Here is a 72,089-nt window from a genome sequence, read left to right as displayed (position 1 = left end):
ATTAAAATTTAGAAGGTGCAGAGAGCAGTATAAGAAGTTATTACTAAGTACTATTATACTGAACCGGACTCCATTGATTGCAATTTTCAGAGAAAAAAAGAGAAAGCATTAACAGAAATGTAAACAAAGAAAGAAAGCAGAAGCATGAGAGGAATATCAGAAGTGTTGTATCAACTGTACACTAAGGCAATAGTACTATTAGCATACATGCTCATAGAACTTGTCCTTCTTATTCAATACCTCATAGAACTTGTATCAACTTGTCCTTACTACTTTTTTTTTGTTGTTTCTAGAAAAGCTACAAGGAAGGCATGGTGGCAAGGAAGGTGAAACTACAAGGAAGGAGAGCAGAGAAGACGACACTGACGATGCAGAGGAGATCGGCGAGGAGGGCGACCCTAGTGACGAGGAGGAGACGAGGCAGAGGGGAGGCTAATGACGCAGCGAGGACGGTGCTGGTGACGGCAGGGATCTGAGCTCTTCCAAGGTTGAGAGATGGGAGTTGAGAGTGACAACGTAAGATCGAATTGAGAGTGAGAGAGTAGTCCCGAAGCTTTCTTAGGGCTTATTAGGGTTTTATTTTTCAAAAACCTTTTGGCCACGCTTCAAAAGTGTGCAAAAAGAGTGCCAGGATATGGCCACGCTTCATAACCGCATCCGTAATGAAACCCTGTTGCCACGCTTTTGAAACGTCCCTTTTTTCTCTATGGCCACGCTTTTGAAGCGTGGCAAAAAAAACGTGGTCGTATCTCTAATCAATTGCCACCCTTCCAAAAGCGTGGCCGTTGACCCTTTTCGCCACGCTTTTGAAGCGTGGCGAGAAAAAACGTGGCCGAATCTCTATTCAATCGCCACCCTCACCACAAAAAGCGTGGCCATTGACCACTTTTGGCCACGCTTTTAAAGCGTGGCAAAAAAAGCGTGGCCATAGGCCTTTTTTCTTGTAGCGACCATATCTTCTGCTGTTCTGATGCTTGTGTTCATGATTGCCTGCGCTACTTTGTATGTGAATGTTGAGGTGATTAGCCTTTAATTCTAATTTTGATCTGGTAGGAGTAGTTCAGAAACCCAAATCGGGTAATTGTGTGAATGGCTGAGATTTTGTATTTCATCTGGTTGAATTTGCTTTATCCAGTTGTCCTCGAAGATTTTAATTGAATGTCCTCTTCCAATTTTCTAAAAAATGCCTTTTTAAAAACTTTTCTGCCCTCCAGAATACTCTTCCAACCTCAAGATGGATTATTACCTATTTCTGCACATAGGAAGGTTAAAATTTTAAAATATCTGCTTTGATAGACCTTGTAAAATAGAGAGTAAGGCCGAGAGAACAACCTCCATCCCTGTTTTCCTAGCATATCCAAGTTAAAAGCCCTGAGATCCTTAAAATTCAGACCACCTTGATTCTTTGGCCTACAAGCAATCCGCCAATCAACCCACTGCATCTTCCTTTCTGCATTTCTTTGGTCCCAGAAAAATTGCATTATTGACTTTTGAATGTCCTCTAATAGTGTCTCGAGGAGTTTAAAGCAACTCAATATGTAGAGAGGCACTACAGTTGCCATTGCTTTTATTAAAACCTCCCTGCCACTAACTGAAAACAAAGCTCGCTTCCAGTGCTGTAATTTTTGTAAAACTTTGTTTTTGACAAAATTAAATGTCTCTTTTTTGATTTATTGACCACTGCTAAAAGACCTAAATACTTGTTCTAACAGTCAACATGTGGTACAGACAGTAGGATAGCTAAATGATCACAGATTAATAGAGTAGTATTTTTACTGAAAAAGATAGAAGACTTATCTAAATTTTGTGTTTTAAAATTAAAATTTTATTTTAAATAAATGCAATATTTAGTATAATTCCAATTTTTAAAAAATAAACACTATTTCATAAATTCTAGAAGCTAATAATAATACATGACAATTTTATGCTTCATATTACGTATATTTCATTCTGATTTCTATAATTTCATCTAAATTTCTTTCGCTAAAAACAAATAATATTGGACTTCTACCCTCTGGCATTTTGGATGATTTTGTTGCTTTAAAATGTGCATTCTTACCATTCATTTTGGTTTTTGAGTCATCCATTAAGTTTGTGGACTTGTTCGTAACAATAACTTAAAACTAAAATCCATAATAATAAGTTAAAAACTAAAATAGAACTTCCGCAGCCAGGAGTCGAACCTGGAAGTTTGACATCATACTTTCAAGAGTGCTACTGCGGATGTTGTACTATAGTGTGAGTAGATTATTAAATAGTAAATTTTTAAACTAGTGATTTGCAATTTACGAATTATATCATTTAGATTAATTTGAGTGACAGTGGTATCTAGAATTTTCATTTGAAACATAGTAGTACCTAACTAAAAGAACTGATTGCTTTTTGATGATTTAGAATATTAGATTATGTAAATTAGTTCCTAATCTCTTATCATTTTTCCTCTATAAAAAAAATGGTATATTTTATCTTCGAGAATTTATATTTAGGCATGCATGTTGTCATACAGTGCACAAGTGGAAGGCTTGTTCAAAATCATAATTAAAAAAAAAATCCATTCTTACCATTCGATTTGGTTTACTAGTGATCCATTCAAAGTTTGTGTTTCATATCATGGAGTTTTTTCGGTGAAAAAAAATATAATACTGTTCATACCCTAATCCAACGCTAAGACCTATGTCTAAAAGAAAGGCCCAATTCAAGGAATTGGCCCTCATTTTATACCGATTTTCCCCTTAGAAGTCGGTTCCTACCACAACTTGCTCTAAGGAAGTCGGGAACGAGGATTAGCTGACAGATAATACTAAAATAACTGCCTCTAAAATCTCTCAACCTACTTTCAGGAGCCATATCTCAACCCCCCTAAGATAAAGGGACGATTATTCACCTTAGAAGGTGGAACTACTCCAACGGTGGTTATTGGCTCCTACTATAAATACACTGACACCCCTCAGGTATCTCTAAGTCCCAATACTCTCTAGACCTGCTCACACCCTTGCTGACTTAGGCATCGGAGTGTCTTTGCAGGTACCACCCCCACACACTCACACTCACAAGTCGGACGGAGGCCCAAAGACGCGAACCTATTCGAAGGCTTCTTTCCTCAGACGATTGGGTCAATCCAGTGAGTCCAACTCATTAATCTCCGGTTACCCATCGTAACATTGGTGCCGTTGCCGGGGACCCGAGAGATCAGCCAGTGATGGCGGATAATTCACCAGAAGATGGTCATACGGCGTCCGATTCAGAACAAGAGAATCTGGATACCGGAAATAATGACGCAGATATGACCCTCCACCAAGGAGCGAACGACCAGCATAGAGAAGGCACCTCAGGGTTGAAAAATCCGAAGGTGAACTCCTCGGAGGGACACGAGTCAGGAAAGGAAAAACCACCCCATGCAGTCGAACTAATGGGGTTGGTCCACGGCCACCAAGGTCGTTTGGAACAGCTGGAGCAGGAATTAGAGCGACAACGAGAGGCGGAGAGAAACCTAAGGGACGAGATAGAGCGACGAAAAGAGTTAGAGGAAAAACTCTTAAAACTAGAATCCTCCCTTAGAAGTCAAAACTCCCGCGGCGACCGAGAAGAGTCACCCCTAGGAGGAGAGGATCCATTCAGCGAGGACATAATGAGGGCAAAAGTTCCAAGAAACTTCAAAATCCTTGATATGAACCTCTATGACAGAACCACAGACCCGAAGCATCATTTAAGCAACTTCAAAAGTCGGATGTATCTGGCTGATGCTTCTGATGCTACTCGTTTCAAAGCCTTCCCGACCACCTTGTCGAAGGCAGCAATGAAGTGGTTTGACAGCTTCCCTCTAAGGTCGGTCACCAATTTTGAGGATCTCTCGCGAAAGTTTTTAATGAGGTTCTCCATCCAGAAGGATAAAGTAAAGCACGCACCAAGCCTCCTGGGAGTAAAGTAGGAGGTCGGAGAACCTTTACGAGACTACATGGAAAGGTTCAACAAAGCGTGCTTGGAGATTCAAGACTTGCCCACAGAGGCAGTCATCATGGGGCTAGTAAATGGACTTAGAGAAGGTCCCTTCTCCCAGTCTATATCAAAAAGGCACCCCACCTCGTTGAGCGATGTACAAGAGAGAGCAGAAAAGTACATTAACATGGAGGAGAATGCCAGATTACGAGAGTCGAGTTAGCGACCTGGGCACCCTCACTCGACAAAGGAGAAAGAAAGGGAGCCCAAGAAAAAAGAAGAGGTCGGTCTTGACAGACCAAGGAGATATCACTCTTATACTCCTTTAAAAGTTTCCATAGTAGATGTATATAGAGAAATCTGCAATACTGAAAGACTGCCGCCTCCTAGGCCCATCAAAAACAAAAAGGGAGGAAGCCGCAACGATTATTGTGAGTACCATAAGATGTATGGTCACTCAACAAATGATTGCTACGACCTCAAAAATGTGATAGAAAAGTTGGCCAGGGAGGGCCGACTTGACAGATATCTCATGGAAAGGTCGGACAATCATGGGAAAATAAAGCGAGATGACAGGGACAGAAGAGACCCACCACCACAAACCCCCGAGAGACACATACATATGATCTCGGGGGATTTGCGGGAGGGGACTCACCAAGTCAACTCGCAAGAGACACCTCAAGCGAGTTTACTAGGTCAGGAGCGAAGCACCCGACCTCCCAACTATCTCATTTACAAAGGAGGATGGGCAAGGAGTAATCCCTGGACACGATGATCCAGTGGTGATAACCATGATCCTGGCAAATACCCATCTCCATAGAACTCTAGTAGACCAAGAAAGTTCAACCGACATCCTTTTCAAGCCCGCATTCGACAAACTAGGGCTGGAAAAAAAGGAATTAAGGGCTTATCCTGATACCCTGTACGGGTTAGGCGACATGCCAATAAAACCACTAGGATTCCTGCCCCTCCATACGACTTTTAGAAAAGGGGAAAAATCCAAAACTCTGAGCATAAACTTTATAGTCATCGACGTTGGGTCAGCATATAATGCCTTGATTGGCAGAACTACCCTAAATCGACTTAGAGCAGTGGTGTCTACCCCTCACCTTTGCATGAAATTTCCAACATATGCGGGGATAGCAATGATACGGGGAGACCAGAAATTGGCAAGAAAATGCTACAATGAAAGCCTACACCTGAGAGGAAAGGGCAAGGAAGTCTACACCATAGAGCTCGGCGGCGCGAGAGCCAAAGAAGAGCTGTGGCCACAACCAGGGGAAAAAACTGAAGAAGTACAGGTCGGCGAAGAGGAAGAAAAAAATACCAATTCTGACCTCTTTGCCTGGAAAGCTTCCGACATGCCAGGGATAGACCCCGAGCTCATGTTCCACAGGCTCTCAGTATATCCGGGGTCATGAGCTGTGCAGCAGCGAAGGCGTAAACTCGGTCCAGAAAGGGCTCAAGCGGTGGAAGAACAAGTACAAGCACTCCTAGAGGCCAGCTTCATCAGGGAGGTCAAGTATCCGGCGTGGCTAGCAAACATAGTACTAGTCAAGAAGCAAAGCGGCAAGTGGAGGATGTGCGTCGACTATACCGACCTGAATAAGGCATGTCCCAAAGACCCATATCCACTTCCAAGCATTGATACTCTAGTAGACTCCAGCTCGGGGTATCAATACTTATCGTTTATGGATGCCTACTCGGGGTACAACCAAATCCCGATGTACAAGTCGGATCAAGAAAAAACATCATTCATCACGCCTAGAGCAAACTACTGCTATGTGGTCATGCCTTTTGGGCTAAAAAATGCTGGGGCCATATACCAAAGGCTGATGAATAAGGTGTTCGCTCCCCGCCTTGGGAACCTAATGGAAGTCTACGTAGACGACACGCTGGTGAAAACCAAGGAAGAAACCAACCTCTTGACAGACCTCTCGCAAGTCTTCAACACCATAAGGTTACATGGGATGAGGCTAAATCTCGCAAAGTGTACCTTCGCGGTGGAGGCTGGAAAATTTCTGGGGTTTATGCTGACGCAAAGGGGAATTGAAGCAAATCCCGACAAGTGCAAAGCCATCCTAGAAATGAAAAGCCCAACTTGCTTAAGAGAGGTTCAACAATTGAATGGTCGACTTGCAGCCCTCTCCAGGTTCTTGGCAGGATCAGCATTAAGATCCCTTCCACTATTCTCTCTACTAAGAAAGAGATGCCAGTTCAAATGGACTCCAAAATGCGAAGAAGCATTCCAAGAGTTCAAAAAGTTCTTGAGCCAACCTCCAATCCTGACCCGACCTCTAGTTGGGGAAGAGCTCGTCTTATATTTGTCTGTAGCAGACAAAGCTGTAGCATCAGCCCTGATACGAGAAGATGAGGTCGGGCAGCATCCCGTGTACTTCACCAGCAAAGTTCTACAAGGCCCTGAACTAAGGTACCACAAACTAGAGAATTTTGCTTATTCCTTAGTAATAGCCTCACGAAGGTTACGACCTTACTTCCAAACTCACACAATAAGAGTCCGAACAAACCAGCCCATGAAGCAAATCCTCCAAAAGACGGATGTTGCAGGGAGAATGGTTCAGTGGGCAATAGAGCTCTCCGAGTACGACTTAAAGTACGAAACCCGGACGGCAATTAAAGCCCAATGCCTCGCCGACTTCATAGCAGAATATGTGGAAGATCAAGAGAAAAAGCCAACTACATGGGAACTATACGTAGATGGATCCTCGAACAAGACAGGAAGCAGTGCAGGCATAATCCTGGTTAATGAAGGGGGAACACAAATAGAGGTTTCCCTCAAATTTGAATTCTCAGCTTCCAATAATCAGGCAGAATATGAAGCTCTGATCGCAGGTTTAAAGTTGGCAGAAGAAGTTGGTGCAACAAAAGTGATGATATTCAGTAACTCTCAAGTAGTGACCTCCCAAATAAATGGAGAGTATCAGGCCAAAGACCCAAATATGAAGAGATACTTGGAAAAAACTTTGGAGCACCTCGGGCGCTTTGCAGAAACCGAGATCAGACATATAACTCGGAATCTTAATAGCAGAGCAGACGCCCTCTCCAAGTTAGCAAGTACCAAACCAGGGGGAATAATAGAAGCTTGATCCAAGAAACTCTCTAAGAACCCTCTGTAGTCAAAACAGAGGCCAAACAAGATGTCCTTGAAATCACCGGGTTGAACCTCGGGTGGATGAATCCCCTAGTTGAATACTTAAAATTCGACATCCTCCCCAAAGAGGAAAAAGAGGCCAAGAAAATCTGGAGGAAAGCACAATACTACACTTTGGTGAAAAATATCCTCTATAAAAGAGGAATATCAACACCATTACTGAAGTGCGTTCCGACCTCAAGGACCACTGAAGTGCTAGAGGAGGTTCATAATGGGATCTGCGAAAACCATCTCGGAGCTAGGTCGCTAGCCAGGAAGGTAATCCGAGCTAGGTTCTACTGGCCGACCTTGCAGAAGGATGCCACAGACTTTGTGAAGAAGTGCCAGCCATGCTAAATGCATGCAAATTTCCACGTGGCTCCCCCCGAGGAGCTCATCAGTATAACTTCTCCATGGCCTTTTGCAAAATGGGGGATGGACCTATTAGGACATTTTTCCCAAGTCCCAGGACAAGTAAAATACTTAATAGTGGGAATAGACTACTTCACAAAGTGGATAGAAGCAGAACCTTTAGCCACCATCACCGCACAAAGAAGTTGGAGGTTCCTCTACAAAAATATCATCACCAGGTATGGAGTACCTCACTCCATCACCACAGATAATGGAACTCAGTTCACAGACTCAACGTTCAAAAGCCGGGTAGCCAGTATGAAGATTAAACACCAATTCACCTCAGTAGAACATCCACAAGCAAATGGACAAGCTGAGGTAGCGAATAAAGTTATACTGGCAGGATTGAAGAAAAGATTACAAGATGTAAAGGGAGCCTGGGCTGAAGAGCTCCCCCAAGTATTATGGGCCTATCGGACAACACCCCAGTCCGCCACAGGGGAAACACCCTTCCGACTTGCCTATGGCGTGGAAGCCATGATACCAGTAGAAATCAACGAGAAAAGTCCAAGGGTGATCCTCTACGATGAGGTCGCGAGCACACGAGGGCACAGAGAAGAACTTGAACTACTCCCTGAAATCCGAGAACAAGCCCAGATAAGAGAAGCAGCATTAAAGCAAAGGATGACTACCAGATACAACAAAAAAGTTATTCGAAGAAGCTTCGCCCCAAATGACTTAATCTTAATCAGGAACGACATTGGAGTCAATAAATCTGGGAAGGAAAGCTCGCTGCTAATTGGAGGGGACCATACAAAATTAGTGAAGTCCTAGGAAAGGGTTATTATAAAGTAGCCGACTTGAACGGCACCGAGCTACCTAGGTCGTGGCACGCTTGTAATATGAAAAGGTACTACAGTTAAAAGCGAACTCTACTCCCTGATGTACTCTTTTCCCAACTTCATGGTTTTTTCCCAAAAGAAAAGGGTTTTTCCTGAAGGGGAGTTTTTAACGAGGCATCACAGTAGAGGCTAAGGGGCCATAAATAGTCAAAAACCCTTGGCAACAGTAAAGTACCTTTGCAAATAAATAAATATCTTTTTACAATATCTCTTATAAATTCTTTCTCGCTTTTCTTTCTACGATACGCACCGACTTAAACTCGACAAAGCGTAAAAATCCCATGAACCGACCTGGATGGTCGTCAGGATAAAACGACGAGGTACAAGTCGGTGTAAAGAGGTTATAAAAGTAGATCGTGACAAACTCGGAAATCATCTGACTTACAAGTCGGAAAACCAAGAAACAAAATGCATCGCAAAAATAACCTAAGCCATAAGAACTCAATAAATCAAAAATTGAGTATAAGGAATACCAAAAAGAGATAAGAAAACCTATTGAAAACACCAAGGCAAAGGCTGTCCCAAATCCTCGAGAAAAGGACAGTCAGCCAAGAAAAAGGGTTTTTTCAAAGAAAAGATAAAAAAGGCTTTTTTAAAATCTTAAGGCATGCGCACAACCGACAAAGAAAGATAACCTAAATCCTTATCCAAAAAAGGGTATTTTTAAATATTTTGTTTACGGCCATAAAAGGCCAGCAAAATATCAACAAAATGTCATCACAAACATAAAAAGAAAAAATTGTTTAAAAACAGGGGGCCCACAGGCCGGACCCCCATATAGCCATAATAAACTTTTAGTTAGGAAGGACGTCACCACCAGAGCCGGGAAGAATAGTCGGAGCACCACCAGAGTCAGGGAGAGTAGTCGGAGCGCCATCGGAACCAGGAAGAGAGCTCGGAGCCATATCCATGGGGGACGGAGTGGGAGTTCCGGGAGCCTTTGAAGAACTTGGGACATCTTTTTGCCGGGAAGGGGACTCCATTAACCTCTGCCCCCGAGTCTTCAGCTCGGGCGGAAACAGGTCGGGGAGGAGAAATGATAGCCCCGTCGACCACAATCTTATCCGGGTCCAAAGAAGAGAGATCCAGGTCGGGAGCAAGAACCCCGACCTGTTCTTTGAAGATCCTCCACGCTTCTTCAGCCCCATCAGTAATGGAGTCCTCCAACTCCGCATAGGCATCCCGAGATCTCATCAAATCCTTCCTCACCTCCACGAGGTCCTCGAACAAACTCGTATAACTTTTCTGCGCCTTCTCCCTCAGGCCCTCTGCCATGGAACACTGGGCCTGCAACTTCCTCTCCCTCTCCCGGAGGCCATCCCTCTCCTCCTTCAATTTGGCGACCTCCTCCCTCAGCATCTTCTCCCCCTCTTGATAAAAGAGAATCCTCCCCTCCAGCTCTTCAACCCTCAGGGATGAACCCAAAGAGCTAAAGGGAGTCTTCTCAAAAATATCCAGAAACTTCGTGCACACCCCTGCCGCCCTAATACTCTCCTGAGCCAGAATATTAAGGTGAGTTCGAACAGAAGCATCATCCATACTTATACGAGTATGAGGATAGATATGCTTCCAAACAAACTGAGGCACATCCACGCTGGCCTCACCTTCAAAAGAAGAGCTAGACTCTAAAGTCTTGCGCTTCTTCTTTTCTGGCTCAGGGGAAGATCGGAGAGGAGGGGACGACAGAGAAGAGGCTGAGGAAGAGATGACAATAGGTTGGGTGGGGGTCCCCAAGTTGTGAGAAGGGGGGAGGGGAAGGAAGAGAAGGACCAGCTGCCCTGGCGCCACCGACTCTAGCGCGAGACCTCGCCTTGGCCTCCTGAACTCTCTGGTAAGATTCCCTGAAATTTTTCTTCGCCATCTCTGTAAAAGCAATTAGGAAGCCAAAGTCAGTAAAACAAGTCCGAGAAAACAACCCTGATGACCATCAGGTCGGAAAATATGACAAACAAATAAAAAACTACCTAGTTAAGCCTGGACAAAGGTCGGAGACCCCTGGAGGAACCTTTTTGTATCCAGGTAAGGGGCTCTCCCCCATAATTCTCGGAGGAACCCCACAATGGCCGCCTTCACCTCATCCAAATCATCCAAACTATATTTTTCACAAGGAGAGGCCTCTAGTCAGTACAGGGGAAAGCGAGGAGAAAAATCTTGGTCCAGGAAAAAGGGGTGGTGACCCTCTACAGATTGCACTTTAAAAAAGAAGTTTTTAAAATCATGGAAGGATTCGTCAAAAAGGGTAAAAATTCTCCGGCCTTGTATAGCCCGAAAAGACACCCACTGCTGTTTGTTATTTTGCCCACTGAAGGGCTTAGTCATATGGAAGAGGAAAAAGAAAATCTTCAAGGAAGTCGGAAAGTCTAATGCATGGCTGATAAATTGATAAATTTTCAGAAAATCCCAAGAATTAGGGTGAAGTTGGGTAGGAGCAACACGGCAATGACATAAAACGGCTATCTCAAAGTCGAAAAAAGGAAGAAAAATGCCCAAACGGGTAATCAGGCTCTCATACATATAGAAAAAATGAGGGGCTGCCTCAGAAGCCCTCCCAAAACAAACCCGGTCTTCTGGACCCGGGGAAACCAGTTCATATTTTGGCTCATCCTCATCAGAAGTACAAAGCCTATGACATATGCGGAGATCGGTGATATAGTCAGTATCCACCCAAGGTTCTTCCCCAAGACCCGTACCGTCAACCCATGATGAAAGAGACTCTAAGGTAGACATCTTTTTTAAGGAAAGGGGCAACGAATCCTACAAAGAAAAAAAGGAAAGAAATCAAAATAAAGTCTCTGAGGGTCTGAGGCAGAGGTTTCCAAAACCAGCAGAATTGCTAAAACTACGGTCAATACTCCTCCGAAACAAAAACATGCAAATGAAAGCATTTGTAAAAGAGGAGAAAAGAAGAACTGACCTTCACTTCTGAGGCAACGGGAACAGCAACAGTCGACCAAAGACAAGAAAGAAGCTTTCTCTAGAACAAGAGTGTGCGAATATGAAGTTTTCAGAAACGAAACAACGAAAGAGAGGGAAAGTATTTATAAACACGCTAGGGGTATAATGGTAAAAACGGAGGCAGTCATTAATGGGTGCACCGTTACCAATGCAATTGATCCCCGCGTGTGAATACACGAACTCCTAACAGACGCGACGCTTGATTAGACGCAACTGTGGAGATATTCAAAAATCATGTCGGTTCCTCTGCAGATCGGTTACCATCCCGAGTTAGAATACTCGAACCCAACTCTTGAAAGAGATTGGGCTCGAGTAGGGGCACTGTTCATACCCTGGCCCAACGCTAAGGCTCAGGTCTAAAAGAAAGGCCCAATCCAAGGAATTGGCCCTCATTTTATACCGACTTTCCCGCTATAAGTCGGTTCCTACCACGACTTGCTCTAAGGAAGTCAGGAATGAGGATTAGCTGGCAGATAATACTAAAATAACTGCCCCTAAAATCTCTCAACCCACTTTCAGGAGCCATATCTCAACCCCCTAAGATAAAGGGACGGTTATTCACCTTAGAAGGTGGAACTACTCCAACGGTGGTTATTGGCTCCCACTATAAATACACTGACACCCCTCAGGTATCTCTAAGTCCCAATACTCTCTAGACCTGCTCACACCCTTGCTGACTTAGGCATCAGAGTGTCTTTGCAGGTACCACCCCCACACACTCACACTCACAAGTCGGACGGAGGCCTAAAGACGTGAACCCACTCGAAGACTTCTTTCCTCAGACGATTGGGTCAATCCAGTGAGTCCAACCCATTAATCTCCGGTTACCCATCGTAACAAATACAAACCTTGAAGGATTAGGCAATAAATAAAGATACTCAAATATAGGGGAATTTTTTTATTTATAAAATAAAAAAATTATTATTTTTTCCAACGTAATTTTTGGACTTTAATTCCCAAAATACGATTTTTTTTTTTGGCATTTAAGCAAGTTTGTTGGAACCCGCCGAACTCTATAAAAATTGGCAAGTTCGCCTAACCCCGGCGAACTCCCTTTTATATTTTTTCAAACCCGCGTTTTTAATCTATTATCATCATCTCCAAATAGTATATAAGAATTGTTATCCTGTGTACTTTTTGTGTACTCTTATGTATGGTTTACCATTGTTAACTTTTCAATCTGATATATTTGAAGTGGATTATTTTTGAAAAATAATTATTTTTTTAATTTATAATTAAATTTTTTTTTGTTAAATATGGCTTATTCCGGTGTATCTATGTATTTTTACCGACGATAACAATGGTTGCCATCGTTAAATGTGACTTTTTTTTAAATTTATAATTAAAAAAATCCTTGAAGAAGGCGTGCTTGTTGTCCGTATATTTTTGTGTATTCTTATATACTGTTTGTAGATCTATATACTATTTGGAGATGATAATAATAGATTAAAAACATAGATTTGAAAAAACGTAAAAAGGAGTTCGCCGGGAGGTTAGGCGAACTTGCTTAAACACTAAAAAAAAAATTGTATTTTAGGAATTAAAATCCAAAAATCATGTTGGAGGAAATAATAATTTTTTTTATTTTATAAATAAAAAATTCCAAATATAGGAGTCAGATTTGTAAATATTAAATTATAGTAATTGGGACAAATAAATTTAAATATAAGTTAATCTTATAGTCATAGTTAATATTATCCTTGCAATAACCTTTGCTTTTGTACTGTTTGTTTTTTTTTTTCTTTTTTTTTTCTCTATTAGTATTATACTGTTCTTTCTTATTATTGTTATAATTATTATTTTACTTAATATTATTGCTGTTATTGTTTTCATTAGTGTCATTATTATCGTCACTGTTATTATTATAATATCTCTATTATCATTATTATTGTTATAATTAGTATTAGTGTTATTTTGATTATTAAAATTATTATTACTATTACAATTATTAATGTTATTATCATTGTTTTAGTTGCCAATATTACACTAATAATTGTTTCGAGATTTACTTGAAACGTTGATTTGGGTTTGGATGTGAGATTCAAATTTTTTCTGAGGCAGCGTCCGACCTGTTCGAGTGCTGAGGTGCCACCGTCCGAGTTCTTCGTGAGGAAGTGGAGGGTGGTACCTGCAAAAGACCCCGATGCTTAAGTTAGCAAGGATTTTAGGCAGGTTTTTAGTAAATTAGAACGTGTATATACCTGAATGGTGTCAGTGTATTTATAGTAGAGCTGATAACCACCTTTATTGAAGTAGTTCCATATTTATTGATGGATAACCGTTCTCTTTATCTTGAGAGTTTGTTGGGATCTATCTTTCGGGGAAGATAGAGATAGTTGGAGAGATTCGCAGAGGCAGTTACTTGTTTGGACAAGTAGAGCTAAGCTCACTTGGTTGTGTCCGACCTCTTCAAAGAGGCCGGGTATATGGTGGAGGCCACCTCTTTGGATTGGGCCTCTTACCCTTGCTAGGCCTGACTTTTATGGATTTAGGCCAAGGTATGAACAGTGCCCCTGCTTGAGTCCGAGCTTTACAAGAGGTCAGACTCAAGAATTTTGTGGCTTCTGTTTCGACGTCGGGTACGCCGTCGTCAAAAGGTCGGATACTCGACGTGTTTTAAAATTTGAACATTGCTCTTTAAATGAGGGGTGCAGGTTTCGCAGCAGTTCCCTAGGGATTCGCGCACGTATTTAAAGAGGGGGATGAAAGGACTATTTTGCCCCTATTCTCTTATAAAAACGCTTCATGCTCTTTTTCTTCTTCTTTCCCCATTCCTGAAAAAGCTTTCGTTGCTCCCTTCTTCGCAAAAATTCCCCCCTTTGTTTGTTTCACTATCGTTTGGGGTTTTTCAAGTTTTTTTTTTATCTTGATCCATTCGAAAGAGTGTTTGGTGAAGAGGATCATCCGTGCCTTTGCTGCTTGACGTGCCCCTTTCCTTATTCGAATTCTTCATCAAGGTTGGTACTGTTGACTCTTGGCTCCTTTTTGCGTAACTGTTTGTTGGTCTTTTTTGAATCTATTTGCATTGAGGAGACCTTTTGGGTAATAGTAGAGGTTCTTCATATCGTTGATTTTGTTTTTATCTTTGAAACTTTTTCTTTGGAAAATTGTTGGCTGCTGTCGCTTTGTCTTCTAATAAAGAACTCCTTGGTAAAACTGCTTTTTTTCATTCCTTTGGTATGTTTGAACTATATTTCTGGAGTTTTAAAAAATTGTAGTCTTTTGTGACTTGATGAATGTGTTTGTGTTGCCCCCAATGGTGTCGCTACTGTTAGTGCAGGAGAGATACTATTTCTGTACTTTCTGGTTTTGAAAAAGATGTTAGGGGTGAGTACGGGTCGGTTTGGTTCGGGGTTCATAGTAAAATTAGAACCAAATTGATCAAAATATAATTAGTTCGGTTTGGTTCGGATTTGTGTTTTTTTTTACATGTACCCGAACCAAACCAAACCGATTAAGAACGGATTGGTTCGGTTTGAGTAATTGGATACCCGATGACTTTGAAATTCATAAAAAAAACTAAATTTTTATCTTAAAAATTTAACAAGTACAATAAACATGTAATATCAATAGAAATAATCCAAACATGTTAAATACCAAATACATTAAAAACTAAACTCATTAAAATCCAAACATATTAATAGTAAATAATCTTTGTCTAATGGAAAAGTCATATATATTTTTTTATTTTTTAATATATGATCGGGTTCGCGGGTTGGTTCGGATTCCGCACCCCCAGAACTGATACCCGAACCAATCACTAACAAATACCATCGGTTTGGTTCGGGTTGGACCTGATTACCCGTTGGTTCCAGAACCAATTTAATTGGTTCGGTTCGGGTTCGGACGGGTAATCGGGTACCCGCTACCCGTGCTCACCCCAAAAGATGTTTTCAATTTGTATTTTGTATTTTGGTTTCTTTTACCCGATTTACTTTACTGGTGTCCAAGTTCTTTTATGATGACTTGCTTATTTTGTATTTGTAGGTGTAGCTTTTATGTCTCAGTCTGTAATTGTCAACATGTCATCAATGGTCCCACCTTCTTTGTTATCTTGGGTAGATAGTATTGTCTTTTTTCCTGTTTTCGTAGTTGACAACGAGTATATTAATGTATTTCATAGACACCATAGGATATGTAAAAATCGAAAAGATGAGCAAAATTATGAGTTAGTAGTGTCTGACCTTGAGCAGAGAGTGTGCTTCACTCCTTAGACAACTCGGAACACCCCATTTTCTATGCATATGATTACTTTTTTACAAAATTAGGTATTAAACTCCCTTTTTCTGACTTTGAAACGAACATCCTCTGGACTTGTAACGTCGCTCCTACGCAGCTTCACTCGAATTCTTGAGCTTTCCTCAAAGTGTACCAACGTTTGTGCCAAGAACTTGATGTCCGACCTTCTCTTAAGGTTTTTTTCACCTTTTTGTCTTGATCAAACCCGGGTCTTCAAAAGGGAAGTTGTCTTGGTTTTCCTTTCGCGATATTCAGGGTAGAAAGGTTTTTTCCATTTCTGATGAATCTTTCCTTGACTTCAAAAATTATTTCTTCAAAGTCCGGGCTGTAGAGGGTGTTCGACCTTTCTATAAGGATGGGAATGATGAACCTTCCTTTCCATTATATTGGCAAGAAAAACCCGTAATAGCCAAGTATAGTGTAGATACCCTAGACAAGCTTGAGAAGTGTTTTGTAGACGTGTTGGAAGAGTGTTAGAGCTGGGCTCCTAACTTGGATACTAAAAAGTTCCTAGGGGACCCCAGTCAGCTTCGGTCCGAGCTAGGTAGCTTACCAACCTTTTAGCTTTATGCTTTTTAATTGTGATTTGTTTAACTAAGGTGCCTTTTATTTTTGTTTTGCAGAGAACATGGCTCCGAAGTCTGCAGCAATGAAGCAACTGCGCTAAACTAGAAAAACCGTTGTGGGCCGAAGTATCCAAGAGAAAAAACCCGGGGGTAAATCCGCTCGATCTTCCCCGAAGAAATCAGACTCGGGGACTTTGGCCCAAAAGAAAATCATCCCTACTCCCACAAGTCGGTTGATCCCTCCTGACACCCCTACAGAAAGCTCGGATGTTCCTCCTTTTCCCTCATCGTCAGAACCTCCTCCCAAAAGGAAAAAAATTGTTGAAAAAAGGAGTATCTACAATAAAGGGTTTGGCAGAATTTCCAGAAGCGAAAGAAACATTCTCCCTCAAAGCCATATAGCATGGATGATGCGGCTATTCAGAATCATCTCTAGCTTATGGCCCAAAATGAAATTCGGATAGCTAGAGTATGCACATCCTTAGCTAAGGAGTTGCAGAAGACTCCCCTAAACACTACTCACAGCTATTTCGTGGCCGCTCGAGCTGAGGTGGAGAGACTGAAAGAGATAAAGAAGGAGATGGAGGAAGAGAAAGTTGGACTAGTGTCCAATCTGGAGAAAGCTCGGTCCCAGATAAAAAAGGTCGAGGTGGTTGCGACCATGGCAGAAGGGGTAAAGAAGAGGGCGAAGGAGAGTTACACCTGAGTTTATGGGGAGACGATTGACCTCCAGGAAGAGATGGAGAAGGCCAAAGAGAGATACGCCACACTTGAAGAGTCCGTGGTCGAGGGGATGTACGAAATGTTCAACAACTTGAAGGCTCAACAATAGCTAGTAGTAGTCTTAACAACTTTTTTGAAGTTGTATTCAGATAACTTTTGAAATTTAAAGATCCTTTCTGGTCCTTAAATAATGAAGCTAGGTCTTTTGGAAGTTGGAATTAGCTTTTATACAGCTGCTTAGTTTGGTGTTATACCTTAGCTGTAACACCGTACCACACCGAGCTTTACGCCTAGGACGTAAATTAAAGGTGGTGAGGCTCTATGACCTCTAAAAGAAAACTATGTATATAGATATATTGAAAAAAAGGGAATTATCTAGGAGCCTTGAAGAAAAAGTTAAACGAAACACCAACAGAAAAGCGCATCACTCTCGATCGGGTCAACACAGAAAGGTAGATAAGATCAAGCGAAAAATATAATGTATATATAAGATCAGAGTTCCAAAGATACAAATAAAAAGCTCTAGGCTCGGCCTGCGAAGCAAAAGCCGACCAGAGTATACATATATATGTAATCCCAAGAGTAACCCAAAATATATGACAAAATACCTGTTTCTCCAAGTCAATCTCTAAGAGGGATAAAACATAATATATACAAGGTGGAGAATCTATATAAATATATAAACATAAACAAAATACAAATACCGAATCCCAAGATAGTTCTTCGCTTCCAAGAGTCTCCAAAATTCTCAGTAGTGCCTCGCGTTCTGCACTGAAAACAACAATATATGTATGGAATGAGAACCATAGATTCTCAGTATGGTAAAGGTGCCAACGTATATAATGTATAAGGTCCTGGAAAAGCCAGATACAATCCTAGAACTCCGACACTCAGATTAAAACTTAATGAAATATACTAAACTATAAGTTAGGGTGGTTGTCTAAGGTATTTAGGTCCTATATCCATCTTTAACCCAACACCCCACCTTCTATTTCCTCCTAACCCTCTGAATCACCGGTGGAACAATCCTCGTCATGCCTCTACCACACGAAGGATCTCTCAGTTGCAAAGACAAACAAAACAGACAAGAAAAGCACAGATATAGATAGTAGTTTTAGCAAATAGATCAGATAGCAGTTAGTCACAGATAAGCACTTAGGTAAACTAAAACAATTACACACTCAAATAAATCATACAAATGCACATGATGCATGCCTGTCCTATTGGCCGTAAGCTCACGCGTCGATTACTTTGCCAGAACCTGACACACCCGATAGCTAACCTAGATATCGTCTCTCTGACATGTATCCACACTCTTGGGATATAGTGTCTGCCACACTCATGGGATATACTGCCCATTACATTTCCCAGGATAAAGTGTTCCCACACTCTTGGAATATAGTGCCCGCCACACTCTTGGGATATAGTGCCCAACACACTCATGAGATATAGTACTCGACATACTTCCCAGGGTAAAGTTCTCCCACACTCTTGGGATATAGTTCCTGCCATACTCTTGGGTTAATTAGTGCCCGTCACACTCATGGGATATAGTACCCGACACACTTTACAAACAGAGAGAAAGTGATGCAACAAAAATGGAACAAAACATATAGTCTCATTTCATTATCACAATCATGGTCCTCAGAATCACTTTCAATCATCAAATAATCATTCACATTCTTCTCATAATAACACCACCCCTCAACATTCATTGCTCAAACACATAGTTCTCATCATCACCGTCATCATATCTCGTCATCTCATCCATCAACATTGCATTGTTCTCTAAAATGCCTTGTTCATCACTTTTATTATCTCATCAAACAAATTATCCCCTCTTTAAACTCCTCCAGTACCAATTTTATCTTCTTCCACTCACTAACCCTTACTTTATAATCCAAAACCTAACTAATGAACCTTAAATAGAGTTTTCAGAGGTTTAGAAAACTTAGAAAATAGTGAATAGTTCTAAATTAGTGAATTTTCATAAAACAGTGGTTTCGGAGGTTTACATGCTTGCCGAGAAAGTCAAACAATGAAAAAAATGAGTTTTAATGTAAAACAAGGTGTTGTACATATGCATCATTGCTGTGTGTACACATGCACCAGACATCTTTTCCAGCCTGTGCGTACACATCATAGTGTGCGTACGCACAACTTGCAAATTCTCAAGGTATGCATACTGGTGCACGAAATTGTGATCTCAGGCAACGGCGCCAGAAACTCTGTACGCACGTCTTAATAAATCGTTTTTCATTCACAACTTCGATACAACTAACCAGCAAGTACACTGGGTCATCCAAGTAATAAACCTTACGTGAGTAAGGGTCGATCCCACGGAGATTGTTGGTATGAAGCAAGCTATGGTCACCTTGTAAATCTCAGTCAGGCGGATATAAAATAGTTATGGAGTTTTCGAACATAAATAATAAATAGATAGAAAATAAGGATAGAAACACTTATGTATATCATTGGTGAGAATTTCAGATAAGTGTATAGAGATGCTTTCGTTCCTCTGAACTTCTGCTTTCCTGCTGTCTTCATCCAATCAGTCTTACTCCTTTCCATGGCTGGCTTTATGTAAGGACATCACCGTTGTCAATGGCTACTTTTAATCCTCTCTGGAAAATGGTCCGATGCACTGTCACTGCATGGCTAATCGTCTGGAGGCATCACCCTTGTCAATGGCTGCATCCTATCCTCTTGTGAAAATGGTCCAAATGCTCTGTCACAGTACGGCTAATCATCTGAGGTTCTCGATCATACTAGAATAGGATTCACCCTCCTTTTGCGTCTGTCACAATGCCCAACACTCGCGAGTTTGAAGTTCGTCACAGTCATTCAATCCCAGAGTCCTACTCGGAATACCACAGACAAGGTTTAGACTTTCCGGACTCTCATGAATGCTGCCATCAATCCAGCTTATACCACGAAGATTCTGATTAAGAGATCCAAGAGATAATCATTCAATCTAAGGTAGAACGGAAGTGGTTGTCAGGCACGCGTTTATAGGGAATGATGATGATTGTCACGTTCATCACATTCAGGTTGAAGTGCGAATGAATATCTTAGAAGCGGAATAAGTTGAATTGAATAGAAAAACAGTAGTACTTTGCATTAATCTTTGAGGAACAGCAGAGCTCCACACCTTAATCTATGGAGTGCAGAAACTCTACCGTATGAAAATACATAAGTGATAATGGTTCAGGCATGGCCGAATGGCCAGCCCCCATGAAAGTCTAAGATAGCATAAAACTGATCAAAGATGTCTAATACAATAGTAAAAAGTCCTATTTATACTAAACTAGTTACTAGGGTTTACAGAAGTAAGTAATTGATGCATAAATCCACTTTCGGGGCCCACTTGGTGTGTGCTTGGGCTGAGCTTGAATGTTACACGTGTAGAGGTCAATCTTGGAGTTGAACGCCAGTTTGTAACGTATTTCTGGCGTTCAACTCTGGCTTGTGACGTGTTTCTGGCGTTTAACTCCAGACAGCAGCGTAGAACTGACGTTCAACGCCCTTTTACGTCGTCTAAACTCGGCCAAAGTATGGACTATTATATATTGCTGGAAAGCCTGGATGTCTACTTTCCAACGCAATTAGAAGCGCGCCATTTTAAGTTCTGTAGCTCTAGAAAATCCACTTTGAGTGCAGGGAGGTCAGAATCCAACAGCATCAGCAGTCCTTCTTCAACCTCTGAATCTGATTTTTGCTCAAGTCCCTCAATTTCAGCCAGAAGATACCTGAAATCACAGAAAAACACATAAACTCATAGTAAAGTCCAGAAATGTGAATTTAACATAAAAACTAATAAAAACATCCCTAAAAGTAACTAGATTCCACTAAAAACATACTAAAAACAATGCCAAAAAGCGTATAAATTATCCGCTCATCACAACACCAAACTTAAATTGTTGCTTTTCCCCAAGCAACTGAAAATCAAATAGGATAAAAAGAAGAGAATATACTATAAATTCCAAACTATCAATGAAACATAGCTCCAATTAAATGAGCGGGACTTGTAGCCTTTTGCCTCTTGAATAGTTTTGGCATCTCACTTTATCCATTGAAGTTCAGAATGATTAGCATCTATAGGAACTCAGAGTTCAGATAGTGTTATTGATTCTCCTAGTTCAGTATGATGATTCTTGAACACAGCTATTTTATGAGTCTTGGCCGTGGCCCTAAGCATTTTGTTTTCCGGTATTACCACCGGATACATAAATGCCACAGACACATAACTGGGTGAACCTATTCAGATTGTGACTCAGCTTTGCTAAAGTCCCCAATTAGAGGTGTCCAGGGTTCTTAAGCACACTCTTCTTTTACTTTGGACCTTGACTTTAACCGCTCAGTCTCAAGTTTTCACTTGACACCTTCACGCCACAAGCACATGGTTAGGGACAGCTTGGTTTAGCCGCTTAGGCCAGGATTTTATTCCTTTAGGCCCTCCTATCCACTGATGCTCAAAGCCTTGGGATCCTTTTTATTTACCCTTGCATTTTGGTTTTAAGGGTTATTGGCTTTTTGCTCTTGCCTCTTGGTTTTAAGAGCTTTTGGCTTTTTCTGCTTGCTTTTTCTTTCTATTTTTTTTTCGCCTATTTTTTTTCTGCAAGCTTTGTTCTTTGCTGCTTTTTCTTGCTTCAAGAATCATTTTTATGATTTTTTAGATTTTCAAATAACATGTCTCCTTATCATCATTCTTTCAAGAGCCAACATATTTAACATTCTTAAACAACAACTTCAAAAGACATATGCACTGTTCAAGCATTCATTCAGAAAACAAGAAGCATTGTCACCACATCAATATAATTAAACTAAGTTCAAGGATAAATTCGAAACTCATGTACTTCTTGTTCTTTTGAATTAAAACATTTTTCATTTAAGAGAGGTGATGGATTCATAGGACATTCATAACTTTAAGACAAAGTTACTAAATACTAATGATCATGTAATGAAGACACAAATATGGATAAGCACTTAACATAGAGAAAACGAAAAACAGAGAATGTAAGAACAAGGAATGAGTCCACCTTAGTGATGGTGGCGTTTCCTTCTTGAGGAACCAATGATGTCCTTGAGCTCTTCTATGTCTCTTCCTTGTCTTTGTTGCTCCTCCCTCATTGCTTTTTGATCTTCTCTTATTTCATGAAGGATGATGGAGTGCTCTTGATGTTCCACCCTTAATTGTCCCATGTTGGAACTTAATTCTCCTAGAGAGGTGTTGATTTGCTCCCAATAGTTTTGTGGAGGAAAATGCATTTGAGGCATCTCCGGGATCTCATGGTGATGAGCTTCATGCGTCTCTTGAGATCCATGAATGGGCTCTCTTGCTTGCTCCATCCTTTTCTTAGTGATGGGCTTCTCTTCCTCAATGGGAATGTCTCCTTCTATGAAAGCTCCAGCTGAGTAACATAGATGGCAAATAAGATGAGGAAAAGCTAGCCTTGCCCCAGGAGAGGGCTTTTCAGCTATTTTGTAGAATTCAAGGGAGATGACTTCATGAACTTCTACTTCCTCTCCAATCATGATGCTATGAATCATGATGGCCCGATCCACAGTAACTTCAGATCGGTTGCTAGTGGGGATGATGGAGCGTTGGATGAACTCCAACCATCCTCTAGCCACAGGCTTGAGGTCCAGTCTTCTTAATTGAACCGGCTTGCCTTTGGAGTCAATCTTCCATTGAGCTCCTTCCACACATATGTCCATGAGGACTTGGTCCAACCTTTGATTAAAGTTGACCCTTCTAGTGTAGGGGCGTGCATCTCCTTGCATCATAGGCAAGTTGAACGCCAATGGTGCACGAAATTGTGATCTCCAGGCTCGAACAAATCCTGGTAATGGCTCCAAAGCTTGGTGCTCTGATCTTAATTCATAATTGTCACAACTTCGATACAACTAACCAGCAAGTGCACTGGGTCGTCCAAGTAATACCTTACGTGAGTAAGGGTCGAATCCCACGGAGATTGTTGGTATGAAGCAAGCTATGGTCACCTTGTAAATCTCAGTCAGGCAGATATAAAGTGATAATGGTGTTTTCAAATATTATATAATAAAATAGGGATAGAGATACTTATGTAATTCATTGGTAGGAATTTTAGATAAGCGAATGGAGATGCTTTTTGTTCCTCTGAACCTCCGCTTTCTTGCTATCTTCATCCAATCTGTCTTACTCCTTTCCATGGCTGGCTGTATGCAAGGGCATCACCGTTGTCAGTGGCTACATCCCCTCCTCTCAGTGAATAATATGCTCACGCACCCTGTCACGGCACGGCTATTCATCTGTCGGTTCTCGATCATGCTGGAATAGGATTCACCCTCCTTTTGCGTCTGTCACTAACGCCCTGCAATCGCGAGTTAGGAGCTCGTCACAGTCATTCAATCATTGAATCCTAATCGGAATACCACAGACAAGGTTTAGACTTTCCGGATTCTCTTGAATGCCGCCATCATTCTAGCTTACGCCACGAAGATTCTGGTTAGGAGATCTAAGAGATATTCATTCTAGCTTAATTCATGTAGAACAGAAGTGTTTGTCAGACACGCGTTCATAAGGGAGAAGGATGATGAGCGTCACACATAATCAACACCTTCATCACGTTCTTGGGTGCGAATGGATATCTTTAGAAGAGAAATAAGAAGAATTGAATAGAAAACAGTAGTACTTTGCATTAATCTTTGAGGAACAGCAGAGCTCCACACCTTAATCTATGGAGTGTAGAAACTCTACCGTTGAAAATACATAAGTGAAGGTCCAGGCATGGCCGAGATGGCCAGCCCCCTAAACGAGATCACAGGATCAAAATACGATCCAGGATGGTCAAAAAGACGTCTAATACAATAGTAAGAGGTCCTATTTATAATAAACTAGTCACTAGGGTTTACATGAGTAAGTAATTGATGCATAAATCTACTTCTGGGGCCCACTTGGTGTGTGTTTGGGCTGAGCTTAAGTGTAGCACGTGCAGAGGCCATTTGTGGAGTTGAACGCCAGTTTCTGTGCCAGTTTGGGCGTTCAACTCTGGTTCTGGATCCTTTTCTGGCGCTGGGCGCCAGATTTGGGCAGAAGGCTGGCGTTGAACGCCAGTTTACGTCGTCAATTCTTGGCCAAAGTATGGACTATTATATATTGCTGGAAATCCCTGGATGTCTAATTTCCAACGCAATTGGAAGCGCGCCATTTCGAGTTCTGTAGCTCTAGAAAATCCACTTTGAGTGCAGGGAGGTCAGAATCCAACAACATCAGCAGTCCTTTTTCAACCTCTGAATCTGATTTCTGCTCAAGTCCCTCAATTTCAGCCAGAAAATACCTGAAATCACAGAAAAACACACAAACTCATAGTAAAGTCCAGAAATGTGAATTTAACATAAAAACTAATGAAAACATCCCTAAAAGTAACTAGATCCTACTAAAAACATACTAAAAACAATGCCAAAAAGCGTATAAATTATCCGCTCATCAGCCAACCTCACATTTTTCGGACTAAAATCTAAGTATTTCCCCCGAACCATTGTAATATAATTCTTTGGATTCGGGTTCTTACTTTGATCATGGTTCCTAGTGATCCATGCATTGGCATAGAACTCTTGAACCATTAGGATGCCGACTTGTTAGATGGGGTTTGTTAGAACTCCCCAACCTCTTCTTTGGATTTCATGTCGGATCTCCGGATACTCATTTCTCTTGAGCTTGAAAGGGACCTCGGGGATCACCTTCTTCTTGGCAACAACATCATAGAAGTGGTCTTGATGGGCTTTGGAGATGAACCTTTCCATCTCCCATGACTCGGAGGTGGAAGCTTTTGTCTTCCCTTTCCCTTTTCTAGAGGATTCTCCGGTCTTAGGTGCCATCAATGGTAATGGAAAAACAAAAATCTTATGCTTTTACCACACCAAACTTAGAATTTTGCTCACCCTCGAGCAAGAGAAGAAAGAATAGATGAAGAAGAAGAAGAAAATATGGAGGAGAGGAGGGAGTGGTGTATTCGGCCAAGAAGAGAAGAGAGGGTTGTGTTGTGTGAAAATGAGGAAGAATGGAGGGCTATATATAGGGAAGGGAGGGGGGTAAGGTTCGGCCATAAGGGTGGGTTTTGGGTGGGAAATTGATTTCGAATTTTGAAGGTAGGTGGAGTTTATGAGGTAGGTTTATGGGGAAGAGTGGATGGATGTGAGTGGTGGTAGGGAAGAGTGATTGAGGTAGAGTTTTAGCGAAAAGTGTTTATTGGGAAGAGAGGATGAACATTGAGAAGAGGGAAGAGAGTGAGTGGTGGTAGGTGGGGATCCTGTGGGGTCCACAGATGCTGAGATGATCCTGTGGGGTCCACAGATCCTGAGGTGTCAAGGAATTGCATCCCTGCACCAATTAGGCATGTAAAATGCCTTTGCATGCAATTCTGGCGTTTAAACGCCGAATTGATGCTTGTTCTGGGCGTTCAACGCCCAGATGAAGCATATTTCTAGCGTTGAACGCCAACCAGATGCTTGTTTCTGGCGTTCAGCGCCAGCTCTTCTTCACTGTGCATTTCTGGCGTCTGAACGCCAGGATGCTGCTTGTTTCTGGCAACGCCAGAAACAAGCTCTGTTCTGGCGTTGAACGCCAGACAGATGCTCCTTACTGGCGTTTAAACGCCAGTGAGATCCTCCTCCAGGGTGTGATTTTTCTTCTGCTGTTTTTGATTCCGTTTTCAATTTTTATATTTATTTTGTGATTCCACATGATCATGAACCTAATAAAACATGAAATAACAATAAAAATAAATTAAAATTAGATAAATAAAAATTAGGTTGCCTCCCAATAAGCGCTTCTTTAATGTCAATAGCTTGACAATGGGCTCTCATGGAGCCTCACAGACGTTCAGAGCATTGTTGAGACTCCCCAACACCAAACTTAGAGTTTGGATATGGGAGTTCAACACCAAACTTAGAGTTTGGTTGTGGCCTCCCAACACCAAACTTAGAGTTTGACTGTGGGGGCTCTGGTTGACTCTGCAGAGGGAGAAGCTTACTGTGCCTCTTTTCTATGTTTACAGAAGGATAAACTTGAGTTGTAAACAAAAGGGAGTCCCCATTCAATTGAAGGACTAATTCACCTCTGTCAACATCAATCACAGCTCTTGCTGTGGCTAGGAAGGGTCTTCCAAGGATGATGAATTCATCCTCATCCTTTTCAGTATCTAGGACTATAAAATCAGCAGGGATGTAAAGGCCTTCAACCTTTACTAACACGTCCTCTACTTGTCCATAAGCCTGTTTTCTTAAATTGTCTGCCATCTCTAATGAGATTTTAGTAGCTTGCACCCCAAAGATTTCCAGTTTCTCTATTACAGAGAGGGGCATGAGGTTTATCCCTGAACCAAGGTCACACAGAGCCTTTTCAAAGATTATGGTGCCTATGGTACAAGGTATTAAGAACTTTCCAAGATCCTGTTTCTTCTGAGGCAATGTCAGTTGATCCAGATCACTTAGTTCATTGGTGAACAAGGGAGGTTCATCTTCCTAAGTCTCAATACCAAATAATTTGGCATTCAGCTTCATGATTGGACCAAGGTACTTGGTAACTTGCTCCTTAGTAACATCCTCATTCTCTTCAGAAGAGGAATACTCATCAGAGCTCATGAAGGGCATAAGGAGGTTCAATGGAATCTCTATGGTCTCTAGATGAGTCTCAGATTCCTTTGGTTCCTCAAAGGGAAACTCCTTATTAATCACTGGACATCCCAGGAGGTCTTCCTCACTGGGATTTATGTCCTCCCCTTCCTCTCCAGGTTCGGCCGTGTTGACTATGTCAATGGCCTTGCACTCTCCTTTTGGATTTTCTTCTGTATTGCTTGGGAGAGTACTAGAAGGGATTTCAGTGATCCTTTTACTCAGCTGGCCCACTTGTGCCTCCAAATTTCTAATGGAGGACCTTGTTTCATTCATGAAACTTACAGTGGTCTTAGATAGATCAGAGACTAAGTTTGCTAAATTAGAGGTATTTTGTTCAGAATTCTCTGTCTGTTGCTGAGTGGATGATGGAAAAGGTTTACTATTGTTAAACCTATTTCTTCCACCATTATTAAAGCCTTGTTGAGGCTTTTGTTGATCCTTCCATGAGAGATTTGGGTGATTTCTCCATGAGGGATTATAGGTGTTTCCATAAGGTTCACCCATGTAATTTACCTATACTATTGCAGGGTTTTCAGGATCATAAGCTTCTTCTTCAGAAGATGCCTCTTGAGTACTGTTGGATGCAGCTTGCATTCCATTCAGACTCTGAGAAATCATATTGACTTGCTGAGTCAATATTTTATTCTGAGCCAATATGGCATTCAGAGTATCAATTTCAAGAACTCCCTTCTTCATAGGCATCCCATTACTCACAGGATTCCTCTCAGAAGTGTACATGAACTGGTTATTAGCAACCATGTCAATGAGTTCTTGAGCTTCTGCAGGCATTTTCTTTAAGTGAATGGATCCACCTGCAGATGTATCCAATGATATTTTAGCTAATTCAGACAGACCATCATAGAATATGTCCAGGATGGTCCATTCTGAAAGCATGTCAAAAGGATACTTTTTGGTCAATTCTTTGTATCTCTCCCAAGCTTCATAGAGGGATTCACCTTTTTTCTGTCTGAAGGTATGAACATCCACTCTAAGCTTACTCAGCTTTTGAGGAGGAAAGAACTTGGCTAAGAAAGCCTTGACCAGCTTATCCCAAGAGTTCAGGCTATCCTTAGGGTGAGAGTCCAACCATATTCTAGCTCTGTCTCTTACAGCAAAAGGGAAAAGCATGAGCCTGTAGACTTCAGGATCTACTCCATTAGTCTTAACAGTATCACATATCTGCAAGAATTCAGTTAAGAACTGAAAAGGATCTTCAGATGGAAGTCCATGAAACTTGCAGTTCTGCTGCATCAAAGAAACTAATTGAGATTTTAGCTCAAAATTGTTTGCTCCAATGGCAGGAATGGAGATGCTTCTTCCATGTAAATTGGAATTAGGTGCAGTAAAGTTACCAAGTATCCTCCTTGCATTATTATTATTTTTGGCTGCCATCTCCTCTTCTTGTTCGAAAATTTCTGAAAGGTGCTTGCTGGATTGTTGTAATTTAGCTTCTCTTAGTTTCCTCTTCAGAGTCCTTTCAGGTTCTGGATCTGCTTCAACAAGAATATTCTTGTCCTTGCTCCTGCTCATATGAAAAAGAGAGACAGAAAAATAATAATAATAGGGGTCCTTTTTACCACAGTATAGAGGTCCCTGTGTGAGTAGGAGAAAAGAAGAAGAAAAAAATTCGAACACAGATGGAAGAGGGGGTTCGAATTTGGGTGAGATGAAGTGTTAGTAGATGAATAAATAAACAGAAGGAGATAAGAGAGAGAGAGAATTTTCGAAAATAATTTTTGAAAAAGAGTTAGTGATTTTTCGAAAATTAAAATAAAAAATTAAAATAATTAGTTAATTAAAAAGAAATTTTGAAAAAGAGGGAAGATATTTTCGAAAATTAGAGAGAGAGAGTTAGTTAGGTAGTTTCGAAAAAGATAAGAAACAAACAAAAGTTAGTTAGTTAGTTGAAACAAATTTGAAAATCAATTTTCAAAAGATAAGAAGATAAGAAGTTAGAAAAGATATTTTAAAATCAAATTTTTGAAAAAGATATGATTTTGAAAAAGATAAGATAGAAAGATATTTTTGAAAAGATATGATTGAAATTAGTTTTGAAAAAGATTTGATTTTTAAAATCACAATTAATGACTTGATTCACAAGAAATCACAAAATATGATTCTAGAACTTAAAGTTTGAATCTTCCTTAACAAGTAAGTAACAAACTTGAAATTTTTGAATCAAAACATTAATTGATGATGTTATTTTCGAAAATTAGGAGAAAAAGATAAGAAAAAGATTTTTGAAAAATATTTTTAAAATTTTCGAAAATAAATAAGAAAAATAAAAAAGATTTGATTTTTGAAAAAGATTTTGAAAAAGATAAGATTTTTAAATTGAAAATTTGATTTGACTCATAAAAACAACTAGATTTTAAAAAGTTTTGAAAAAGTCAACTCAAATTTTCGAAATTTATGAGTGAAAAAAAAAAGGGAAAGATATTTTTTGATTTTTAAATTTTTAATGATGAGAGAGAAAAACATGAAAATGATGCAATGCATGAAAATTTTTGGATCAAAGTATGTGATGAATGCAAGAACACTATGAATGTCAAGATGAACACCAAGAACACTTTGAATGTCAAGATGAACATCAAGAACTTATTTTTGAAAATTTTATATGCAAAGAAAACATGCAAGGCACCAAACTTAGAAATCTTTCATGTTTAGACTCTATGGATGCAAAAATGCACATGTAAAACAAGAAAAGATGCAAAACAAGAAAACATCAAGATCAAACAAGAAGACTTACCAAGAACAACTTGAAGATCATGAAGAACACTATGAATGCATGAATTTTCGAAAAATGCAAGATGAATATGCAATTGACACCAAACTTTCAACTTGACTCAAGACTCAAACAAGAAACATGAAATATTTTTTATTTTTATGATTTTTTTTTTTGGGTTTTTTGAAAATTAATGTGAAAAAGAAAAATAAGGATTCCAAAATTTTTAATATGAATTCCAGGAATCTTGTGCTCTTTAGTCTAAAGCTCCAATCTGAGGGTTAGGCATGGCTTAATAGCCAGCCAAGCTTTAGAAGATATTGATACTTTCCATGTATAGAGCAACTAAGTGTGTGAGAATCAACAAGCTCTTGTGATGATAAGTTGAAACCCCAGTCCAAAAGATTAGACATGGCTTACAGCCAGTCAGGATTCAACAAATCATCATGAAACACTAGAATTTATTCTTAAAAATTCGGAAGAAAAATATATTTTTGAAAATATTTATTTTAAAATTTTTTTTTTTCGAAAACAGATAAGAAATTTTTGAAAGGTTTTTGAAAATTTTTTGAAAATAAAACAAAAAGAAAATTACCTAATCTGAGCAACAAGATGAACCGTCAGTTGTCCAAACTCGAACAATCCCCGGCAACGGCGCCAAAAACTTGGTGCACGAAATTGTGATCTCAGGCAACGGCGCCAGAAACTCTGTACGCACGTCTTAATAAATTGTTTTTCATTCACAACTTCGATACAACTAACCAGCAAGTGCACTGGGTCATCCAAGTAATAAACCTTACGTGAGTAAGGGTCGATCCCACGAAGATTGTTGGTATGAAGCAAGCTATGGTCACCTTGTAAATCTCAGTCAGGCGGATATAAAATAGTTATGGAGTTTTCGAACATAAATAATAAATAGATAGAAAATAAGGATAGAAACACTTATATATATCATTGGTGAGAATTTCAGATAAGTGTATAGAGATGCTTTCGTTCCTCTGAACCTCTGCTTTCCTGCTGTCTTTATCCAATCAGTCTTACTCCTTTCCATGGCTGGCTTTATGTAAGGACATCACCGTTGTCAATGGCTACTTTTAATCCTCTCTGAAAAATGGTCCGATGCGCTGTCACTGCATGGCTAATCGTCTGGAGGCATCACCCTTGTCAATGGCTGCATCCTATCCTCTTGTGAAAATGGTCCAAATGCTCTGTCACAGCACGGCTAATCATCTGAGGTTCTCGATCATACTGGAATAGGATTCGCCCTCCTTTTGCGTCTGTCACTACGCCCAGCACTCACGAGTTTGAAGTTCGTCACAGTCATTCAATCCTAGAGTCCTACTCGGAATACCACAGACAAGGTTTAGACTTTCCGGACTCTCATGAATGCCGCCATCAATCTAGCTTATACCACGAAGATTCTGATTAAGAGATCCAAGAGATACTCATTCAATCTAAGGTAGAACGGAAGTGGTTGTCAGCCACGCGTTTATAGGGAATGATGATGATTGTCACGTTCATCACATTCAGGTTGAAGTGCAAATGAATATCTTAGAAGCGGAATAAGTTGAATTGAATAGAAAAACAGTAGTACTTTGCATTAATCTTTGAGGAACAGCAGAGCTCCACACCTTAATCTATGGAGTGCAGAAACTCTACCGTATGAAAATACATAAGTGATAATGGTTCAGGCATGGCCGAATGGCCAGCCCCCATGAAAGTCTAAGATAGCATAAAACTGATCAAAGATGTCTAATACAATAGTAAAAAGTCCTATTTATACTAAACTAGTTACTAGGGTTTACAGAAGTAAGAAATTGATGCATAAATCCACTTCCGGGGCCCACTTGGTGTGTGCTTGGGCTGAGCTTGAATGTTACACGTGTAGCGGTCAATCTTGGAGTTGAACGTCAGTTTGTAACGTATTTCTGGCGTTCAACTCTGGCTTGTGACGTGTTTCTGGCGTTTAACTCCAGACAGCAGCGTAGAACTGGCGTTCAATGCCCTTTTACGTCATCTAAACTCGGCCAAAGTATGGACTATTATATATTTCTGAAAATCCCTAGATGTCTACTTTCCAACGCAATTAGAAGCGCGCCATTTTAAGTTTTGTAGCTCCAGAAAATCCACTTTGAGTGCAGGGAGGTCAAAATCCAACAGCATCAGCAGTCCTTCTTCAACCTCTGAATCTGATTTTTGCTCAAGTCCCTCAATTTCAGCCAGAAAATACCTGAAATCACAGAAAAAATACACAAACTCATAGTAAAGTCCAAAAATGTAAATTTAACATAAAAACTAATAAAAATATCCCTAAAAGTAACTAGATTCCACTAAAAACATACTAAAAACAATGCCGAAAAGCGTATAAATTATCCGCTCATCACATACGCACACCCCCTCGTGCGTACGCATGAGCTCAAACACATGCTTGGTCTGTGCGTGTGCACGATAGCGTGCATACGCATGCACACCAAAATTTTAGGTTCTCTGTAACTTAGCCAAATTTAGTTTTTTGTACCTAACTTCCGACGTCCATAACTCCCTCTACAAAATTTTGATTTCCATAAAATTTAAACCATTTTAAAGCTCTTGAAATTATCTTTGTTTTGAAACAAAATTTACTCAAATCTAAAATCTGAGACTCATGTTATGGACCATCGAAGTTGGTTAAAACTCAAGTTTTTACCAAAAGAGTTCAAAACCTCTATTTTCCAAATTGTCAATTTTAAACCAAAGTTTCATAGCCCAAAACAACATTAATTATGTTCAAACCATATCCTTTCCATCCCTTTCACAACACACAAATATCTAATTTTATCATTTCCAATCCAAACAATTCATAATCAAAACAACATTATTCATAATTCATCAATATATCATTATCCTAACTCATATTCATTATCAAACCTCATCATCAATTTGTATCAACATCAATAATTCATCACATTCACATAACAAGCTCAACATTTACACCAAAATTCACTAAACCTTAACAAGTTCACGTAATCCAACTTATCCTATGGTCAACTAGCCTACGTTTTCACGTTACATTACACATTATCTACGAGAAATCAAAATCATACCTTGGCCAATTCCTCCCTAATGCCCAGAACGTCTCAAATTCCTCAATTCATAAACTTCAAGCCTCTACCACAAGAATTTTTAGCACCTAATACTCAACTCAAGCTTCTAACATCACCAATTTTGGTTCAAATTTACACATATACCCCCTAATTCACATCATTACATCCATATTCACAAATTTAATACCTAACCTCATATAATTAAAGAATTCACAAGAGTTTCGAGTTCCTTACCATTATCCACGGACAATTGGGTAAAACTCAGTGACTACCCGCAGTTAGAGTTTACCCAAACCATCAAAATCATTCAATTTATCAATATCAAAATCCAATATTTTCGAAACTGAAAAGGGGAAGTCTGTGTGAGAAAATGTGATTTTCTTACCAATTTTTTTGGTGGATTTTGTAGAGAATTCCAAGAAACGCATGGCCACTGACGGCTCGTCAATAGAAACTCCGGTTTGAAAGTTATGTAGGATTGAAATTGAAGCAAGGGTTAGGATTCTTTGATTTCATCCTTCTCCCCAATCCAGCATGTTCCTTCAATTATAAAGGGAAGGAGGCTGAGTTTTCACACTTTATATGTTGGGCCTTGGGCCCGGTCCAATCAGTTTGTCCCGTTGGCCTAAAACCTTTAAAATTAGTATCGAAATTCATATTTTAATTATTTTTACCTTTCCAAATTATCAAATTTAATTTCTAATTTGAATAATAATTAATTTATTGGTTAATTATTTACTAATTATCCGGGGTTTACATCCTACCACCCCAATAAAAAATTTTGCCCTCGAAAATATGGATCACCACGAAGCTCATTTCTGCCTCCATCACCGTTCCTACCTTGTTTGTTCCATGTTTTCAGTTGAAGCTTGAACAGAAGTAGCCATATCCTCCAAAGCAGCCATATACTTATCCGTATCACCTCACTCGTGTCTACGAGATGCCCTTTGGGTCTTGTCTACACCGAACAATCGATATTAAGGTGATCAGTCTTAATATCGCAAGTCTAGTGCTTTGAATCTCCAAAAGTATGCTCATGAATATTCATGCTATATATGTCAAGCAGACATCCTAAATAGCATGTACACACACCCAGAGTATGCTCAGAAGCATAGTCAGTCCATTCCCCAGGTTCTACTAGAACGAACTGTTCTAAAACCATAATGTAACACCCTACCACATAGAGTTTTATGCCTAGGACGTAAATCAAAGGTGGCGAGGCTCTACAACCTCTAAAAGAAAAATACGTATATAGATATATTGAAAAAAAAAGGGAATTATCTAGGAGCCTTGAAGAAAAAATTAAACGAAACAATAACAGAAAAGCACATCACTCTCGATCGGATCAACGCAGAAAGGTAGATAAGCTTGAGTGGAAAAGATAATGTATATATAAAATCAGAGTTTCAAAGATACAAATAACAAACCCTAGACTCGACCTGCGAAGCAAAGGCCGACCAGAGTATACGTATGCACATATATATATATATAATCCCAAGAGTAACCCAAAATATATGACAAAACACTTGTTTATCGAAGTCAGCGTCTAAGAGGGACAAAACATTATATATATATATATATATATATATATATATATATATATATATATATATAAGGTGAGGAATCTATATACATATATAAACATAAACAAAATATAAATACTGAGTCCCAAGATAGTTATTTGCTTCCAAGAGTCTCCAGAATGCTCAGTGCGGTACCTCACATCCTGCATCTGAAAACAAAAATATATGTATGGAATGAAAATCGGGGGGTTCTTAGTATGGTAAAGGTGCCAACGTAAATAATGTATAAGATTTTGGAAAATCCAAAGGCAATGCTAGAACTTTGACAATGAGATTAATACTTAATAAAATATACTAAACCATAAGTTAGGGTGGTTGTCTAAGGTATTTAGGTCCTATATCCATCTTTAACCCAACACCATGCCTTCTGTCTCCTCCTAACCCTCTGAATCACCGGTGGAACAACCCTCCTCACGCCTCCACCACACGAAGGATCTCTCAGTTGCAAAGACAAACAAAACAAATAAGGAAAGTACAGATATAGATAGCAGTTTTAGCAAATAGATCAGATAGCAGTTAGTCACAGATAAGCACTTAGGCAAACTAAAATAATTACATATTCAAACAAATCATACAAATACACATGATGCATGCCTTTCCTACTGGCTGTGAGCTCACGTGTCGGTTACTTTGCCAGAACCCAACACACCCGGTAGTTAGCCTGAATATTGTCTCTCTGACATGCATACACACTCTTGGGATATAGTGTCCATCACATTCTTGGGATATAGTGTCTGCCACACTTATGGGATATAGTGGCCGCTATATTTTTTGGGATAAAGTATTCCCACACTCTTGGGATATAGTGCCTGCCACACTCTTGGGATATAGTGCCCAACACATTCATAGGATATAGTACCTGACACACTTCTCAGGGTAAAGTGCTCCCACACTCTTAGGATATAGTGTCCGTCACACTCTTGGGTTATAATACCCGTCACACTCATGGAATATAGTGCTCGTCACACTTTACAAATAGAGAGAAAGTGATGCAATAAAAACGGAACAAAACATACAGTCTCATTTCACAATCACAATCGTAGTCCTCATAATCACTTTCAATCATCACATAATCATTCACATTCTTCTCATCATAACACCACCTCTCAACATTCATTGCTCAAACACATAATTCTCATAATCACCATCATCATATCTCATCCATCAACATTGCATTGTTCTCTAAAATGCCTTGTTCATCACTTTTATTATCTCATCAAACAAATTATCCCCTCTTTAAACTCCTCCGGTACCAATTTTATCTTCTTCCACTCACTAACCCTTACTTTATAATCCAAAACCTAACTAATGAACCTTAAACAGAGTTTTCAGAGGTTTAAAAAACTTAGGAAATAGTGGATAGTTCAAAATTAGTGAATTTTCATAAAATTGTGGTTTCAGAGGTTTACATGCTTGCCGAGAAAGTCAAACAGTGAAAAATAGTTTTAATATAAAATAGGGTGTTGTGCGTTCACATCATTGCTGTGCGTACGCACACACCAAACATCTATTCCAGCCTGTGCGTACGCATCATAGTGTGCATACGCACAACTTGCAAATCCTTGGGTGTGCGTACGTACACCCCCTCATGCATATGCACGAGCTCAAACACATGCTCTGGTCCGTGAGTGTGCACGATAGCGTGCATATGCATGCACACCAGAATGTTAGGTTCTCTATAACTTAGCCAAATTTAATTTTCTGTACCTAACTTCTGACGTCCATAACTCCCTTTACAAATTTCAATTTCTCCAAAATTTAAACCGTTTTAAAGCTCTTGAAATTATCTTCATTTTGAAAAAAAAAATCCACTCAAATCTAAAATCTAAGATTCACGTTATGGACCACCGAAGTCGGTTAAAAATCAAGTTTTTACCAAAAGAGTTCAAAACCTCTATTTTCCAAATTTTTCTCATTTTTAAACCAAAGTCTCACACTCCAAAACAACATCAATTGTGTTCAAACCATATCCATATCCTCTCCATCCCTTCCACAACACCCCAATATCCAATTTTATCAATTCTAATCCAAATAATTCATAATCAAAACAAGATTGTTCATAATTCATCCATATATCATGATCATAACTCATATTCATTATCAAACCTCATCATCAATCTGCATCAACATCAATAATTCATCACATTCACATCACAAGCTCAACATTTACAGAAAGACTCACTAAACCTTATCAAGTTTACATAATCTAACTTATCCTACGATCAACTAGCCTAAATTTTCACGTTATATTACACATTATCTACGAGAAATCAAAACCATACCTTGGTCGATTCCTCCCTAATGCCCGGAACTTCTCAAATTCCTCAATTCACAAGCTTCAAGCCTCCACCACAAGAATTTTCAGCACCCAACACTCAACTCAAGCTTCCAACGTCACCAATTTTGGTTCCAATTTACACATATACCACCTAATTCACATCATTACATCTATATTCACAACTTTAATACCTAATGTCATATAATTAAAGAATTCACAAGAGTTTCAAGTTCCTTACCGTTACCCACGGATAATTAGGCAAAACCCAGTGATTACCTACAGCTAGAGTTACCTAAACCATCAAAATCATTCAATTTATCAATACCCAAAATCCAAGATTTTTGAAACTAAAAAGGGGAAGTCTGGGTGAGAAAATGAAATTTCCTTAGCAAATTGTTTCAGGGGTTTTTTAGAGAATTCCAAGACAAAAGCGTGGCCGCTGACGACTTGTCAATCGGAGCTCCAGATTGAAAGTTACATGGGATTGAAATTAAAGTAAGGGTTAAGGTTCTTTGATTTCACCCTTCTCCCCAATCCAGCGTGTTCCTTCAATTATGAAGGGAAGGAGGCTGAGTTTGCATGCTTTATATGTTGGGCTTAGGCTCGGTCCAATCGGTTCGATTTGTCGGCCCTTTTTTTACCCAAACCCTTTAAAGTTAGTGTCAAAATTTATATTTTAATTATTTTTACCTTTTTAAATTATCAAATTTAATTTTCTAATTTCTTTGAATAATAATTAATTTATTTGTTAATTATTTACTAATTATCTGGGGTTTACATTAGCAACTTTTTCGATGCTGTTTCTTTGCCGAATTTAAGAAATGAATTCATTTATATGGATTTCCTTTTCAAGTTCCGACTTCGTGTAGTCAGACTTTGTTAAGTTACTTCTACACTTCATTTCTATTTCGTCTTATTATTGAGGTTAGTTTTCACGAGTTGTTTACATAACTTGTTACATTAATTTGTACCATGTCGCTTCATCTTGCCGACCATTTTAGGTCAGGCAATAATTTTTGCGGTTTGTCAAACTTAAATTAATGCATTTTATAGGAAACTTCTCTTTAAAAGAAAATGGAATTTTTATTAATGGATAAGAAATTCCTTTACATAAACCTACTACTAAGTGTTTTGTCTGCCCTTAGCCCTTACTGTGGTACCTTGTTAAAACCCCTTTTAGGCAAAAATCATTTTTAGGAAAAAAATCTTAAGGTCGGAAAAAAGAGTACACCAGGAAACAAGGCTTACTTCCTAACTGTAGTACTTCTTTAGGTTACACGCGTACCAAGACCTCGGGAGCTCCCGTCCTTGCAGGTCGGACACTTTGTAGTAACATTTTCCTAAGACCTCAACAATCTTGTAGGGTCCTTTCCAATTTACTGCTAACTTCTCTTCGCTTGACTTCTGGACTCTAATGTCATTTCGGATCAGTATGAGGCTGTTGGTGGCAAAAATTCTTTTGATCACCTTTTGATTATATCTCGGGGCCATCCTCTGTTTTAGTCCTTCCTCTCTAATATGAGCTCATTCTCGTACTTCTGAGAGGAGTTCGAGCTCTTCTTGTGTGCCCGAGTATTGGCCCCTTCATTGTAGAATATAACCGGAGCGATTCTTCAGTGATTTCTATGGGAATCATGACTTTCATTACGTAAGCAAGTTGGAAAGGTGACTTCCTTGTTGTGAAATGAAGGGTTGTCCGATACGCCCATAAGACTCGAGGGAGCTCATCTGCCCATGCTCCCTTTAGTTCTTGTAGTCGGCGTTTCAGCCCGGCCAGTATGACTTTGTTTGCCGCTTCAACTTGTCCATTGGCCTGAGGATGTTTCACCGATGTGAATTGGTGCTTTATTTTTAAGTCAGCCACCAAATCTCTAAAAGTTGAGTCGGTAAACTGGGTTCCATTATCCGTGGTAATGGAGTGGGGAACTCCAAACCTTGTGATAATGTTCTTGTAGAGGAATTTTCGACTTCTTTGGCTAGTGATAGTTGCTAGTGGCTCCGTCTCGGTCCACTTAGTGAAATAGTCAATCCCTACTATGAGGTATTTGACTTGTCCCGAAGTTTGAGGAAATGGTCCGAGGAGATCAAGGCCCCATTTTGCAAATGGCCATGGCGAGATAATGCTAATAAGCTCTTCAGGGGATGCAACATGGAAGTTGGCATGTTTTTGACAAGGTATACACTTTTTAACAAACTCGGTTGCTTCCTTTTCTAAGGCCGGCTAGAAGAAACTGCCCAGATCACCTTCTTGGCTAGTGACCAGGATCCCAAATGGTTTTCACATATGCCATTGTTTACTTCCTCTAGGACCTCCTTTGGGTTAGAGGTCGAAACACACTTCAAGAGAGGTGTTGATATCCCTATTTTATATAAGACATTGTGGACTAATGTGTAATGTTGCACCTCCCTTATGAGTCTTCGGGCATCTTTTTTATTCTCAGGGAGGACATTACATTTAAGATAGTTGACTATAGGGGTTATCCATCCTAAATTTTGATTAGATATTCTCATTACTTTCGAATTGTCATCGAATACCTAAATCACAAAAACCTGACAACACCACACAAATAGCACACAGAACACCTAAATCGAAATATCTAATACCTTAAATTTCATATCAACTCATTATCTTTATAGTTTTTACATCTCAAAATTAGAAAATCCTAAACCCTAATTATTTTGTCCAATTTACCCTAAAAACACGAGTTAGATAAAAAAAAGATAGAATAACCATAAGCAGAACAAAAATTAACAATACTTACTTGGGATCAGTTCTGTTGAATTTTTCTTTCCACTTTGAACCTTTCATGATAAGAGCTACAATCAACGCAATCAAATTAGTCTTCTTGTCGTCAAATTGAATGAAACAACGAAAATCAGAAAAAAAATGGCGACGATGGAAAATAAATATAAATCAGAATGTGAATACCGAGGTTCAAAACCTAGAGTTTGGGAGAGACTGGGAGAGAACGCATCACACAAAGTCTGCTAGAGATAGAGACCAGACCCATGACATAGAGGATGTAGTTCAGAGAGAAAGAGCGAAGACCAGCAAGAGAGAAAGAGCTAGAGGAAAGAGAAAGAGAGCATATCAGCATTGAGAGAATAGCCAAACTTAAAGAGAAATACGAACTGGAGGAAGGAAAACGGGGTTGAAAGATTTAAATTTGAGAGTGACAGCGAAACAACAAGTGAGAGAGAGAGAGACTCACGTAGTTAATGTTATAATGCAAGGAAGGATCAAAAAGCTCTTTCTTTTTTCGTTTTCCTTTTTTGAATTTTTTTAAATTAAAAAAAAAAAGAAATTGCCACATGGGATTAAAATCTACAGCTTTTATACAAGTAGAAGATAAATGAAAGAGAGAGAGTTTAGTCATAGTACTATACTTTAGGAAGAGTTTTAAGTATATCGAAAATACCAGTGTTTCAATTATTTTAACTGTTGATCTAAATTATAAAAAATATATATAATATATATTAATTAATATCAACAGTTAAAACAACTAGAACACCGGTGTTCTCCAGTACACTTAAAATTTTTCCTATACTTTATATAAACTTAGTAACTAAAGATAATCTCTTTTGTACTTTACGAAAAAATAAATACTCTTATTATGTATAATCTATTTAATTTTGTCTCAATAATATGGATTAGTTTGAGATTAATTTTTAGTTTATTAATATTTTAAATTTAAACAATAAATATGATAAACTTATAATGTTAACATAAAAAAATTAATAAATTAGAGAGTAAAAGTACTAAGAATTTATTTGGGTGAGCTTTTAAAAAAAAAGATCTTTTTTCAAGTTATTTTTTTTCAAAAAATCTTATAAAAAAGTAAAAGTAATTTTATTTTTGGATATCTCATACAAAAGAATCTTTTTATTTATCAATTATGTTTGAGTATAATTATATAAAAGTATTTTTTATTAATTTATTACGTGAAAAATATTTTTTTTTAAAAAATGATCTTTTAAAAAAAGATAGAAATAATAACTTCTCAAAAAGATATTTTTTATTTTTCTAATACTTTTACTTTTATTACTAAAAATTTACTAAACATACTAAAAAATAAAATAAAATTTTTTTTTATTAAAATTTTTTTTATCAACTTAATAACACTTAAATAAATATAAAATTACTCACAAAATACCTAAGAATTATTTTTAACGGGTATGCTCATCTCCAATTCACATTTATGGTTTATCAAAGACATATATAATAATATAAATGATAAGACATATATAATATAAATTGATTTGTGATGTGTATGGTTTTACTGACGGATAAATAATTTGATTTACTGTTAGGAGATCAATTTGAAACGTTTAGAATGTGTTTGGTTTGATTTTTATTTTTTATTTCAAATAAATATTCACGTATAATTGTCTTCATATAAAGTTGATAGTTAAAAATTTTGATTTAATTATCATCTAACAATTCTCAAATATTAACTTTACACGAATTTCACACAAAGATAATTACACATAAATTTTAGGCTTAGTTTTTTTAGTACCAAATTAAATTAATGTCAACTTTTAACAAATACCATTTTAACTATAAAAAATATACTAAGGGACTATCAGAATTTAATGATTTTAATTATTATTAAATTATTAATTTAATTTTTTTAATCTAATTATCTAACGTACTTTATCTCATATTTTTAAATATTATTGATTAACTAATAATCAAACATAATAAAATTTTGATATTCCTCCAACGTTAATCTGTAACTATTATTTCTTTTTCTTCTATAAATTGATTACGAAGTATCTAACATAGCCAATGCAAATAGCCACGGCAACTTCCTTCTTCCTCTCGTATATGCATAAGTCTGAATCTTCCTACCCATAATTAGAAAAAAGATGAATACTTCAAATCCTAACCTACACATATTGTTATTCCCTTTCCTAGCACATGGGCACATAATTCCTACCATTGATATGGCCAAATTATTTGCCACAAAAGGGGTTAAGTCCACCATAGTCACCACCCCACTCAACGCATCACTCATCTCCAAAGCCATAGAAAAATCAAAACCACACCATCACAACGTGATCCAAATCCAAACCATTGAGTTCCCTTGTGAGGAAGCAGGTTTACCCAAGGGGTGTGAAAACATGGACTCAGTCCCTTCCCAAGATTTGTTCCTCGCGTTTTTTCATGCCACTACTTTGTTGCAAAAACCCTTTGAAGAACTACTTCTTGAGCAACATCCACACTGTGTTATTGCTGATGCATTCTATTCTTGGGCAACAGATTCTGCTTCCAAGTTTGGGATCCCGAGGATTGTGTTCCACGGCACTTGTTTCTTCTCCTTGTGCGCTTCCGATTGCATGGGACTTTACGAGCCGCACAAGAATGTCTCGTCCGATTCGGATTCCTTCCTCGTTCCTCGCCTTCCCGGCGAGATTAAAATGACAAGGAAGGACGTGCCGGCTTTCATAACCAACAAGGAGAACAGCACGGAGTTTGTCAAGCTCTTGGAAGATGCAAAGGAAGCACAGGCCAGGAGTTATGGCGTTGTTGTCAATAGCTTCTACGAACTCGAGAATGTGTACGCAGATTTCTACAAGAACGAATTCGGGAGAAAAGCATGGCCTATAGGCCCTGTTTCTCTCTGTAACAAGGACACAGGAGAGAAGGCAAACCGGGGAAAAGAAACTACGATTAATGAGTTTGAGTGCTTAAAGTGGCTTGACACAAAGAAACCAAATTCAGTTGTTTATGTTAGCTTTGGAAGTTTAATAAGCATGCCAGATTCTCAGCTTAGAGAAATTGCATTGAGTCTTGAGACCTCAGGCCAACGTTTCATTTGGTTGGTGAAGAAAAACGAGAAAGACGGGGCGGAATGGCTACCGGAAGGGTTCGAGAAGAGAATGGAAGGTAAGGGACTAATTATAAGAGGTTGGGCACCTCAAATCTTGATTCTTGAGCACCAAGCGGTCGGAGCGTTTGTGACGCATTGTGGTTGGAATTCGACGTTGGAAGCGGTGGCTGCAGGGGTGCCGATGATCACTTGGCCTATTGTCGCCGAGCAATTTTTTAACGAGAAGTTGGTGACCGAGGTTCTTGAAATTGGAGTGCCTGTGGAAGCTGTGAAAGGGGTTAGGTTGGAGGGTGAATGTGTTGGATGCGATGCATTGGAGAAAGCTTTGAAGAGAGTAATGATTGGGGAGGAAGCAGAGGAAATGAGGAACAAAGTGAAGGTTCTTGCTCAGTTGGCCAAGCAGGCTGTGGAAGAAAATGGATCCTCTTACTCAGCTTTCAATGCTTTAATTCAAGAGTTGGTTTCACTTTCTCTCTCGAGCTGAATTTGAAAATAAACAAGCTAAAGGTTAAGGTACTCCATAATAGTTAAATAATTTAATATATTTAATTAAAATAAATAATATAATATATATATAAATATTTTAACTATCATCATGAAAATATTTTTAAGTGAGAATCGATGATAAAATATTAATTCATATTTATTTAGAATGTTGATTTATAAAATATATAAAAAAAATATAAATAGAAAAGAAAAAGATAAATGAAAAATAATTGAATATTATGGAATGCAAAAATTTTAATTTGAGTAGACGATTATTATCTGATAATGGAAAGAAAATGGTTGGAATTTGGTTGTCTTTACGTTGGAAATTAAAGTTTGAAGACAAGTGACTAAATATAAAATTATTAGAACTTTATTAGTGCGATATTAAGTGGTCGGAAATTATTTTTAATATTGGGCTGGGTTAGGTGAAATGCATACTTGGCTGGAGAGGTGATATACACAGCTGTTAGGGCAGGACAGGAAAAAAATGGATCGTCCAACGAATTTGGAGTACCTACTTTCACGTAAGGAAAAGTTTAGGAGGTAGCAACTTTGTTAAATTCTAACTAGTACATAATCAGCAAAGAAAAGTAAGTCATTAGATAAAAGTTTACACCAATCTCATACCATTAAAATTATTATTAATGGCTATTTGATAGTTACAAATCACAAAAATTGCTGCCCCAATAATCGATATTATTACCTTAAAAAAAGGGCCAGTGATTTGTTAAGTGCTGGTAATCTGGCATGCATTCGATTTGGGTTGGCCTGATATATTATAAAATAATTTTAAATTTAAGTTAATTTAAAAATTTAATTCTGTTAATAGGTCAAGTTTAAATTCATAAAATATTTTAATAGGTCTATTAAATTTATCTAAATGGGGGAGAGGGAGTGGGTAATGCAAGATAATATAAGTGCATATCAATGCAAATGGAATGCAAGTATCGTAAAAGAATAGCATTGACTTATGAATAATAATACCCAATCAGAATAAAACAAGTCATGAAACACCAGAATAATTCAAAAAAAGATGTAACAGTTGAATAAGAAAATTTAACACTAATGAAAAAATAAGAAAAAAGAAGGAAAGAAGGGAGGAGGAAAGAAGGAGAAAGGAGAGAAGAGAAGGAGAAAAAGAATAGATAATAAAGGAGAAAAAAGAGAAAAAAAGAAGAGAGAAATAAGGATTAGAAAAGAAAAGATAAGAAAAGTGGCGGCGCAGGGATCTGGTGGTGTTGCGCTAGTGACGCACACGCGTACTCCACGCGTACGCGTGGGTCGCAAAAAAATTGGAAGGTGACGCGTGGGCGTCGGTCACGCGTACGCGTGACCGTGTTTGTGCTACTCTTGCGAAGGCTTCTTTGCGCGCGCACAACTTTCTGTTTGTCTTGGGGTGTGTGCCAAAATAATGTGTGACACGTGTGCGTCATTGATGCGTACGCGTGACTAGTCAGAATTTGAAAATGGCGCGCACGCGTCAGGGACGCGTATGCGTGGGTGAATTTGTGCTTTGGGCACAGTGTCCGCACCAGGCCAGCACAACTTTCGACCTGACACCTCTTTACGCTGATTTGTAGGGTCACGCGTACGCGTGGGTGACGCATATGCGTGGAAGGCTGATTTTGCAATTGACGCGGACACGTCAGGAACGTGCACGCGTGGGCGTGTTTGTGCTTAAAGCACGCCTCCAGCCATGCTCCCGTGCAACTTTCTGTAAGGTTTAGCATCGCATGTGACGCATGCGACCTCCATTTTCTATCTCCATCCTCGCAGCGAACTAACAATTATAGCTTTTTCTGATGTCTATGGCCACTGAAAGTGTTGAAGGCAACTAATTTATTGTTGAATTTGGTATTAGGGTTTATCTACTCAAGGACTAATTTGATTTGATATAAAAGACTTATCTTGTCAGCAACAATAGGGTACAACTTGGCGTCTGCCACGCTGGCAGTTAACGACACACGTCAGCGAACGTTTGCCAACTCAGTGAAGGCGATGACGGAAGGACAAACGTGACCAGGTTGGGTATCTTTCGGGGACGAATTCGATTAATTTTATCTTTCGAGGATGAAAATGGAGATCGAGGTATCTTTTAGGGACGATTTTAACTATTAACTCATATTTCATATGATCCATACCAGAGACTTTTTCTTAGAGTTTTGGTTCATAAATTTCTTTTTGAAAGCATATTTATCAAACTTGAATCTTGACTATCATAAAATTATTCTCGTTTTTTGATGTGTCAATTTCATATTTGATTTATATCAAAATTATTGAATCTCTCCACTTGAATAGTAATTTAGAATTATTTTTTTATTTTTTATCTATCTGTCCCTATTTTTAGAATTAATTATTAAATTATTACTATTTTAAAACATATTATTCAATTACTATCTTTTTTCATGGTGGTGACTTTTTTTTGTCGAATGCTGACTAAGATTCGCCAACTTGCCTACCGCTAGGCAAAGCAGCTTTTTGTTATATATTATACTTTTTTTAAAGATATATTATGTAACCATATATTATATTTTTTAATAATATATAAAATCTAAAATATTTAATTAAATATATTTTTATATTTATTCAATTTTATTTTTGTTTTATATTCATTATTTTTTAGTTTAAGTATTTTTTAATTATACAAAATTATTGAAATAAATATTAAATTTTATTAAACATCTATAATTCAAAAATAACTATTTTATGATTAATAAAAATATTTTTTTTTACTTTTTATAGAAGTTTAATAAAATTTAATGTTTATTTTACTAATTTTGTACAATTAAAAAATAGTTAATTTTTGAAAGAATGAATATAAATTTAAAATAAAAATTAAACAAATATAAAAATAATATTTAATTAAATATTTTAGACATATTTTAATTAGAAAATATAATATATGATTATGTAATATATTAAAAAAACAGAATATATAATATGAAGCAATCTAGCTTAGTAATAATTAAGTTGCTTTCTTTTTTTTTTTTTTTTTGGTCATAGGTAGGGTATGAAACCGACCCGACTCGGAACAACTCGCACCTAACACAAATTCAAACAGTACATCGCATTTGCCTTCACTAATCCATTCAAATCATGATGATCGTACTGTTGGTGCTTAATGTCGTGTTGACGGAAGAAGCTTGCGCTTTGGGATTCTGGAATTGGAACCACTTCAGATGCGCCAGAACTTATGTCATTGTCGCCATCAATCAAAACTTCAACCAAGTTCCCTTCTGCTACTCCTAGTCATTGGATGCTAGTTACTTTTAGTTGCGGCCGCTCGGTGATCTCGAATCACACTTTGGGGAGAGAGAACAACTACACTGTCCTGGGTGAATCTCTCTTGGGTCTGGGGAAGGAAAGCTCACTTCCCGCTAGCGAGTGAGAGATAGATGACTTGGCTTGGTGCTCTCCACGGCTCTGGGACCCGTGTCAACTCCTCTGGTGCAATGGATGTTGGTGCTCCTTAGCCATAGCTTGGGCACCTCTCTCCCTATGTCACTTTTGGCTGCTACTCATCAGGGGGACCAGAGCTCGCTGTGTTGAGCTTTTCTATTTTTGCAATGGTTGTTGGAGGTGGGGGAGTTTGAAGCACGGTCAGAGATAACCAAGGGAAGGATTAACAATCTATTATAACCGTATGGTTTCTCTCCGAGTTGATTATAACTGCCAAAAACCCATTTGATCTTGTGCTTCAGTTGGATGGGAGGTTGTCTTCTGCTTTGAGTTTTGCAACAGAATGGGTCAAGATATTTGCATCCCTTAAGGTCCAAGTGAAGCCGAAATTCATGCCCTTGGCTGTGATATCTCTAAGGTAGCATTTGGTGGAGAGATAGAGACAGAAAGACTGAGACTGAGAGACAAAAACTAAGAGACAGAGATTGAAATAAATCTCAGTATTTTGTTTGGTGCAAAGTGGGAGACAGAAATTGAAATAAGAATGAAATTCTAATTTAATTTGTACAAAGGGTAAAATTGGAATTAATTAATTAAAATAAATATATTTTAGATATAAAATGTTATTAAAGTTTTAGTTTCCATCTCTAAAAATTTTAGTCCCCTGTGTCCCCACTTTTTGGAGGTACTGAAATACTGAAATTTTGGAGATAGAGACAGAAATTTTAGTACCAGTCTCTGAACCAACAAATATCTTGGGAAGATAGCTGGGGAGGATTGGTGGGGAATTTGCCCAATAATCCAGTTATCTTCCCATATATTGCTCTTACTGTCCTCTCCTACACTCCATTTCCCTTTTCTCCTCAGAAAGTTCCTTTCTTGCATGAGACTGTTCCAAGTCCAAGTAGCTTTTCTCTTTTTCCTTGCCTCCCAGAATTCCTCCTCTGGATGGTATATGGCCTTGAGAATATTAGCCATAAAGCTTCTGGGTTATTCGTTAGTCTCCATGCTTATTTCGCTAGATGGGTCATGTTTTGGTGATAGAATTCTTTAAAGCCTATTCCTCCAGCTTTTTTGCCTGCGCACATCTTTTTCTAGCTCTTCCAATCTATCCCTCTCTCCTTACCAGTCGATTTCCACCAAATTTAGCTATCTTGGAGAAATATTTTTCGCCAAATTTTTTGAAAAATTTTAAGATGCTCATTGCATAAGAGGGAATAGCTTGGATTACTATTTTTATGAGTACCTCTTTACCTGCTTGATTTAACAGACTCTCCTTCCATCCCTATATCTTCCCAGCCACTTTCTCTTCTATCCATTCTAACGACTTACTCTTAGCTCTCCCTAACTTGGCCGATATCCTTAAATATTTGCCTGGGTTGTCCCAGGAAGGTATTCCAAGAATGTCTTCTATATTGACCTTACTAGTCTGTATAGATACTTCTTTTCCAAAAATGATCTCTGGCTTTTCCAGATTGATCATCTGTCCAGAAGTCGTGGTGTAAGAGTTGATAGACTTCTTCGTCCTATGCTCCTGAAAAAATTATATAGTCAACAGCAAAGAGGATATGAGTAATGGCTAGGGTTGTTAGGGATAATTTGACCCCATTTATCAACCTTTCATGGCTTTATTCATTAAAATAGTTAGAACTTCAGAAGCTATTATAAAAAGATAGGGTGAAAAGGGTCTCCCTGTCTCAGACCTCTTTGAGGGACAATTTCTTTGGTGAGATCTTTGTTTATCTTGAATTTATATTTAGCTCCTCTTACACACTTCATGATAATCTTTATCCACCCTTGACTCAACCCAAGCACCTTTTGTACTTCTTCCAAAAAATCCCACTCCATCTTGTCATAGGCCTTGTTGATGTCCATTATGATCACCAAGTCTTGGGAGCTTTTCCGTCCCTTCTCATTAAGTGTGTTAAATGCTTCTTGCATAATGAGAGTATTGTCTTAAATTAATCTTCCTCCTACAAAAGCACTTTGAACCAAAGAAATAATCTCTTCCATAATATTCTTTAGCCTGGATACCATCACCTTTGAAATGATCTTGTATATGTAATAAGCAATTGATTGGTCTGACTTGGTTAAGACTATTTGCTTGTTTAGCCTTCGGTACCAGCACAACATGAGTTTGGTTAACTTATTCCGGAAGCTCTCCTTGTTCAAAGAAATTCCTTACTACTTCCCCAACTTATTTTCATATGGTTCCCCAATGCTTTTGGTAGAATTGCCCATTTAGACCGTCTGGACCTGGGGCTCTCAAGCCGTCCATACTGAACACCAGTTTTCTAATTTCTTCATTCGAAACCATCTCCATAAGCCTTTCATTTGTCTAGCTTGTGACTCTAGTGAGGATTATTTCCAAGAATTCCTTCATGTTTACCTGTCCTCTAGTCTTGAAAAGGGCATTGTAGTGGTCCTCTATGAGTTGCTTCACTACATTTTGACCTTGGATCCACTTTCCATTTGTATCCTTGAGTTTTTCAATTCTATTTCTATATCTTCTTTGGATTGTTGAGGCATAAAAAAGGCAGTGTTCTTATCTCTCCATTTTATCCATTTCAACCTCGACCTTTGTCCCCAGTATTTTTCTTCCCTCTTCCAAATCTCTGTGATCTTCTCTTTTACTTCTTGGATTTGTCTTTTGTTTTTCACAGTCAAATATGAGTTCTGCAGCTCTTGCAGGTTTTCCTATCACATGACAACCTCTTTATCCGCTCTCTTAAATCTATCTCTGCTCCACTTTTTAAGGTCTCTCTTGCAGTTATCTAGTTTTTCTAAGAGCTCCTCCACCCTCCTTGTATGTCTGATCCCCTCACCCAAGCTCTTTGAATGGTATCTCCACAGCTTTCATAGTCATCCCAAAACGTATCATATCTAAAAAGTCTCTAATTAATCCTTTCTGGTTTGAGATCCAAGACTAGAGGGCAGTGATCCAAGCTGATGGTTGGTGGAGATGTGAGAACTGCATGCTGGAAGAGTCTTCTCCACTTTCAGTTAGCCATCACTCTGTCCAACCTTTTCCTAGTTATAAAGTCGTTTCTTGGGTTACTAAACCATGTAAATTTATTCCATTTTTGTTCTAAGTCCATAAGATCTTTCTTGTTGACAAACTCTCTAAATACCTCAATGTGATTTTTTGGTTTTGAGGTCTTTCTGACCTTTTTCTGTTGATCCAGTATATCATTAAAGTCTCCTATATAGTAAACTAGTTCATCAATCAAATTATTTTGCATTGCTAATTGCAGCCAAAGATTTCTCCTACTTTTGAACGTTGGATTGCCATAAATAAAATTGCATCTCCACTTATTGCCCCTGTTATCATTAATATAGCATGAAATGCAATTTTGACTCTAAGAGTGAATTGAAATATCCATATACTTCCTCCAAATTAAACATAGACCACCGGACAGCCTCCGAAGTTCTACACAAAAATATTTTTCAAATTGTCATTTTTTTTTGCTAAACTCCTAATCTTCTCCTCCTTAGCTCTAGTCTCTATGAGGAACATCATGGATGGCTTATGCTATTTGCACAGCTTCTTTATCTCGGAACCTGTCGTGGCTGCCGCTTCTCTGCGACAGTGTTAGCTTATCAATTTCATGGTTGAGGTGGGGGCTTGATTAGGCCCACCTCCTCAACTTTATTTGCTTGCTTGCTTTCCTAAGAAATCACTTTTTGCTAGTTCATTGATCGTCTTCTCCCGCTTTTCTCTCTTGACTCCTTATTGCTCTTGCTCATCTACCTATTCCTTGTCTTCAATTAGCTTTAGGTTTGTTCCTTCTCATTTTCTTTTCAGCCTAATACTATCTTTAACACAATTAATTAATTCCTCCTCCGAATTCGGTATGGGTATGGTTTCTGACTCCCTAGTGTTTAACTCCTCTTCCATTGGTAGTTCAACATAATATTTCCCTCCAGCCCATCTGAATACTCTTGTCTTTGTTCGTGTTTCTTGGTGGTCCCCTTGCCGTTCTTTGGTTCTCCCATGCACCAATGCCATGTCGCTTCCACTTTTTCATAACCCTCTCTAAGTTTTTCTCTATCTTCCTTATTTTGCATTAGCCATAATTCTTCTACTCTATTCTTTTGTTGTCCCTCAACTAATATTGTGTGATTTGGGCTTTTAGCCTCTGAGAAGAAGGACTCTAAAAATTTTTTGCTTTGAACTTTTTGTTTCTCCTTGTGATGTGTCTTCTTTTTCCATACTCTTCATGTTTGGTTGGGCCTTAGACGGTTGAGACTTTATTTGGTGCCTTTCCTCTTGATCTTCTTTATTAGGCTCAAGTGGAATGCTTGGCTCAAAGTAAAAACCCCTACTGTCTTTGCTCTCTATATATATATCATCATCCACTTTTTCTTTTCCTTTCTTTATCTTTGTCTTTCTCTCTCTGAACTCCTTTGAAAGTTTCAAAGTTAGCGAAAAGATTTCTATTTTGCTCTTCTGCTCTACTTCCTTGTGCTAGTGTCTTTGATGTCTCTTTTATTGGTGCGTAACTACCGCCCTACTCCTTCAATTCATGTGAAATTTTTCTATAGGATGTGACATCTTCTTTTGACACTATTTTGGACTACTGGTTATACCTACTATCTTCAGACCATTGGTTAAACCCAATTTTCTTGTGAACTTCATCTTCCTCTTTGTCTATTCTTCTTCTTCTCCTGTTTGTTCGTGGATGCCCCTGCTTCTTCCACCCTCTGAGATAGATAACTTTCTAGTACTATTGACTCCTAATTCTACTATGTACCTTGATTTTGTCGGATCCAAGCTGACCATGGCCATAGGTTGTGTGCAACTCTTCTTTTCATGCCCAATGACTTCACAATTGAAATAATAGCTCTCTTGGAATCGTTCATACTTGAAGCTTATCCATTTGTTCTCCTTTTGATCCCTTTTCAGCCAGAAACTTGTTTGCGGCAGTCTTGTAATTTCTATGGTCACTGTGACTCTGAGAAAGTTTCTCATCAGCACCCCGTCTTGCTTCGGATCTTTAACCTTATCAACAATTCCCAGCATATATCCGATTGTTTTAGCCGTTTTCTCATTCATATACTCTACTGGGATCCCATGTATCTGTATCCAAGTCCATGAAGTCATGGAAAACATCATAAATGAAGCGTTTTGTGACCACCTCTGCAGGTTGAGCAAATTGCCTTTAATGTTCCAAGGACCATTTTTTAGCATTTGATTGCCTTTCTTCTCATCCTTGAAGCTTATAAGTATCTTATTTCTACCTACCTCCGATATCGTCACTCCTTTTGGGTTGCCCCAAATGCCCATGATAATGTTCTTTGTCACCTTAATCTGACTTCTTTCTCTGTGATTATTTTGCCTACCAAGTTGAGGCAATCTGGATCATAACCTTGGCTTATGTTTAGTTGAATGCTGATTAGTTTGCCTTCAATAGGTTCCATGCCAAAGTTTTCCATTCTTACTTTTTAACACTCCTTAGTGCTAGTTTAGTGTGTTTCTAAGAACTTTTTTTTTCCTACATGTGGTTGCAGGTGTGATGGATTTTTGTTTTGGGTTTGGGAAAGGTTTTGGTGTGGGTAGAGGATCAAGAATAGTCTTTTGTAAGATGAGGGGATAATAGAAGCTAAAGATGGACACATTTAGATAATACTAGTGAAAAGAATCAGTGTTAAGGGTTTAATGTGTTGAATATGGACAATGCTGATTGATCTCTAGTTAAGCAGGTTGACACAAGGACTAATATTCAAAATTTAAGAGAACCTATTGTTCTATCGGCTCTCTCCTTATGCGAGTACGTGTCTCCTTATCAAGTTGCTTTATGTTCTAAGAAAATACCTGAAACCAAAGTGTTATGGGCCTAGACATGAGGTCCAGACTCCTTTGAATTGAAGGTCTCGACGTGTTCACCAATAAGATGAGGTTGTTTGACGTTTTTAAGTAGATGGTGGGAAGTATCTATAAGGGAATCTAATACTTAAATTAGTAAAAATTTTAGATAAGTTTTAGTGAATTAGAGTTGAAAAATACATTGATTTGATGGAGTATTTATAGTAAGAAGTGATGAGTTGGCTATTACTTTTGTATCTCTCCACTTGTAGTAGTGGGTAGTTACTTCCGGGAGTGGATCCTCTCCAGTGAAAAAAAAAACTGAATGGTGTCCAGTGTTTAATCTCACCCTTCATTGCTCTCTCTTCTATTTATTTTTGGTCCCACTTATAGAATTAAAGGTGAGAGATCACACTTTATTCTCTCAAGTGTTGAAAAAAATGGAGATGATCCATTTCCGTTACTTCCTTAGTAAATGGAAAAAATTTTCCACGTTGAGGTGGTTATTGACTTGTAGATAGCATCTATGGTAGTGGGTGACGGAGCTATGCTTATGGCGCAATTCAGGTCAAACATGGGTCATGAAACCCGTGCTCCAAGCAAGTCGAGCAGGCGGATCCTACAACCTATTGGACTTTCTAAAAAAGGACCAAATCTTTATTGGGCCTATGGTCCTAAATTATATGAGGCAGAGTATGAACACTTTTCATTCCTCAAGTTTCATGTTCAAATCTCACCCCCGCCCAATGACAAAAAGATGACAATTGAGTAAATACGATTTAATATAAAGTTTTCTAAATAACCAACTTTGATTGATCTAATGATTAATTCACTAGTTCACTTAAGCAATTATCAGGGATTCGAATCCCGCCTTGTACATGCAGTAACCTATTCGTCAACGATCTTAAATAGAACTTTGATTCGCAAAAAATTCGTTATTGATCTATTAGGTTGGAGAATATTGTGAACAAAAAAAAATAAAGTTCCCTAAATACTTGAGAGCAGTGAGAAGACTTTGATCACATTCCAATCTTGGAAGATACAAGTTACGTGAAACACTATACTGCCACCACAAGGCAAAACTAGACTTTCATAATAATGTATCAAAAACAATAGTCAAATTGGTCCCAAAAAATTGCCAGAAATTAATTTGGTTATGGAGAAATGATTGGTGATCAACGTGTATATGGATGCATGGTGTGTTGTCCCAAATTGTGGATCTGTGTTGATCAGAGACCTGCAAAACGTAGGTAACGTTTTGCAGGCGTTGGAATAAAAAAACTGCAGGCCCTGCAAAACGCAGGCTGCGATTGGTGAGGAAGGAGAACCAGCAAGCGAAATGTCCCCTGCATGCTAACAGGAATAGAGCCAAACGCAGGATGCGTTTGTCAACGTAGCAGAGCCAAACACAGGTTGCGTTTTGCAGGCTCCCTATCTGCATGCACGCCACGTGTACTCTACGGGTGTCTCAGCTTGGTGCTTATAAGCGGAAAACGCAGATGGAAGGAAGCAAAGTAAAAATTAGTTACTGAAGCAAAGTGAAAAATAGTTGAGGGAGAGTGAGAAAGAAAGTTTACTGTGAGAAGGAGCTTGGTGAAGAAGAAGGGCACAGTATAGGAAAAAAAAATGGTGCATGACTATACCAAACCAGAAGAACATATTATTGAGTATTTGGATCATCCTCAATTTGTAAGTAATTTTTTTTTAATATTTAACAATAAATATATAGATTTATTCGAATTTTATTTATTTATTTGTGTTGTAATTAGTAATATTGGGGTTATTAATATTATTATAACTAATATTATGTTGTTATTTATTTCTCATTACGGTTTAAATTTTTTAATACTGGTATTATATTATTATTGTTATTAATAGGCAGTGTTGTTAGTGACGTTGTTGTTGTTATTATTATTATTATTATTATTATTATTATTATTATTATTATTATAATAATAATAATAGTGGGTATGTTAATGAGAATAATTTATTAATAATTTTTAATAACAATAATGTGTAATAATTTATTATTATTTTTTAGTAATTTATTATTATTTTTTATGATAATAATAATAATAATACTGTTAACAGTAAACGGTTTTTTTAATAATATTTAATTAAAAAAATTATTATGTTTAATACTATATTAAGGTTTGTAATAATAATTAATACTGTATGTTAATAACAAATCGTGTATGTTATAGATAATATAATAAATGGTTATTATTATTGTTATTATTGTTATATTTGAGTAATTATTATTATAATTAGAGTGTTATTATAATTATTTTATAATATTAGTTATGATAGTGAGAATAAGTTTGCTTCAAATTTTTAATAATTAATAAGGTGAATGCTTTGGTGATAAAGAACATATTTTTTTTCAGCTGATGAAATTACGTGAAATGCACAATTACATCACGCGTGTCCCTTATTTCCTGAGAAGAAAAGACAGCTTCTGAGGTGCTGCAGGAGCTTGTATTATGTCATGTCTCTCTTCTGTGAAATTAGATGAAGTTAATGACATTAATTTTTTTTTAAGTTAATGACGACATTGTTATTATTTTAGTTAATCTTTTGGGCCTTTTTGATGGATTGGCCATGTTTTTTTGGTTGTGATTGGGACATTGAGTATTATGGCTAATTTTTGTAACCACCAGAAAAATTAGGATTTTGGTGTCACAAATTTAAGATTGGAACCCATTATGACAAAAAAAAAAGAGATTGAAACCCACGTTCTTGGACCAACTGAAATCATAAAAATAATAACAATGATGATAAAATAGAAGAGCATGCTTACTATGATGGTTTTGAATTAAAAAAATTGAAATAAATAAATTAATAAAAACAAAAAATATAAATTAAATTATAAAAACTAATTTTAAAGTTTTGTAATTCTATCATTTGTATATTATTAATTATTTATATTATTTTATTGAATAAATTATCATTTATATCCATGAAAGATATAAACGCTGACAAATATACTAATGTAAGAATAAAACGACAATTGTAACCACGGAATATGGGCTCCGTGCGCCAACAGTACCCGGACTTAGATTACGCAATTGATCGTTAGAGTACTCTTGACACACGGAAACCATCTTCCGTGATTACAATTGTCGTTTTATTCTTATATGGGTACATTTGTCCGTGTCAGTATCTTTCATGGATACAAATGGTAATTTATTCTTATTTTATTTTTCAACTTGTGTTGGTCCATTATTGTTATTATTCTTTAATATCTATCTATCATTTATGATGTTTTTATTAAAATAAATATTCTAAAAAAAATTTAATTAGTTAAATTTTTGGTTAATAAGAATTTGATTAGTATTTAAAAATTATCATTATTATTTTATATTTTTATTAAATAATAGAGGAGTGTATACTAATATTTTGTAATTAAAATTAATATTTAATATAAATTTTTTAATATTATAAATTTTATATTTTACTTCTTCTCGAAAGTTTTCGGTCACACCTATTTTTATAGATCGATGCCCTAGAACTCTTCACATTACACAAGGCACACCCTGAGAATCACAAGTATATTTTTCTTAATTTTTTATGATTGTTATTATTCTCACACCAAAATTCTTGCCCTTTTTTTTTGGACATGGGTAAAATCTAAAACCCAAATCTCCTCTTACATTTTTCGCCCCAAACTCATTCATTCCTCCCTCTCTACTACACATGCAGCATCCTCTCTTACCTAAAATTAGCCTCTTATGAAAAAAAAAAAAAAACATAGGTCATAAAGAGGCATCTAAAGTCACAAAGCTTTCTAAACGACCGCGAAGTTGCACAAAATATCGGTTTCAATACAACTTAATTTGACTTTGCTAATGGAAATAGAGTTGTTGCTTCACTTTCCGTTCCGATCTGGTGTTGTTGATTCTCTCCAGATTCGGCGCTATTACTTCTATCCCTTTTGGCCAAATTTAGATAGAATCGACAGCACCGGATGAGAACGAAAAGTGAAGCAACAACTCTATTTTTATTAGCAAAGTTAAATTAAGTTGTATTAGAACCAGTATTTTGTGCAACCTTGCCATCATTCAGAAAGCTTGGTGACTTTAGATGCCTCTTTATTGCCGATGTTTTCTTTTTTTATGAGAGGCTGATTTTGGGTGAGGAAGGATATTGCATGTGTAGTAGAGAGGGAGGAATGAATGAGTTTGGGGTAGAAAATGTAAGAGGAGATTCGGATTTTAGATTTTACCCATATCTAAAAAAAAAGCAAGAATTTTGGTGTGAGAATAATAACAATCATAAAAAATTAAGATTTTGGTGTGAAAATAATAACAATCATAAAAAATTAAGAAAAATATACTTGTGATAATCAGTATATGCCTTGTGTAATGTGAAGGGTTCTAGGGCATCAATCTATAGAAATAGGTGTGACCGAAAACTTTCGAGAAGAAGTAAAATATAAAATTCATAATATTAAAAAATTTATATTAAAATATTAATTTTAATTACAAAATATTAGTATACACTCCTCTATTGTTTAATAAAAATATAAAATAATAATGATAATTTTTAAATACTAATCAAATTCTTATTAACAAAAAATTTAACTAATTAATTTTTTTTAGAATATTTATTTTAATAAAAACATCATAAATGATAGATAGATATTAAAGAATAATAACAATAATGGACCAACACAAGTTAAAAAATAAAATAAGAATAAATTACCATTTGTACCCATAAAAGATACTGACACGGACAAATGTACTCATATAAGAATAAAACGACAATTATAACCACGGAAGATAGTTTCCGTGTGTCAAGAGTACCCTAACAGATCAATTGCGTAATTTAAGTCCGGGTACTGTTGGCATACGAAGCCCATCTTCCGTAGTTACAATTGTCGTTTTGTTCTTACATTAGTGTATTTGTCAGCGTTTATATCTTTCATGGGTACAAATGATAATTTATTTAATAAAATAATATAAATAATTAATAATATACAAATGGTAGAATTACAAAACTTTAAAATTAGTTTTTATCATTTAATTTATATTTTTTGTTTTTATTAATTTATTTATTTCGATTTTTTTAATTCAAAACCATCATAGTAAGCATGCTCTTCTATTTTATTATCATTGTTATTATTTTTATGATTTCAGTTGGTCTAAGAACGTGGGTTTTAATCTCTTTCTTTTTTGTCATAATGGGTTCTAATCTTAAATTTGTGACACCAAAATTCTAATTTTTCTAGTGATTACAAATATTAGCCATAATACCCAATGTCCCAATCACAACAAAAAAACCTGGCCAATCCATCAAAAAGACCCAAAAGATTAACTAACATAATAACAATGTCGTCATTAACTTAAAAAAAATTAATGTCATTAACTTCATCTAATCCCACAGAAGAGAGACATGACATAATACAATCTCCTGCAGCACCTCAGAAGCTGTCTCTTCTTCTCAGAAAATAAGGGACACGCGTGATGTAATTGTGCATTCCACGTAATTTAATCAGCTGATGAAAATTATGTTCTTCATCACGATAGCATTCACCAATTAATAATACTGTTTAATAAATAATAGATTAATATTTATGATTTTTTAATAATTTATTATTATGTTTTAAGATAATAATAATAATACTGTTTAGTTGTTGTTGCTAATTATTTTTTTTTGAACAAATTATTAACCGATATTATTTAGAATTTAATAATTATCATTTTTCTTTTTGCAGGTTATCAGAAATTTGTTGCTCAGAAAATTGGATCCGCTAGATACCTTTAACGAGGTAGCTGCAGCGACATTGGTATTGACTGGATTTCAGCACGTTTCGCGAGTAGGCGAAATGAGAGGTCATTCTGCACTACTGAGTGCTTTGGTGGAACGCTGGAGGCCGGAGACTCACACATTTCATCTTCCGGTCGGTGAAGTGACGGTGATGCTGGAAGATGTGAGCTATATTCTTGGTCACCCGATTAATGAGGAGGCCGTTACAGGTAGATCAGATAGCAGCCACGAGTTTTTGGTGGAGAACTGCATTGCGTGTTTTGGTCGGGAGCCCGGTCCGGACGATCACGTGTTCGGGAAGCTACATATTGCTTGGGTCCGGCGGTGCAGAGACAGCGAGCCTTGTGATACTCAGGAGTCCCTCGAGCGGTACGTCCGGGCGCACATTTTCTGCGTGCTCGGAACAATTGTGTTTCCGGATAAGTCGACTGTTTCACTGAACTCGAAGTTTCTACCGCTACTTCGAGATTTCCACCGGATTTCAGGGTATAGTTAGGGGGCAGCAAATCTGGCACACCTATACAGATCGTTGTGTCGTGCATCACGATACAACTGCAAGGAAATGGATGGCCCACTGATACTACTTTTTGTTTGGGCGTGGGAGCGTATGCCGTTCCTGGCACCTATACCCCGCGATCAACTCGGCGATGTTGGTATTCCACTAGCGCGACGGTATTGGCTTTTATCGTTATTGTTATTATTATTATTTTGTTCTTCTTATTAATATTGTTATTCTGTTTTCGTTAGGTGGAGTCATTGGCGCCGACATACGAGAAATATACAGCGGTCTACTGCGCATTTTAGGCGAGGACTCGACGACATGGGAGTTGACGACGTAAGTTGTACCATTAATGTCCAAAGTTTTTATTCAGAAGAATAGTTTTTCTAACCGGTCTCTTGGTAACTATTGTGCAGTTTATATGGCGACCATATATGGGAGTGGGGATTCTGGATGTCCTCGCTCCCCATTTGGTTCTATGCTCCACCCAGTCGCCTCTAGTGTCATTCGAGTGCATAGAATGGCACCCGACAGACCGGGTCAGACGACAGTTCGGGATGCAGCAGCTACCACCAGGCCCCGCGTTCGACCTTAGTTATGATCACTGCAAGCGGTTGACAGGAGCACAAAACCATGAGTGGGGACGGATTTACATTCAATGGGTTAACAGATGGACAGTTGACCGCTACAACACATTGCAGCTAGGTGAGGAGATTATTGACTTCCATCCTCTCCCAGTGTATTACGACTGGTACACGCAGCAGTATGGGATTCACCTCCGACTGTCAGATAGAGTTCCAGGCGAACAGGTTGGCGCCGATGAACCACAGCAGCAACAGGAAGAACCAGCTGGCCCTCACCAGGAAGTCCCACCTCATGAGCAACAGGAACAGGTATCGCTATTAATTCCTAGTATTATGATTATTAGGTTTATAAATTGTAATCAGTAATTACTATTAATTGTATTTAAATGTTAATTAGATGCCGGCATATGAGCGTCCCGGCGTACGAGCACCGGGTTCAGATGTCGGCATATGCCCAGCAGTTTCAGGACCCGGCATATGCCCAGTAGTTTCAGGATCCAGCATATGCCCAGTAGTGGCCGGCATATCAGCAGCAGGCAGCATATATATCGGAACCACAGCCGCCTCAGGCAGCTGAGCCTTACATACCACATTCTGGTAATTCCAGTCGAGGGCCATTTTAGTCCGTTGGGGTTATCTGACACCATCCGCATAAAAGACGAAACACCAAACGGGGTGCTGCCTTGCAATCGCATTCGCTTCATTTTGCACCTCCGAATTGCCTGTCAAGTCTCTGTCATCGTTTTCGTCATCGACTTCATAGTTAGCTTCGAACTCCTCTTCACTGTCATTATTATCTTCTTCCCAATCTATATCCCCGAGCTCATCAACATTGACCTCCTCGCCGACCGCGCCCGATCTTGACTGCTGTTCAAATTCAACGTACAACTCTATCATCGGCACGTGAAATCGGGTTTGTTGATAAATACAGAACATCTGCTGCATACTGGCATCGTCAGTGATGGGCATTAATTGAAATTAGCCCACTAAATACTTGCACAGGACTTCTGTATAAAAGGTTGCTCACCCTTTTCAAAATGTGGCTTTGAATGTTATTACAAAGCCCATTTTGCAACTCGACAAAGCTCATAGTACATGGAATAGCAAATGACAACGGACATTTACAAACAAAAGTCACTCCTTCATGTGTGTTTGGTATAACTTCACCGTTATAATATACTCGCAAATTTACAATATTTTTCATAACTTCAACCTCACCTACTCTTATTGTTTTGACACACCTAAAAAGAAGAGTATGATGAGTAGAATGGGAGTGAGGCCATTTGGGCGAGGAGTGCCTCGTATTTATAGGCAAACTCCTTCGTTAAAATATTTTTTTCTCAACAAACGCAATCTGTGTTTTTAATTTTTCAAAAAAGTGATCTGACAACGCAAAAATGCAGCCTGTGTTTTGCGTTTACCAAAAAAAAAAGGCTGACCCTCGGTACAAAACGCAATCTGCGTTTTGTTATCACGAAAAAAAAAATTAACCCATCACAAAATGCAGGCCGAGTTTGGGTTAAAAAAATAAAAAAAATTTTGAAAAAGTAAAACACAGCCCACCTTTGTTCCCTTTGCTGAACAAAAACAAAAAAACAACAACAGGCCGAAAGTAAAACGCAGGTAACGTTTTACACCTGACACTAACACTGTAGCAGAAAAAATTTTGTCCATGCATCCATTACATTGAACAACACCAAACTTTATTCCATATCAAAAAAAATGAGCCAAAAATTGCACGACCATTGCATCCATTACATTGAACAACACTAAGCTTTGTTCCATATCAAAAAAATGAGCCAAAAATTGCTAGATCATTATTTTTGTCTTCGAATTATTTTTTTAATCAAATTAAACCTTAAAAGATTTAACATCAATCATGTTGGTCCTTTCGATTTTTTGGCTAACCGTTTCCGTCAATGGCAGTACACGTGGGGCGTTAACTGTCTCATTCTTCATTTTTGTCTCGATGCTCAAATTCCCCAAAGCACATAGCGAACCCAGTGCCTCACCTCTGAATCCAAAAGTAAAGACTCAAGATCAGGAAAATCTGCCAATTTGAAAGTACGATGCTTCAAAGCAAGAACCTGCAACCATTAAACATGTACATTGAAATTAGCTTACTTCAAATCCAAAACAACTCATAATCCTTCACTTGAAGAGTTACATGCATACAAAAAGTTAACTTTATCAAAAGTTAACATATTTGCCATATTTAGAATATTTAACTCCTCACAATCCTTTAATCTTGTTTTTTATAGAGTACCATAGCACCTTGCTACCTCTTTAAAACTCAAAATTTGCATACATAATAAAGCTAGCAGTATTGAAAGAAGTTACCACCTTTCGACTAATGATTTGCAGTAATCTATCTCAAAAAAAAATAAAAAAAAAAAACCATTAACATGATAGAAAAATTTTAATTTTCAGGATTAGTTAAGTTTAAATTATCATTTCACATTAGAAACCAATCCGAGGGCTAATTCAATTTCATTTAAAACCCTAGCTTCCAAAACCTTCAGACCAAAAAGCAGCTTTAAGTCACCTTGAAATGCCGTAACCAAAAGAATCTTCGCCGAAATCCTTGAGAACTATTTCGACAGCGGTGGCGCCGGCGTGAGGCTGTTCTCAACAAGCTCCTTGACGACGGAGGAGAGGTCGAGGATGACTTGGCCAGCGCAGATCCTGTGCACGACAGACTTCCCTACAGGCTCGATGAGTTGCGGTTCATCCGCCATTGATGACGATGTTCCAGTTGCATGAAGCTCCTTTAACATTTTGGGGATGGATTAATGTCTCCGTGGATTTTAGGGATTAGGGCTTATAAAATAGAGTCAGGGACTATTTTAACATAATATAGTGAATATATCTTATCAGTTTTCATTTTGACACACAGCTGATAACACACATATCAGTTAACGTCTCACGTGTATTGTCGTTGTTAGCCTAAAAACGGAAGGACAAACGTGTGATGTTAAATCTTTCAAGAACTAATTTGATTAGAAAAATTATTTGGGAACAAAAATAAACGATCGTGTAATCTTTCGAAGATCAATTTGACCATTAACCCCAAAAACAATACAATCAAATGACCGGTAATGTAAATACCCCACTTTACAACCAGAAATGGCTATTGTGGCTGTAACAAAGCCATAAGGAACCTAACTAATATTACTTGTACAAAATAAAATTAAAATTAAAAAATTGCGATAAATAGTAGGAATCTTGGCGGGAATCTGCATTCAAGTTGTGACCTCCAACTAGGTACCAACTATGATTCTTCAATAAAATGGGCAAGTGCTTCGCACAAGACAAATATCAGAACGCATGACATTTCATCCTATATTTTCATCATATAAGTCCTGCAGGACGATATTCTTTCAAGCAGACAAACAAAAGGTGTTGCGGCAATTAGATCAAACATGTTATCGTGATGGCTAACCTTCCAAAAGAATCCATGTATCGCCTTCTGCAGATTGCAATAGATGTCGAATCCCCCTGCGAATTCCATCTTCATTAAATGGGTATCTCTTATTACAATCCCAAATTTCTTGAAAGGGAGAGAAGACGTTAACGGTTAACCCTTCAACCAGTCTCGGAAGTAAGATTGCATCTTTTCTCGAGTAGCCGCATTTCCGACATTCACAGTTGGAACTATTTTATCAGGCCTCAAAAACTGTGGAACAGTAAGATAAATTCACTTACACAAATAAGACATAAAATACAGAATTTCATAGATACCATTAGATAATTTATCAAACATGTAGCAACGAAAGAAGTTTGGACCTGAACAAAACCTCGCAGTTCTGTGAAGCTGGAGTGCTCACTGTAGGGAACACCTAGAAAAAGGCATGTGGCAGTTCATTAGCATGGATTTCAAGTTATTGTATTCTATATGAAGGTTGGCTGTTCAATTGCAGCACAGCAGCTCATGTTACCATATATTGTGATATTTCCTTTGGAAATAGGTTTAATTAGTTCTAGATCATTGCGAATCTTTTCGCTGAAAGTCCAACCTAATAAAATTACCAAAAAAGGAATGGGAAAAAGTCAATACCATTATTAATTTATTATAATTAAAGTGAAATGAGTTTAATACATACTGATAATGCAAAATATTGACCTCAATTACAAAACATTTGCAACAAAAGATGGGTAATACCTGTTGGACGAAATGCCAATACTGCTGTGTATTTTTCCTTGTAGGTCTTCATGTAATCCTTTAAAGACTAATGTAACAAGGAAACATGGATGGTGAATCATAAGATGATAAATATACTGAGACTTTAGATATTAAAACATGACAATACAAAATCAAACCTCCAATCTGAGAGATGACATGGGAAGAACATGGAGAAATGTGTTATTTCCATTAATACACAGACTATCAGAAAGCTCAGACCAACCAAAAGCCAGCAAAATTTTCCTTCTTGAAGCATTTGCATAAATTTTTACCTGCATCAATACATTGGTTGAATGGATCATTCAGTCCATGAGTAAGGTACCCTGGTTATTGAAAGCTTCAACTAAGTTAATTTAGAGTAGAAAAATTCAAAAACTCCTGAGCAGGGACCTCACATTCCTAATGCAAATAAAATTGGTTGTCCATAAAGGGTGGCAACTTGAACAAACAATGTATACAGCATCGGAAAAAGATCAAAGAGAGTGGAAGCTTCAAAACTTTCACTAGATATTAGATACTATACTACTATAGATTGTCACAAAGCCATTAGCTGATCAATTCACAAACGAATATATGTTGCAAATTTACTGTGACATCATGTCAACAAAAACAAAAAATTGATAAGAATAGGACACAAATGGACATCACTCAATAGTTGAGACATAAATCTACTGGGGAAAATTCCACATACCCCAAGAGCCTTAGAAATTGCAAGATATACACACTCTTTGCCAATACTATACGCTCCAACAACCACCAAAGTTTTGGGATGCACTTTAAGTTGGTTCTTTGTAACTTTGACAACATAATTGAGTACGTCTTCCTTGGAAGGGAAACTGCACAAGAAAATCATCACTAAGGATCATAACAGCAACGATCATATATAATAACAACAAAATTTTAACAAGATCAATGTCTTACTTGTACTTTGGGTTGCAATATGTAGTGTCTAAGTAAAGGACATTCACATGTTGATTTACAAGAGTATGGTAAGCTTGCATTTGTTTACAAGCTCTAAAGTCTCCGGTATGCAAATAACATTGCCCGTTTGAGAGGCCAAAGTGAATCAACGCTGCACCGGGGCAATGATTAGCTTCCAACAAAGTCACTTTGACACCACAAATCACATATTCAACATTAAATTCCAAAGGGAGGATGTACCTATGACAACAAATTTAAATTGAATCACTCAATAGAAAAGAAAATTTAAAACCTCTATCAGATGTTCCTTTAAATTTTTTTCCCCTGTTTATATAAGTGAGCAACCTATAAATACCAAATAGAGTTCACGCGAAAAAAATTATGAAGGTTTCCAAGTTCTTACAAGGGATTTACCGAGAGACACATTTGAACAAGCCTGCCTGTAAGAGGAGAGCAATAAATGGGGCCATGTGACCATTTCTTGCTAAGGCCACCATAATGATCGGAATGGAAGTGACTAAGAAAGTATGCAGAGCACCCTTCAATACACCCATAACGGAATGCATCAACAGTGAAGCTTGTCCCTGCATTGATAAAAAATAATCTACATTTAGAACATCCATAGACACTGCTACAATGTTAGTTTCTCATAGCAAAAACGAAAACAATTCAATATTGTAACAGTTGCCAAACTAAATTAGTTTCATCACCAACATTGAAAGTAACCACATCACAGTTCTTAAGACATATTATCATCCTATTATAACCAAAGAACAGATTAGGCAAAGAACACACAATAACCTACCACACATGATGCATTATGCATTCAATTAAAAAAATGCTTCGGTAATCAAACAAATACAGGCCAATTGAAGAAGCTATAAGTTGTTGAATTCAATAACAAAAACCAAAAAACGAACGAAAAAAAAAAAAAAAACAGGGTGAAGAACTTTGGCATGAACCTGGAATTTTCTTATAAAAGGGACAGGTACGCGTCACTCTAACTCCTTCATGGCTTTCCTTTCTCTTATGAGAAGATTTTGATTTCTCGAACTCTTTCCCCGTATCGCGCAAAATCGAACCCAAATTCTCAGGTTTCACGATCTTTCTCTCAGAAGAACCAACGCTTTCGCCTCCACCGGTAAAAGAATCACATTGGTTAGGTTTGCAAGATTCAATAGACGAAGCCGAATCAGATTCGGCGGCGCCGTTTCGTTTGAATCCCCAAACCTGAAACAAATTTGCCTGCTTCAACTTCTTCGCCGAATGAACCGAACCGAAACCGCCGCTGTGTCTGCGATCCTCCGGCGACAACAGCGAGGACCAATCGGCACCGCAGCTATAGAAATCGGCGGCGAAGCTGCTCTTTCCTGCCGATGTCGCCGATCGTTCGCCGGCGGTGTTTGGTGGACAGTCTTCGTAAGGGATCTGTGACGGGAATCCCTCCTCGTCAAGTGAAACAACGCCGGGGATGTCGATAACGCCGTAACCGTCGCCGTCTTGTGGTGATGGATCCTCTTCTAGCGCGGGCGGCAGTGAGGCGCCGGCTGTGGCGGCGGATAGCGGCATCGGCTATGTGAGGGCGCGCAAACAATATCCGATTTTAGTGTTTTAAACGAAACAGCGGGAAAATTAACCAGATTTTAGTATTTTACACTTAGCAACTGATCGAGTATATTATCGCATCAATTTAGTGCACGCGACATATGAAGTTTATTTAGTCCCTAAATTTTGCAACAAAAATATAACAGAATTATTATAATTTATTATTTTTAGTTATATTAATTATTATTGTTTAAAAATATAGACTAATATATATTATTGAATTATAGACTAAGGATCTATTTTGATGAATTTTTAAAAAAAGATTTTTTTGAGTTATTATTTTTTTTAAAAAATTTTATAAAAAAAGTAAAAATAATTTTATGTTTTAATATTTCGTACAAAAAGATGTTTTTATTTATCAATTATATTTAGATATCACAATATAAAAGTATTTTTTGTTTATTTATTATATGAAAAATATCTTTTTTTAAAAGAAATATCTTTTAACAAAATATGTAAATTATAGTTTTTCAAAAAAAATATATTTTTTATTTTTTTTAGTGTTTTTACTTTTACTACTAAAAATTTACTAAATACGCTGAAAAATAAGAAAATATCTTTTTTTATTGGAAAAAAAAATTTATTAACTTAATGGCGCTCAAACAAATACTAAAAAATTGAGTTAATGGTTAGGAGATAATAAAAAACAATAAATTATGATGACCCTCTAATATTTCTCTTTTGCAAATATGTCTCACATCATATATTTTTCTATATATATATATATGTTAATATAGTGCTAACATAACATAGATAGCTAGATATTGCCAATGAGTAATAGCTCAAATGACATAGTCTCTCCATACTCAATTAAGAAGTTGCGGGTTTGAGTCTCCTATCTTTGGTAAAAAAAAATAAAATAAATAGCTAGATATTATGCTAGAAGTTGTTTTAGTTTTGCGCTCAAATAGTCTAAAAACAAGTATTACTTGTTTTGGGAGGAAATTTTTCAATAAACATCACTTACGATATTTTTTTTTGGCTATTTGATTGTCAAAACTAAAACAATGTTGTTTTACAGAATTTAACATGGCATCCGGTTATCTATGTCAGTGTTTTGTTAATATTTGTATCTCGAAAAATGTCCCAAAGACTAACATGAGTCACATTCGTAAAGTTTAGAAACTAAATAAAAGTAATTAAAATTTCCGTGACTAAAATGAGGCTAGTGTACAAATTTTAGAATCGAATTAAGTATTATTTTTAAAAATTTATTGTTTATATTTTTTAATGTATAAAATAATTTTTTTTATATTTTATTTGAATTTGAATATAAATTATTATATTTACCAAATAATTAGTATTTAATTTCAAATTAGATCAAATTCCTCTTTTAGAATTTTCTAAATGTTCTGATAGAGTTTAGTAGAATAACTTTTATTCTGATTTCTGAGTATGAGAGCTTAATTTTTTAGTTTTACAAATTTAATCATGGCAGTTAATGCTATTGACTCTTGTGATGGAAGAAGGAGAAAATTGGAGAAGGAAGAGATTATTAGATTTGATTATAGAGATATCCAGGAGGGTTTGAAAATTTGATCAAGAAGTCTAATTGAGAGACTCCTAGTTGATTAAGAATTTATTTATGGGACCTTAGAAGCAGCATTGTATTCAATCTGGCCTCATGAGGACCTTAGTAGCGGAATTTGGATGTGTGATTAGGAGTCATGATATAGATTAGGTGAAAGGTTGTTTGGATACTCTTCCAATGTAAAGTATCAAAAAGTATAAAATTTTATTATTTGAAAAGACATTGTCTTAGTTTGAAAGCGTGATATTAAGGTAATTTTCTGCAAAACTTATTCAAGAAACATATTTATTGCAGTTTAAAGAGAGATGACGGATGATGATGATTTAGTATTGTACAAATACACATTCAAAAAATAACTAGCAAAAAGTGGAAAATGTATTTTACCTTGGTGCTTTGAGAAGTGAATGTTATCTCGATTTGATGTTCAACAAGGGTGTTTGGAGCTTGTATGAATGCATAAAATAGTTGAAATTTTCCAACAATATTACATATGCTCCTCTTAAAAATTCTAATGCTACTTAAGTTTTAGGAGTCTCTATTTTCTTTTTTTTTTTTTTTTTTGTCTTTCCACTCATCAAAAATCATATATTGTTCCTAGTCCAAGAGAGTTTTTTACACGAGAATTTATCATAAATAATTAATGGTTTGTCCTAAGTATGACTTGAATATATATTTATCTTAATACAAAAGTTTATAAAAATAAAAAATAAAAAAGACAAAGTAATTTTAGGACATAAAAATAATTTAAAAAGGACATGAGACACTCATAAATATTAACGACTAAATTTTTACAGTGGTCTTTGAGATTTACGACTTTTATTATTTTAGTCCTTTGGATTCAAAATTTACTATAGTGATTCCTGAAATTCAGATCCAGAAACTATATTGGTCTTAGTTCTGATTTGTCACACTAGATACATGATTGAATAACGTCTTTTTGTTTTAGCTCTTAAATAAGGCAAAAACAAAGTCATTTTGGAAAATGAAAGGAGATATAATGATTTGCACATCATATAAAATATTCTTTCTCTTCTCATTTTTACCTTATTCAATTTCATGAAGTTGAACGTGGATGGATCATTTTTCAAGCGAAAAAACAATGCAGCTTGTGGAGGAGTGTTTCGTAACCACCTTGACAGATTTGTTGTTGGCTTCTCTTGTAATTTAGGTAGCTGCTCCATTATACAAGCTGAGCTCTGAGGCATTGTAAAGAGTTTGCACATTGCGGTAGCAAATGAATTCTCTCATGTTCTCATTGAGTCTGATTCGGCCATGGCTATTAATTTTATACGAGAAGGCTGTACTAATTCTCATCCTTGCAAATCTCTCCTTGATGATATAAACTTGTTAAATAGCTGCATTCATAAGGTTGAATAGAAGCATACCCTGAGAGAAGCGAATACTGTAGCTGACAGTGTAACAAAAATACAGGATTTCATTCAAATCATGAAACGAAGACTCATATTCCTCGCCTGCAAGAAAGATGATAAAAAGATCAACGCCTACTTGCTCCCGAAAGAAAGCCGGGCAAGAATCGCATTGGTAGTACGAAGGGGGAGCAGAATTGTATCTGGCAGCCAAGGAGAAGCCAAGACAGATTTGGATGTCCTCTCGGAAACACGCTTCCAAGATCCAACCTAAGAGAGTAGGGAATTCGGTCAGCGGTATATATTTGATTTACTAACAAGGCCTACTAAGATATAGACACTCTTGCCAACAAAAGACAGCACATTCCTTTTAAAAATTCTAATGCTACTCAAGTTTTAGAAGTCTCTATTTTCTTTTTTTTTTTTGTCTTCCCACTCATCAAAAATCATATATTGTTTCTAGTCCAAGAGAATATTTTACACGAGAATTTATCATGAATAATTAATGGTTTGTCCTAAGTATGACTTGAATATATATTTATCTTAATACAAAAGTTTATAAGAATAAAAAATAAAAAAGACAAAGTAATTTCAGTACATAAAAATAATTTAAAAAGGACATGAGACACTCATAAATATCAACGACTAAATTTTTATAGTGGTCTTTGAGATTTACGACTTTTATTATTTTAGTCCTTCAGATTCAAAATTCACTATAGTGATTCCTGAAATTCAGATCCATGAACTATATTGGTCTTTGAACTTTTTTGGTTTTGAGGCAACGAACAGAATGCTGAATTAGTTCTGATTTGTCACATTAGATACATGGTTGAATAACGTTTTTTCGTTTTAGCTCTTAAATAAGGCAAAAACAAAGTTATTTTGAAAAATGAAAGGAGATATAATGATTTGCACATCATATAAAATATTCTTTCTCTTCTCATTTTTACCTTATTTAATTGCATAAAGTTGAACGTGGATGGATCATTTTTCAAGCGAGAAAATAATGCAGCTTGTGGAGGAGTGTTTCGTAACCACCTTGACAGATTTGTTGCTAGCTTCTCTTGTAATTTAGGTAGCTGCTCCATTATACAAGCTGAGCTCTGGAGCATTGTAAAGGGTCTGCACATTGCGGTAGCAAATGAATTCTCTCATGTTCTCATTGAGTCTGATTCGGCCATGGCTATTAATTTTATACGAGAAGACTGTATAAATTCTCATTCTTGCAAACCTCTCCTTGATAATATAAACTTGTTAAGTAGCCGCATTCATAAGGTTGAATGGAAGCATACCCTGAGAGAAGCGAATACCGTAGCTAACACTCTTGCCAACAAAAGACAAGACCTTCCTCTTGGTCTTCATCTGTTTGATGCTCTGCCTCCTGATATTAAGAATTCTCTTTTGCTAGATAGTTATGGTTCCTTAAGGTTGAGAGGCTCTTGCTAGTTTTTTTTTTTTATATTTTTTTTGGGATCTTTGACCTTCCTTATCCACAAAAAAAAAAATGCCAAAACGAAATGACAATATCAAACTTGTGTCTAGCCTGGCAAATTAGAGCCAGCACTTAGTTTGCTAATTCAGTACTAGAAAGGATCCATGGACCAATATAGTGTCTAAAATTGTATTTCGGGGACCAATGTAAATAATTTTAAATTTAAGAGACTAAAATGAGAAAAGTTATGAAATTGAGAGACCACTTTAAAGATTTAATCTATTATTAACATGGTCATATCCTAGAAGCTGACACTAATGCATGACAATTTTATGCTTCTACAATCTAGTTTGAATTCTTTCACTATAAAAATAGGATTAAAATTTTTTTTAAATAAAAAAATTGATAAAATAATAAAGTAAAAAATTAATCACTTTTAATAAAATAATGAGACATACATTTTATAAAAATTATAAAATTAATAATAATTAATATTTTAGTTTATCACTTTATTAGCTTTCTCATTTAGTGGATTCAAATTTATAAAAATAATGACCCTTTAGCATTTGGGATTATTTTTGTTCCTTTAAATGAAATTTAATATACCTAAAATATCCATTCTCGCCAATCATTTGGGCTTGAGTCGCCCATTTAAATTTTGTGTTCGAAAATCTAGTGTACAATTGAAAGGCTTGTCATAAATTCATAATAGTTAAGCGAACCAAAAATAAAGCTAGTGTACAAGTGAAAGGCTTACCAAAAATACTTCCGCAGCCAGGATTCGAACCTGGAAATTCACTCTTCGAATTTTTCCAAAGTGCTACTGCGGATGTTCTGTCTAGAGATTGCAAAATAAATTATATAAAGGCATAAATCTTTGCTGAATTAATGATTAGTGATTAGTGATTTATGAATTATATCATTTGAGTTATTTGAGTGATAATCGTACCTAGAATTTTTTATTTGACAGATATTAGTACTTAACTTAAAGAATTGATCAATTGTTTTTTGATAATTTAGAATATTAGATTAGAAAATTTAATTCTATATCTCTTATGATTTTCGACAATTTAATCAATTAATTATAATATATTTTAAAAATATAAAAGATTCATTTAAGTCTTTTTTGTTGTTTTGGGAATTATTTGGATGGTAATTTTTTATTCTTAAGAGTTTTGGTTGTTGAATTTTTTTAAATAACATATTTGTCAAAACTTGTATTCCAATTATAATGAAGTGGTTTCTTTTTTTCTTGATGTGTCAGCTTTGGTTTTTTTATAGTTAAAAACTATCAAATAATAATTTAGTCAATATGTTAAATTATTTTATAATTTTTAACTAACAACTTTACATAAAGATAAATATATATGAGTTTTTATCATATATAATTTAAATATAAAATAAAAATATAAAAGAAAAATTCTTGAAGACTAATAATTTTTAGTATTTTTTATTATCATTTAACTAAGACAAATACTAAATTATTTTTAATAAATAAATTTTATTTTTTTGTATTTAAACTCTAAAAAATATAAGTATAAATTATATTAATCTATTATCTATTATTTATATATTATCTATGATCTATTATATTTATTATCTATTATTCTATTATAATAGAACTGACATGGCACACTTATAAGAATGTTTCTTGTTTATTTTTTTAACTCGTTAAATACAATTCATTACAATGAATTAATTATATTAATTAATTATTTGACTATATATTTAAATATCACATAATTTATTATAATTTATACCAATTTATTTTAATAGTATTTCATATATTTCTTTTAATATTCTAGTAGTATTTTTTAATTTATTTTTTTAAATTTATTAAACCAAATTAATTACACTATTTATGTGTATTAGTTAATTGATTTTATGAATTTATTAGTCATTAAAATAACAACTTTATGAATAAAATAGGTACCTGACATATTTTTAACTAATAATTAAATCAAATCAAATCATATGTATTGAGTTAAATTCAAATAATGTGAATTAAGGACTAAACTTAAATAAGATGATTTCTTACTTATTCAAATTGAATGAAATAAATATAAATTAATTTTGTTAAATAATCATAATCTTCTGATCTTCTATATATAGATGGCCAAAAAAAATTATAAGAATTATCATTTATATTGCTCTTGGTATTTTAGCTCTTCTTTTCTTTTCTTTTTTTAATGTATAATTTCTTTTATGTAGAAATGTACTCAAAATAAGAAGGCATGGATGAGTATTTCATTAATTGTTTGTTTGACGAATACAACAACCCGAAAATATCTCAATTTAGGTATTCTATCGCTGCCAATGGAAGTTGGATATGTAGTAATTTAGGGTGGCCAATGTATTTTTTATAGTATTAGATAGAAGAATATTTGTTAAAATGAATATATCTATTGTAATAAATTTTCTTTGTCAATCTATTATCTTTTACCTAAAAATAACATCCATGTTGAATATATTATTTTCATCATAAGTTATATATGATTGATTGATAATTCTTTGTAAAAAT

The 72,089-nt window shown here is 36.9% G+C and overlaps 4 protein-coding genes and 1 non-coding gene across 6 annotated transcripts; 3 read left to right on the top strand and 2 right to left on the bottom strand.

The window, feature by feature from the left end:
* Positions 1-27,368: 27,368 nt before the first annotated feature.
* On the top strand, positions 27,369-27,476 carry LOC112760099 (small nucleolar RNA R71). The gene has a single exon (XR_003180553.1). It is a non-coding gene; the product is annotated as a small nucleolar RNA R71 (small nucleolar RNA).
* A 13,395-nt stretch (positions 27,477-40,871) lies between these two features.
* LOC112754951 (UDP-glucose flavonoid 3-O-glucosyltransferase 7) lies at positions 40,872-54,312 on the top strand. Its single transcript, XM_025802784.3, has 2 exons — positions 40,872-42,496; positions 54,065-54,312. The coding sequence occupies exon 1, from the start codon at positions 41,019-41,021 to the stop codon at positions 42,465-42,467; it is 1,449 nt and encodes a 482-aa protein (XP_025658569.1). The 5' UTR covers positions 40,872-41,018; the 3' UTR covers positions 42,468-42,496; positions 54,065-54,312.
* Positions 50,523-51,158, bottom strand: LOC140180228 (uncharacterized protein At4g02000-like). Its single transcript, XM_072220675.1, has one exon. The coding sequence runs from the start codon at positions 51,156-51,158 to the stop codon at positions 50,523-50,525; it is 636 nt and encodes a 211-aa protein (XP_072076776.1).
* LOC140180227 (serine/threonine-protein phosphatase 7 long form homolog) lies at positions 52,864-58,895 on the top strand. Its single transcript, XM_072220674.1, has 4 exons — positions 52,864-52,923; positions 57,394-57,932; positions 58,194-58,281; positions 58,362-58,895. The coding sequence occupies exons 1-4, from the start codon at positions 52,864-52,866 to the stop codon at positions 58,893-58,895; spliced, it is 1,221 nt and encodes a 406-aa protein (XP_072076775.1).
* A 2,671-nt stretch (positions 58,896-61,566) lies between these two features.
* On the bottom strand, positions 61,567-65,332 carry LOC112754950 (DNA cross-link repair protein SNM1-like). Of its 2 annotated transcripts, XR_003178852.3 has the most exons (10): positions 64,596-65,332; positions 64,037-64,217; positions 63,634-63,873; positions 63,404-63,548; positions 62,850-62,984; positions 62,692-62,758; positions 62,468-62,545; positions 62,316-62,368; positions 61,972-62,205; positions 61,567-61,891 (listed from the first exon to the last, which is right to left on the bottom strand). XR_003178852.3 is itself a non-coding variant. In XM_025802783.3 (9 exons), exons 1-9 carry the CDS (start codon positions 65,200-65,202, stop codon positions 62,107-62,109), a joined length of 1,605 nt encoding a protein of 534 aa, XP_025658568.1. In that variant the 5' UTR covers positions 65,203-65,332; the 3' UTR covers positions 61,567-62,106. The 2 variants fall into 2 exon arrangements, 1 of the variants encoding a protein (XP_025658568.1); XM_025802783.3 differs by having other exon boundaries at positions 61,567-62,205.
* Positions 65,333-72,089: the final 6,757 nt, after the last annotated feature.

The sequence above is a fragment of the Arachis hypogaea genome, chromosome 16 (assembly GCF_003086295.3).
Source record: "Arachis hypogaea cultivar Tifrunner chromosome 16, arahy.Tifrunner.gnm2.J5K5, whole genome shotgun sequence".
Classification (NCBI taxonomy): Eukaryota; Viridiplantae; Streptophyta; class Magnoliopsida; order Fabales; family Fabaceae; genus Arachis; species Arachis hypogaea.
Note: the sequence above shows the minus strand (reverse complement) of the source record. Positions and strands in the feature narration are given on the sequence as shown.

Bases quoted from the DNA above. Each gene is read 5' to 3' on its own strand.
- LOC112754951 (XM_025802784.3), top strand. From the start codon at position 41,019: ATGAATACTTCAAATCCTAACCTACACATATTGTTATTCCCTTTCCTA.
- LOC140180227 (XM_072220674.1), top strand. From the start codon at position 52,864: ATGGATGCATGGTGTGTTGTCCCAAATTGTGGATCTGTGTTGATCAGA. The intron at 52,924-57,393 runs GTAGGTAACGTT...TTCTTTTTGCAG, and splicing joins TGATCAGAGACCTGCAAAAC to GTTATCAGAAATTTGTTGCT. The intron at 57,933-58,193 runs GTATAGTTAGGG...TGTTTTCGTTAG, and splicing joins GATTTCCACCGGATTTCAGG to GTGGAGTCATTGGCGCCGAC.
- LOC112754950 (XM_025802783.3), bottom strand. From the start codon at position 65,202: ATGCCGCTATCCGCCGCCACAGCCGGCGCCTCACTGCCGCCCGCGCTA. The intron at 62,546-62,691 runs GTATTACCCATC...TAATTTTATTAG, and splicing joins ATTGGCATTTCGTCCAACAG to GTTGGACTTTCAGCGAAAAG. The intron at 62,369-62,467 runs GTAACATGAGCT...GCCTTTTTCTAG, and splicing joins AGGAAATATCACAATATATG to GTGTTCCCTACAGTGAGCAC.
- LOC140180228 (XM_072220675.1), bottom strand. From the start codon at position 51,158: ATGGGCATTTGGGGCAACCCAAAAGGAGTGACGATATCGGAGGTAGGT.